Source organism: Sinohyriopsis cumingii, chromosome 2, assembly GCF_028554795.1.
Source record: "Sinohyriopsis cumingii isolate HCF-2022 chromosome 2, ASM2855479v2, whole genome shotgun sequence".
Classification (NCBI taxonomy): domain Eukaryota; kingdom Metazoa; phylum Mollusca; class Bivalvia; order Unionida; family Unionidae; genus Sinohyriopsis; species Sinohyriopsis cumingii.
In genome coordinates this window covers 4,160,508-4,232,596 of record NC_142962.1, presented here as the reverse complement: position 1 = coordinate 4,232,596, position 72,089 = coordinate 4,160,508, and the positions used below count along the sequence as shown (strand labels likewise).

Sequence of the window (72,089 nt, the reverse complement as noted above, 5' to 3'; positions counted from 1 at the left end):
TAGCACAACATGTTCTTGGTTACACTCTACCCGATGCTATAATCTTACAGCAGATCATTTGGAAGCTTTTAAACAAGACTGTGTCTTCCGAACGTCTGAAGGGCATATTTCACGAAATTCCTATTGAAATATACAGTATATGGAAACACCTTAAGGAATTAGTGTCACGGGACAAGGTAATTTTGAACAAAATCACAGATCCAGGCACGAATTTTTGCAAAGACGTCTGTACGCCCGATATCAAATCATTCCAAAACGTGGCAGAACGATTAAGTTTTGCTATCAATCAGAGGTTCGGATATCGAACCGAAATTGTATTTTGTCATGGCATGTAAAATATGTGTCCCACTCAAGACCTTTACAAACCCGATAATTAAAGAGAATGAAGAATAAACACAAGAACCTCATTCGCAACAAACTCAACGGGGAACTCGCCAACAACTGGACATTCAGTAGTGTCCCTTGAGGTACTACCAACCAAGCCTAACCCAGGGTGGACCGATCAAGAACGCACGTGTAAGGCACGATACTGGAGAATTAGACCTAAATGAAAAAATCTAACTTTCCAAATGCAATCCTCTGAAACTTCCAATTTGGAATACGTTTTTCACCTGCGCACAGTTCTTGTTACGTAATTTACCAAGAATTAATAGTCCACATCAGTTTGTATGAATTATTCTTATTATTATTAATGGTAGTAGTAGTAGTATCTCTTATGCGGTATCGTGCCACAACATTTTCATGACATACTTCCTTTATTGCCTCCTCCACACATCACTTAACGATATCTAATGTGTATATATAGTATATATTATAGTATCTACAATAAGATCGCGTTAATGTTTGGCACGCATGTTTTCCGTCCATTGGCTTCAATATGGAAGTAGGTCAGATCAAACTGGTTCTTTTGTATGATTAACACGTGATTACACATACACACCAATCATTGATTATTGTTATAAATGTTTTTTCTTCATCTTACAGCATCATATAATAGACATAAAATAGACTCTTCTTTTTCCTCAAGCCTCTTGCTTGTATATTCCCGCCGTCATTCAAAGAAAAAATAGCCCCTGTTAACCTTCAGCTTTTGCGTTCTCTGTTTTGTGAGTGCAACTGGTGAAGAAGTTAATAGGCTCTAAAATGCGGAAAACTGTTTTGTACAATTGTATTATTTGTTGTTTCTACTTTGATGAAGAAATGTCCATATTTTCAATTTTAATCTTCGTATGAACGATAGAAAGGTTTGCAATAAATAAGCGTCTCCTTGAAATGTACATTCACCAGCAATATTCCTTGACGTAATAATAATCGCAATCGACAGTGTCTGTCATTACAGATCTCCTGTTTCTGACACGACCGATTTAAGTTTGCAGCACTTTAGACCTCCATTTTGCTTTTACATAGACCTCCGTAGCGATTCAATAGAGTGCTGCCAACGAGGCATTTCAATCCATTGCTTGTTTTCATTATTGCTTGTTCTGATTCATCGTTTGCATGACAGTTTTAAATATCTTACCAACTTTGCCTGTTTGTCAAGGAGAACGAAAACAAAGGTAGACACATATGTTATTAAAACCTAATGGATTTGACTTGCACTCATTCCTTTAATACAACAGCTAAAGGTATTTTATAATATCAGGCGTTAATGTCCGAAATAGATCCTACAAAAAGCATGATTATGCATGCGCTGCTTTCACAGTCGGAAACTAAAGTCATATTAGTATTACTAACTTGGCTCTTCGGAATATGCAATGAGAATCCGTGGCAGGGACTGTAATTGCATTCTGGATTGGTAACAGAGAGAAAAGCAATCAACCTGCGGCCGCTACAAGGTTTTACAGTGTTTTGTGATGGTCGTTACGCTCACTTGTATCGGAGGGACATTAGCCTTATTGTATCTAATTGCAGACCAATATCTGTTCTCAATAATGTGGGCAAACTATCTGAAAGACTGGTTTTAAAATACGTATTTAATTACTTCCTTGAAAATTATATTTATAAATCTTTCCAGTTTGGCCTTATTCCTAGTGATCTACAGTTAATCAGTTAACATTGCTATACTAATATGCTTTGCCAAGCAATATATTCCGGTTAGGTAAGTTGTGTTTACGACATAAGTAAAACTTTTGATAACGTATGGTATAAAGGACTAGCCTATAACTTGAAAACTATTGGCATCGAAGGATGCTTTTCAAAATGGTGTGTTGGATGGCTAAAATATAGATGACAACGAGTAATACTTCCGGTTATGTTTCCAGTTTGAATATGGATTGGAGCTGGCGTCCTCCAATTATATGTTTTATGTCCCTGGCTTGTTGATATGCATAAATTATTTTGGATCACGACATAAACTCTGATATAAGTTTATTATCATATGATACAAGTATTTTTCTAATCAAAGATAATCCTATCGTAACAGCTCATAACCCGAACACTGACATGGAAATTATCTCACGACGGGAATATAATTGTCTTGTCTCTTTTGACAATATATATATTCACCAATATTTACAATATTGTATCATCCATGGAGAAGAACATTAAAATTCATTGCCCTTCATTCTAATCCTTTAACTTCTGTGTTGCACATATTGTAATCTGCAACTACAAATTTACGAAAGGAATTATCAGTTAAACTGACTATTTAATAAAGCAAATTATTTTGCTTTCAAATATATACATTCGCTTAAAATATATCTTTAACTTAATTCCATGTTGCAGGTAATTAGGTTTATTTTAATTTTTCGGTATTTTATTCAAATATTCTTTATCCCATTTTATTAGCTTGACAATCTCTTTGTTTTCAATTTTGTTTACAAGTGGAATTTCATAGAAATATTTTTCCACCGTACATGCATCGCTTCTTGTAGGTTTCACATGTAAACAAGAACGCATATTATAAAAACGTAAGCAATTTAGAGTTACAAGTGTTTTACAACTAATGTTTATGCCCGAATGTAGATGATTACGTTTGCAAGATATAGCAAAATTCAAGACGATCAATTCCTGTATTTTTTATTTTTGTTAATCTTTTTCCTTTCCCCATGATGGATCCATTTATTATTATTTAGACAAAATAAAAGCTATACGATACAAATTGTTTTATAAAAAGTAAGAGAAACAAGAAGAGGAAAGATAATTAGTGCAAAAAATAACTAAAAAGAAGAATCCAACGGCTGCATGGAAGTTATGCATTATCGTGCATTTGGGACACTTATCGATTGCTAGTCTCCTCTCAAAATAAATATATTGAAAATAATCATTATAAATTAATACCAAAGACCTCGACACCTGTTTTCTTTTCATTATTATTGCAATATAATGGCACATGTACAAGTCTAATCTAGTACACTTATGAAGCCTATGCGAGACTGTAAATCAAGTTTTCATTTTCTTTTGATTAAATGTCGAAACAATAACGATATTTTTGTGCCAGCCAGAGCCATATTTCGACCCGGCCCATCTTGTTACATTTATATACTTACAATTTAATATGCTTTATTTTCAACACCTTGAAAATGATGGTTCTTTGGATGAAAAGAACATTCAATAAGTCCAGATGCATTGACGCCTGTGTAGCTTTCCAAACATATTTTTCAATTCGCATAATTTAGCCTCAACCTTTCCTTAAATACGACGGAATTTGATAAATATCCTCTAGCAAAGTGGAAAATATCATCTAACAATGTGACAACACTGTTAATGTAATATAAGGCAAAATATCAAAACGAAGTTTTGTTTATGAATCTATTCAGTACCCATACTGATACCATATTCAATATCTTCCGCTAAACTCCTATATCCCAAAAGCTCTATTTTTTTCCATATTTGTTTTGTGGCATCTTACTCCCATTTGAGCAAATTTCTGTTTGCCGTGTGCGTTCTTTAAAAGGGGAATATCTTTAATGCAGTTGATTTGTACACAAATGAAATTGTTGTTGGTACTTCATTTTGTAGATATAAGTTTGGCGGAAGGTATTGTCCTAAGTTTTCACATGTTGATTATTTCTATTTGGTGTTGACATTCGTAATTTCTGGCAACCACTTGACCCACGAAGATTGGTACTCCCGTAACACATTCAATTTACAGTAAGAATCATTTTCTATGGCATACTCATAATCTGATGTTGAAAAGTATTAGTGGGGGAAAAATGATATCGCCACAGAATCGATATCACTTTTATCGCCACAGTGGCGATATCGTTTCTGGAACTGCTTTTTTCCAGGTTTGGAAATAGATCACACTTATATATCCTATTCAAACTTACATTTACATATTGAGGCCTATTTCAGTTTTCTTCCTCTACTATTTCCTTTAATCTCCCACTCCATTCATCTCCATCAAAATGAAAAGGTCTTCCAATATATAAAGACTGAATTTTACTTTTATTCACTTAACGATAAAACCATAAAAATGGATAACAAAGAACCGCAAGCAGCAAAGTGAAGCTTCATTTATTGACGTTTCTTAAACAAAAATCGTCCCCCGAATGAATAATGCATATTGCCAGTGACTGAGTTTACATGACTTGTTTCTCTTCGATACTCTGTGTTATCCACATTACCAACATGTCTTCAAAAGGTACCAGTTTAAGTCAAAAAGCTTGAGCGAATGTAGTAATATTAATCAAGTATAGTAATACAGTAGCCTAAGTAATGATTTAAACACTCATCCAAATCATAATTGATTAAGAAATTCGGAGAGATGAGTGTTGATTGCAAACCGAAGTGGAGTGACAATCCAGATTTAGGTACAGCTTCAGGTTCCGTCCTAGATGCAGATTCAAACACAATAACAGAATAAAGAGCCTCCTTACTGGTAGATTCACGGGTATTAAAATAATTTATTGGAAGATGTTATTCTCTGAAGTTTCTCTGACACGAGCGCTCTGTGATATTTCTAGAGTACTCACACCCGAACAATGTTCACTTTATTAATCCGCTCACGAAATGTGCTAACGAAAACAAGTCTTTTCTGTTTCGTAATGAAACAGTGTCCTAAAATTATTGCAAATTTTGTATCGCTGCATAATGCAACTGTTATCACATTGGAACAGAATGGAGAACAGAATCCTTGCAAATCCACGGTTTTTGCCATAGAAATATATAAGAAAACGAAAATCTACGGGTTCTTTTTATAGTCAATATAAGGAAATATTTCACTCACAGAACACAAACATTCTGTTTTGTCTTCACTTCTGTCTTAAAATATTTTCTTAAATATACCTTTAAAAAAATTCCTTACAAAGCGTTGATATATAGCTTTAGTTTACCAGCTGAATATAGGTATGAATTCCAAATCTTCTTCCAGAGGATTATTACCTAATTTCAGCATTCAAGTGCTAACACGTATCCATAAACTGCATTTCTTATGCTTAAGAACGAAGGCTCCCTTCAGCCTGTTTCTTATCGAGTAAAATACAAACACTTTGCCTTTTCCTATTCAACTTATGCACCAAATTTATATACGAAAATTGAGTACTGTAAAAATGTTTCGTTACGATTGCCTAATCTTATATCACTTGTTTAGGCTCGAATAAACAGTAACACAACAAAGAGTGAAAACAACAAGCTTTGAAAAATACAGTAATTTATTTCCCTGGAAAACTTCTGTGAAAAAGAATAATTATGAACTTACGGGGTTTTTTTTGAATCAAATCCAAAAATAATCCAAGAATAATAATTTAGTAGTCCTAATAACAAAATGTTATATACTGATTTTACATTCGAATCCAGACGAAGATTCCAAGATGGAAGACGATGACGTATGCTGCAATCCGTAGTGTTGAAGTCTACATTCCTTGTAGAAATAAAAATTATCTCTCCGGTTTATGATAGCTGAATAAATTTTTATAAAAGAAAAAATGTCCTTGTTCCACATAATTACATGAGCACAAGTATTTTCCAGACAAATAACAGAATTAATCCTTTTGAATCCAAATAATTTGAAAGAACTCCAAACAGCACAACATACAACTAACAGTTAACAGCCCAGCTTCTACTCAGATTAATTCTCCAAAACAGAGTATAGAAGCAAGTACTTGCTACAGATCACGTTTACCCAGTGTGACCCTGACGAAAACCAATCATTTTACTCTAAGAAATAAAATAAAAATTGTTTACATCTTAAAGACAAACTCCCATCATGACCTCGAAAACAACTTATCATTTTAAAATAAAATAAAATTTGTTTACGATGGTTGCTACAAATTTTTAAACAAGTTCAGGATTTAGATCAGTACCTGGTGTTTGTAAACTAACAGTCAAGGTCAAACTATTTTCTGAAAAAAACTATCATCTCTAGTGAATACATTTACATTACAATATCATATAATGAAAAATCTAAAAATAATTAAAACTGACAAACAATAAAATTGAAATGAATATATATTAAATCAGATATAATTAAATCAAGTATACATAACACTATTTCTTTTTCTTTCAATGTTTTCTTAAACCAGATTTATAATTAATTAAGTTTGTAAATGAACAGATACGTAACTAAGTTGACAATAAAGAAAACAAAAGAAAGTAAGGAAGGAATGAAGTTAGAAAGAAAGAAAGAAAGAAAGAAAGAAAGAAAGAAAGAAAGAAAGAAAGAAAGAAAGGAAGGAAGAAAGAAAGAAAGAAAGAAAGAAAGAAAGAAAGAAAGAAAGAAAGAAAGAAAGAAAGAGAGAAAGAAGGAAAGAAGGAAAGAAGGAAAGAAAGAATAACTGTTGTCTAGCCAGAGGTGTATCATCGTTTGATGACTTGGATGTATTGAAAAAAACAATTAAACAATTATTCTGTCAAGGGTTAAGTATTTTCTAGGAAGTTAGGACCGCAAAATGTTAACGGACACGAACCTACAGCAAATTTTGAATGTAAGTGACCACCACCACCACCCCACACACACACATACACAAATAGAAGAATGGCTATGGAAACGTTATCCGCGACATGTAATGGCTATTAGTTGACTTCTTGTGGCATATTACTTTTCTACCCTTTAGATATGTTTTAAGTATAATACGTGCTTTTGCTTTGAACATTGCGGCTTTGTTTCAATAAATAATGACACTTATAATGTTTTGATCTTGATAGATTATAATTTGATAGCAACGCATGTCATTATATGAAATAAACGTTACAGTGCTTATAATGGGTTTACAAGGTAAGGTAGGTAATTTTTCTGATGAGGTAGGTAATTTCTCTGATGAGGTAGGTAACTTTTATGATGAGGTAGGTAACTTTTCTGATGAGGTAGGTAATTTTCTGATGAGGTAGGTAATTTTTCTGATGAGGTAGGTAATTTTTCTGATAGCTATTAGCTGCGTCAAATACATAAAACGTTTCAGATATACTTGATCATCCGTCAGTCACTGTGTAGAGATTTGCCGTCCATGTAATTAAGGTATATTCCAATTATCATATTAAGGTTATAGTTTAGTTTCATTTTTTAATTTGTGTAAATAACAATTGATAAAAGTATACAATCAGAACATAAAGATTTGAACTGAAACCACGGCTTTAAAAATTCTTCTTAAAGAAATCATATAGAGTCTGGAGGGACTTCATCACGTGATTTAGATTTTGTTCGATAATCTAACCTAAATATGCTTCAAATGAGAAAAATAGGATGTTCTTTTTGTGAACAATTTTATTATGGCCCATACAAATTTGTGACCGAATATGCCATATAAATCTACGCTTTCTTGTTAATTACATTTCCTCTAACTCACAGCTAGAACATGAATGGGGTTCTTGGGTTAATCAAAACCCTCTTCACGTGTAATCTGTTTTATTACATTCACATACTTAGAGTTAACCCTTAACACAAAATGAGCTCTCAACCATATGGGGCATGATAGCCTTATACATGTTTAGATACTCCTGATTATGGTGTAGCTACTTAAACAGTGATACTAATTCGTATAATTTAGAATTTTAAAGTCAGCATTAAGTTAGTTACTGACTGGTGAAGAGCATTGCAAAATGACCTTTGTGCCAGTCTGTCCCTCTAAATTATCTAATCCAGAATGTCCATGAATAAATTCACAATAATTCCAAAATAGTGATTTTGTACTAATTTATATGAGCACATTTTAATTCCAATGAATCGTTTAAATAAAACAAAATCCTTTGAACACAACTAGAAGACTGATTTCACAATATATGTTAAGACGCAAATGAGTAATTGTGCTGTAAATGAATTAAAATACCTCCTCGCTTGACTTACGATACAATTACTATTTTCTGAAAATACTATGTCTTCTTAATGGAAAATTACTCAAAACTGTAAACAAAGTCAGGTCTGTTTACCTAAACGTTAGCAAATCAACCTGACAAATATCAGGTAGACCATGAATTTTCGATGTCATGAACTCAAATCCATGTAAACATGTTTATAAAAATTATCTTAAAGTTTAGTCTACACTCATAGAAAAAAATTAATTATGTAATGTTGTTTACAAAATGACCCCTACAATCTACAACCATGAACAAAAGCCAGCACACCGTACAATTTAAATATACATAACACGTGAAAATTAAATGCGACACAATTTAAAACGAGTAACATATACAAGTGATTGCATTGTGAATCGATGTAAACGAACAAATCTGTATATATTATTATTTCCAGACTACCGTTTAGATCTTTGGAGATATTATTTATAGAGTACCATATGAATCTTTTTGTTTGTATTGTTTCTGAGTACCACACATATCTCTTTGTCTATTATGTTTATAGTAACATTTCGATTTCTTATGATATTATTAATTCTACAGTACCATGCAGATCTCTTTGTCTAATAATTTGATAGTGCCATTCCAATCTCTCATGATATTATTACTTCTACAGTACCATACCTATATTTTTGTCTGTTATGTTTATAGCACCATTCTGATCTCTTGTGATATTATTTTTATACAGTACCATACTAATCTTTTACTCTTTTATTTCTTATACAGTACAATAACGATCTTGTGAGATGTTATTATTTCTACAGTACAATACCGATCTTGTGAGATGTTATTATTTCTACAGTACAATACCGATCTTGTGAGATGTCATTATTTCTACAGTACAATACCGATCTTGTGAGATGTTATTATTTCTACAGTACAATGCCGATCTTGTGAGATGTTATTATTTCTACAGTACAATACCGATCTTTTGGGATTTTATTATTTCTGCAGTACCATACAGATCTTTTGGGATTTTATTATTTCTACAGTACAATACCGATCTTTTGGGATTTTATTATTTCTATAGTACAATACCGATCTTTTGGAATGTTATTATTACTACAGTACTATACAGATATTTTGTCTATTATTATGTTTTACAATACCTTACCGATCTTTTTGTCGGTTTTTATCTCTTTACTGCCATACCGATCTGTTTGTCTATTATTCTTCCAAAAGTACCATATCAGTCTATTCTCTATTATTGTTTCTACAGTACGCTACCTATCTGTTTCTCCATTATTTTGATTTGCAGATATGACAACATTTATCCTGTAATTGCTTGTTTTGTTTTTTTTTTTAAATTCTTCTCATAATTGAATCAAATGTCACATTATATTTTGCCGGAAGCTGTTTTTCTTGTTCGAGTATTGCTCTATTTACTACGTCGTCGACATAGTGCCACTAAAAATACATCAAAAAGTCGCTCAAACGGAAATCAATTCGTTCAAACGGGTTGCTAAATCGTTGAATGGCATTATTTATTTGTTCTGGTTACTGAATGGTTCTAACGGATTACTTAATCCTTCCAATGATTACTAAATAGAACTGATAAATAATTATAACGGATTAATTATTTGCAATAAATGATTGCTAATTGTTTGAACGGATTGCTAACTGTTTCAGACGGATTACAAACTGTTCGAGACGGATTACTGTTCCAGACGGATTGTTAACTGTTCCAGACGGATTACGAACTGTTCGAGACAGATTACTGACTCGTATATAGGACTGGTAGATTTTTATGTCGGATTGGTAAGTTATTAAAGTAGATTATTGAATGCTCTAATGGATTTTTTAATTATTTCAATGAATTACTAGATAATGTTGATGAATTATTTGTTCTATCCGAGCATTAAATCCATATAACGAACTAGCATTTATTGTTTTGGCGAATTACTAAATTGTTACAATGAGATCGAATATCTCGGTAGTTGTTTTGGTTGATATGATAGCAATGTGCTATGTGAAATCCCCTGACTTAACAGAAAGTAGCAAACTATTTCTAGCAAACACTCGTGAGAAAAAAGAATAAGAATGTTTATACCATTGCGTACCTTTACAACTCAGAAATCTTCATGATGACGACAACCTCCGGACACAATGTGTGTGCACTGTTACTATGCAGAAAAGAAACTAGCTCTAGCACGTGGAAAAACCACGGACGGAAAACAAGTAGTAAGCACGTTACTACCGACGACACTTTGCACGTAACACGATCGATAGCTCTACGAAATGCGTGTACATATGCATGTTCGGAATCTGACACAACTAAAACAAACACCATCAGTTAGACAGCGGCAACGTGGACCCAAACTATTTTACATTAAAGTATAATACAATGGCAACTTGGTGCACCACATTCCGTTACAGGAATTGTGTGCATGTTAAAAATTAATTTCTGAGCAATAATATTAAAAAAATTGGGAGTTCAGCACTTTCCCTTGCATTTTTGTTTGAATGTAAAGACACGTAATTTTTTTTAATGGACTACGTTTAATGCGAACTCATACGGACCGTTGGAATCAGTTTGTATTATACGACGTTCGATTCGAACGAAACTAGAAATGAGGTAGATAGATAAATATATTTATAGACTGATTGGCTGACTCACAGATTATTTGATGTATGCTCACGCAATGTTTCTTAGCTACAGGCTACAGTTTTTACCAGAGATTGACAGTTTCATCCACATTGTTAATTATGTAAACTTGTGGGCAAACCGTTGTTGCTTTCTATTTAAGCCCTCAGCTATGACATGATGACATTTAGTAGAATGCCTAGCGTATATGTCGATTCTGTGAATTATATTCGTTCTTAAAAATCAACTATATTTTATGATGTTTAGACGTCTTTATCTAATGGTGTGTGACATCATAATGATATAATATGCTTTCTTTCGGAGATTCAGATGTCAGAGATTTTCACAAGAAGTTGCTCATGGTCGGCATGTCGAGCCCGCTCCCGAGTTATGTCGAGCCCACTCCCGAGTTATGTCGAGCTCACTCCGGAGTTATGTCGAGCCCGCTCTGGTGTTATGTCGAGCCCGCTCCGGAGTTATGTCGAGGCCACTCCAGAGCTATGTTAACCTCACTCCCGAGCAATGTTAAGCCCACTCCCGAGCTATGTCGAGCCCACTCACGAGCTATGTCGAGCCCGATCCCGAGATATGTCGAGGCCGATCCCGAGCCAAACTGTAATTCAAAAGGGTTCTGTTGTAGTAATATCATATAACTAACTCGTAATGTCGATGCAGTTAATCTTCACGCGCTGGTTTATTAATAATATTAATACATCCCGAGAAGAAAAGAATTGGACGCAGCTTACCTTGTGTATTAGAAGTTTTCTTTCAATCTATTGGTTCTATTAATAGTGGAAACAAAACATATTGTAGCCTGGATGTCGAGGATCAAACTGAGTTCGTATTTAACATTGCACTTTAATCGCGTTTGCGTCATCAAAGTATTTAAGAGTTCGATCAGAGATTAGTAAATATATTTTGTATTTAAAAGAGTAGAATGTCCTTAATTAAAATTCTTTCTTAAAATTTTAATTCGTTTTAATATGCAAAAACTCACTGAGAAATCTGTCCCACTCCCCTTATGCATGTTAATTCATTGCTGCTTTTTGATCAACCGTTTCTGAAGGGCATTCTAACGTATTTATTTTCTTCCAGAAATACAGAAGAAAGAAAAAGTGTAAGCTTTTTGCATTTGGTTTGCAAGTAAATTGAGTAAAAGCATAAAAAGGAAACAATGGGTATTTTATTGTATGCAGTAGACGGACATGTTTCCTTTTTCTTTCGAGCTAAATGTGTCTGTTTTCTTTTGGCTTAGACCACCAAGATGAAACCCATATTGTTAAAACGAATTGAAAGATTTGGTTCCTATGCCCAGTAACATTTATTACTACTGGGTTAATCCGCTCTATTAGGATGAATGGATAACGGAATTGTGTAAAACGTAAACGGAATTGTGTAAAACGTAATAATGTTTATTTTAGCCAAGTTGCTTTTCATCATCGCTGAAAGGGAACTATGAGAACAGTATGCCATCCGGTTGTCAAGAACATCTCAAATGTAACATCCTTTAAATTTTATTATTCTCAACAATTTGCAACGCTTCTTAAATCATGCCTTCATCGATAGAGAATTGTTTCTTTGGATTCCATTTTTTGTTCTTTTGTTTTCTCCAGTAAGCATGACTAGAATAAGCTCGCCGTTCAAATTGCTGATTTCATCATAATGTAAACATCAATCTAGAGTTAAACATAATGCCCCAGAGTCTTCTTTAGCAAGCCTAACTAGATTTATGTGTTTGATTAGTACAGCTTGTAGGCTGCGCTCATTGCAGACTTAAATTGTGTTTAAGGGCAACCAGTACATTTAAAACCTCTCAGAAAACCTGATTTTATTATTGCATTATTTCGTGTTCCAAGTTCTAGCTATAAGTAAAGATACATCGAAAAGAGTAGAAGATGTGTTTCATGTACATTAGATTTAAAACTTCCTTTAAACGTTTCTAAGACATTGACAAAGTAGTATAACAGGACAAATAGATATCCTTTTGCGTAAAATTATAATAGTAATTCTACGTCAGTGCACAGTCATTAATTAAACTATTAATTAATAGAATTGGAACGATTGACTTCAGTTTTCATGCAGTTAGTAAACATACCCTTGACTTGCCCACCTTTAGATAATAACCATTTAAACATTCTTTTCTGCCATTGACAATGTTTTCTTCCATGTTTCTCTTTTTTCCGTTGATAAGGAATGTGGTTTATTTATGTGAGATGAAAATTATATTAACTATCGGCTGTTATGAATTTAAGGTGCAGAAAGACGACGGCAGCATGGTATTCATTCAAGACGACGGCTGCATACTATTCATTCAAGACGACGGCTGCATACTATTCATTCAAGACGACGGCTGCATACTGTTCATTCAAAACGACGGCTGCATACTATTCATTCAAGACGACGGCTGCGTACTATTCATTCAAGACGACGGCTGCATATTACTCATTAAAGACGACGGCTGCATAATACTCATTCAAACTGGGTTTAGCAGTCGTTCTCTTTCATCTACTATTCTAAGACTATTTGGTCAACAAGCATTCTATTCTTATTTAAACGCACCTTATCTTTATTTACAAAGCTTCTATATCACTATACAGCTGTACTCTTATGCGAGTGTCTTACCTTCTATGTCGCTATGAAGCTGTACTCCAATGCGAGTGCCTTACTTTCTATATCGCTATGCAGCTTTACTCTAATGCGAGTGCCTTACCTTCTATACCGCTATGCAGCTGTACTCCAATGCGAGTGTCTTACCTTTTATGTCGCTATACAGCTGTACTCCAATGCGAGTGCCTTACCTTCTATATCTCTATGCAGCTGTACTCCAATGCGAGTGTCTTACCTTTTATATCGCTATACAGCTGTACTCCAATGCGAGTGCCTTACCTTCTATATCGCTATGCAGCTGTACTCTAATGCGAGTGTCTTACCTTTTATAACGTTATGCAGCTGTACTCTAATGCGAGTGCTTCCTTACCTTCTATATCGCTATGCGGCTGTACTCTAATGCGAGTACTTCCTTACCATACTAAAAGTGGCAAACACTAGGTAAGCAGATTCTTCCTGAAAGCTGCTTTTGAATGGCCAGTTTTCTAATCATCCTCCAGCTTCTTGAAAATGTTGCTTTAAAATCAATATTATCTGGAGATCCTTGGAATCTCTTTTATAGCCTCACATAAGTCTAACACGTTTACTAATTAATTTCACTGCCAACATTTGATAAAATAAAATAAAAAAAATCATGTTTGTATTCAGACAGAACAAATTATACCTGAGGCTATTTTAAACTATTTAAAATACTTCAGTCTGTATCATTCTAACATAAGTCTTTCTTTTGAAATGACAGTGGTGTGGAAAGTTAAAGGTACCAAATTCAGCAGAGTCTTGTCATTGTTACTATCAGACTTACATTATTTTCTTTTGATTTCACAGACTAGTGGTCTTGTTCAACTATCAGACACAATAGTGTCGCTTAAAGAATAGCGTGGAGATGACCGAATGTTTCATATTATTTGTCATTTGTATTCTGTTTGAATTTAAACACATTTCATATGTTCATTCGACTGGTGTGTTCTCTTCTTGATAACTTAATCACTAAGCATTGCTCACACTATTGACTCGTATATGAGTGCAATTTCGGTGACCGGATTATCGGTTTTCATTGTTTAACTTCGTAGTTTCCTTCACAAGCTTCCTTGGCGTCATGGGCGCCCACACATTGGTGCGGGGGGGGGGGACACTTGCCTCCCCCAGATTTCACCTCTAATCACGTTTTGGCCTATTCTTTAAAACTTAATAAGTTTTCTTCATTTGATATCATAATTCTAAATATATTTAGCAGATTTATTTCAGCCGATGTCACCATAGAGTGTAATTACATTTGTAGTTCCGTCGTTATCGATGATTCACGGTGCTTTCAAGTGTATTCGTTTTCCTAGCTGTCTTTAACTAGGATCGCATCATCTTCGCTAGCCAAGGTCCCGATATGTTAACACTATCTACCCCTTAGCGAATCGATCAGATATGTTTGTGCTTCGGGTTTTTGAATTTCATTGCAAGCTACCGCATCCAATCAAACTCAAGTTGTTCATATTGGAACACTCTTCATACTTGATCGAGACAAGAGGATCACATAACTGGAATGGACTCATATATAAACAATTTTCCACTGCTGGTCCGTGTTTGTACAAATACATAATTTCACCCAAATACACATGAAATGGCTCCTCTCTGGCACATATTCATACTTTCGATATTAACTTGCAATTTATCCTTTTAAAGTGCATTGCCTCCATCATTTTAGGCCGATGTACAATGTATCGCTGTTAAACTCTACTGGCATTACTTACTAAGGGAGGCAACTCATGTAAGCCAATAGATATCGATAGGACAAAGCACTGAAATATCTGATCGCTCCGACAAGGTGTATATACGTTTAACATATCGAAACCTTGGCTAGCGAAGATGACATCGCATTCACTTTTTTGAATTGAAACAGAAGCTAAATTGCTAACCATTTAATAAAATTAATTGTAATATGGCTATATTTTTTAAAAAGAAGTTCATTTAAACAATGACAATGTCAATCATTTTGCAAATCTGTAAGCATGTAGATTGACACTAAAATAAATGTGGCATTGCATACGAATCAACCCGATCGGTATGATCATTTATATTGTTATATGTCTGGAGACATTTTGTGTTTCAAATTTTGCATGTTATAGGCACCCGCAGAACTCATCAAACAAATATATAAAGCCAGGTGTTAAGATTAAATCTAAGGTAATTTTTTATATTATATAAATGTTTCAATAAATCTACTTTTGAGATCACTAATACAGAGCTATCTTGTTACCGTTACGCAGCATCCAATTATTTGTGATGTCTCTAATCGGTACCCAGCATTCGACTGATTTGAGATGTCTCTAATCGGTACCCAGCATCCGATTGATTTGTGATGTCTCGAATCGGTGCCCAGCATCCGACTGAATTGTGATGTCTCTAATCGGTACCCAGCATCCAATTGATTTGTGATGTCTCTAATCGGTACCCAGCATCCGATTGATTTGTGATGTCTCTAATTGGTACCCAGCATCCGACTGATTTGTGATGTCTCTAATCGGTACCCAGCATCCGATTGATTTGTGAGTCTCTAATCGGTACCCAGCATCCGATTGATTTGTGATGTCTCTAATCGGTACCTAGCATCCGATTGATTTGTGATATCAATAATCGGGCGATAGGTTGCTAATAGGTCCGGCCCTAGGATGTGCGGGGCCCGAGGCAGCAAGCGTTTCGCTTGAGGCCCCAAGCGAAGAAAAAAAACTGCATTGCGAGTAAGCGCTGGTCCCAAGGTGGTTGGCACGTTCCCCTTGCCCTATTGCCGGGCCTGGTTGCTAAGAGAAATATGGAACAATGCGTGAATTTCATGGTTTATTTTGTAAATAGTTTTCAATTCACAGAGAAAGTTGAAATCGATGGAAAGTTAATTGTTAATCTGGAAAAATTCGTGAATAAATTATAAACAACTCCTGGTTTAGCTTCTATCAGCATCAGAACTTTATTTCGTGTATTTCAAACCTGATTTTTTAAATTTTTGGCAACATTGAAAAGCTATATATTTAAAATGTATTATTTTGGAAATCTTCGTTTAATAGAAGTTTTTGAGATCTCATTACAATTTAATGCAATAGGTTTTGCAAAAAGGGTTAATTCTACACGGAACTTGTCTCAATGAGTTTTATATATATACAAAAAAAGAAACACGTTTCAGACAGCTACGAATCAGTGTACGCTGAAACTTTAGGTTAAATTGATGTTAGTTACTTCTGCTATTATGTCGACTAGTTGTAACAAAATAAACTGATCTTGCATTTAAAGAAGCATTCTGGCAACCTAGAGTCTATTTTGTCTTGTGTTTCCAGTGAATATTCTGAAATTTATTCTATCAATGAAATATAAGTTAACATTGGTTGCGATATATGAGTCTTTTTCTGAAAAACAAAATCACAATCCCAAAAGAATGATGAGATGGACTGAAAACAGAATTTGTTTTTCTGAACATGCTTACACATATCTAGTCCGTAATATAAAATATACTTTGCATGTTTTATAAGCAAACATACGCATCTTTAAAAAAAATACGAATAAGTTTAATAGACTTTATCCAGATTAACTAGAATAATGAAAGAGAAAATATAGCAAACTCTATCACCCCAATTTTAGGTATGTTGCTTCTACCGCTTTCTTCAAGACCATACTGTAAAATTTAAATATCGTCTGCTTATAAAGCTGTTATCATATCTGCTTGCTTTGAAAGTCGTTCTTATATGGGCCAATAAAAAGGTCTCCTTAAGAATCGATACCAGTTTAGTAGTCAGATGTTTTGCCAGTCCAGTTACATTGTGGTGCGATGATTTGCTGCGAACAGCTGTCACTATGAACAACTCTGTCCTGTTCCTTTCCGACCTAGCTGAACTTCGGGACGGGGTGTACCAAGATTTCCAATACTGGCTAAATTGGAGTGATTTTAATTTGACTGAGTTTAATTCAAGTTTACGAAACCATGCTTCAATCAAAAACCTTGGTCATATGTGTTCCAAAAGGTACTCATACCACAAGGATTACACTCAGATAAGCTGGGTTCTGAGTTTAGTTATAATCGTATATATTCTTGTTTTAATCCTAGCCATTTTGGGAAATCTACTTGTGATATGGACAATTTGGAGAAATTCCCATATGCACACGGTGACTAATTACTACATTGTGAACCTAGCCCTCTCGGATCTACTTGTATCGACCATTGTTATTCCACTAAAACTTTTGGAGTACACAGCAGACTGCATGTGGCAGATATTTAAAGCAGACGAACTCTGTGGATTCCTGTCATACCTTCTTCCAATCTTCGTCTTTGCCAGCGTGCTGACCCTGGTGGCAATATCTTTGGAAAGGTATGCCAGAATAATGCATAATGGGAGTGATTTTAGTCAGGTCCGGCCTTAGGACGATTGAATCGAGTTGGCCCAATCGGGCCCTCAGTGGCCCAGCAAGTTAGTCATTTTTAGAAAATTACCAAAGAAAGAAAGTAATTTTAGAGAGTTTAAGAAAATTTTAAGTTTAATATCATAAAAAATCTTGTTTTAAAGTTTATTTCCAAAGTTCGTGCTCTCAGGGAGCCCCTCGCGCAAATCGGGGGCGGGGGGGGGGGGGGGGGGGGAGGGGGGCTCGCCAAAGTCGTCCAGATCGGGTCCCGCGTTTGCAAAGACCTTTACTGATTTTAGTAGTAGTAGTAGTAGTAGTAGTAGTAGCAGTAGTAGTAGTAGTAGTATATGAAGAGGAAGGAGCTCAAATAGTTGTAGTAACAGCAGCCGTTGTTGCTGTGGTTGTGAAAATTATGGTAGTTCAGTCGTTGTCGCTTTCTTTGTTTGTCTTCTATTGTACATTTAGTATTTTTGTTGTTGTCAAGGCGAGCGTCATCTGTAATCCAAAAAGGTAGTTATAACGGTAGTAGAAGTAACAGTCAACAATGTTATAGTAGCACTTTAATGGTTGACATTTTAACTATACCTGCAGCCAAATAATGACCAAAGTGTTTTGCTGATCTCTGTGGCATTTAAGGTGCTCTTGTTTTGCCTCTACTAATATTAGTAGAAATAAATGCCATCTGAAATGCATTCATTTATGTCAAAATTAATAGCGATAATAATCTTAAAAACCAAAATGCAGATCAATACTCTCAAACGCTGTCAGCAGATTATTGCAAAAGAAGAGAGGTTCCATTCTTCCTAATTATTTTCTGGAATGAAAATATTGATCGAAATTCTCTTTCCCAATTCCACGAAGTTAAATAATTTACACAAAAGATGAAGATAACGATTTGATTTGAAATATATAGTCATATTATCAAAACAAACATAGCAACTGAATAAAATCAGAAGGAATAGTGTACTATAATATATGTTAAACGACAGAAGCGAAAAATGGATACAAGACTATTACAAAGTTGGCAGTCATCTGAAGGGATGGTAAAGAAAGAGCTAATACTTTCAGGCATGTTTTTGCGACATAGCAACAATGTGGAAAACACAATACAGCTTGTTAATAATATTAATGATTTCCTTATAACACTTTTTAAAATTGTTGATTTTTCCCTATAGAGTTTAAAAAACCAAGCGTGAAGGGTATTTTTAAAAATGTAATATCCCTAAGAAGTCTTACAAGCGCATGCAATAAAATATACTACAGAGATTCAAATCTCAATTTAAATTAGATGGAAGACACTGTCTGGCGTCACCGCATGTTCTGAAACAAAGCAATCTTTGGAATCCCTTCAAGTAACTTATTCAAGACACCTACTTATAAAATAGACAGTTTACCTTGATGCTTGTACTGACTTGCAATTATTTGCTGACCATGTAATATAATTCTAAAAGATGTAATATGCAACAGCATATCGTACTTTTATTTACGAAAGAAAGAAAGTATGCTTTCATAGAGGATCAAAAAAAAAAAAATAACACATATTATTATTATCATTATTATTATTATTATTATTATTATTATTATTATCAAAATCAGTCGGTTTGGTTGTGGTCTATCCCTTTCAACAGCTGGAGCGAATATTGTAACTTTTTAGCAAACAAAATAGTAACCACTCTGTTTGGTCTTCCACTACAACACGCTTCAAAAGGAATTGAAAATGACAAATTGTGTCCTTTTACGGCTAAGAAATAAATTCATTGGTTTCCGAAAGAATTGCTGAGTCTGCCTATGTAATTTTTTTTCACAGTGACTTTTCTTACAAATTACAAATTGCTGTTGTTGTTTTGGGTTTGGTGTCATTTTTCAGCACATGATAGGTTCTAATGGCGACAAAATATAACTGGTGGAGGAAGAACCGGGGACAACTCCGGTGAGAACCAGGACCGACAGCTACTGGCAAGCTTTGTCACAATCCCAAGGATGCCAAGCCCGAAACTCGAAAGTACGCGGATAGAGGTCAGATGGCAGAGATTTGTAAAGGCTATCACTTTAGAACACCCGGCCACCAGGTGACCTCCTACCGCTATATCTGTATGTATGTGTGTATATCTGCTTTTCACTTTTCTGAGCGTCATGTTGTTATTATATAGTTCGATGTAACATTTGAATGCATGGTTTTGAACTATATTACTTTCTCTACCTGACTCTAATGTCAAATTCAGTATGGGGAGTACCGAAGAGATACTACTATGTTAAGATTCCTTATAATTTTACCCATAATTCATATGCCTTTCGTCCTTTTCCATGACACACGTTTCACATAATATTGAGTCTGGTTTTGAATTCATTCAGTTCCCTCTTGTTCACTGATTCATTTTGTCATCGATTATGTTACCATGATTTACTGATCCTTTTAGTTTCGAAGAAAATCGTATTGCAATCGTTCTTATATTTTTGTTTCGGATAAAATTGCATTATTTATATTTACGACTTGTCTTTTTTTAATAACACAAAAGGAAAATTATACAATTCTAATAAACTCAATCACATGCCTGTAAAAGAAGATGAAGTCAACGAAGAGTATGTCCGTGCAGGTTTTCTATTAGAGGAAATCGATGTTATCTCAATAATTGTGTAAAGCTGCAAACAAATCACTCATCAACACACTTTTTCTGTATGTATTTGATACAACGAGTCTACAATCATAAATCGATGCACATTGGATGAGATTTGAAATCTTCGTTCATCTTGTATTTAAAGGACAAATAGTGATAAGGTACTTGTCCCCATACTGTCAGTGTAACAACAAAGGGGACCAAGCCGATGTTGGTGGTGAGGAGAGGGCATTCTATGTGCGTACTGTTGATGAATGAGTAATGTTGATGAATGAGTAATGAGTACTGTTGATGAATGAGTAATGAGTACTGTTGATGAATGAGTAATGAGTAATGTTGATGAATGAGTAATGAGTACTGTTGATGAATGAGTAATGAGTACTGTTGATGAATGAGTAATGAGTAATGTTGATGAATGAGTAATGAGTACTGTTGATGAATGAGTAATGAGCACTGTTGATGAATGAGTAATATTAGTATTGGTCATGAATAATGTTAGTATTGGTCATCCGGACATAAAGTTAGAACTAAAATCAGTACAGACGAATACAATAATTTCAAGTTCAGAATTATTGTCTTCTGAAGGACTTCAATCAGATTTTAATGCGTTTTGCTCGTATTTCTTTTAGGAAATAAACAGTACCGAGTGTAAAGCAAGCTTTTAGGTGAGATTAAAATGTCCCAGAGATAAGGAAATAAATATATAAACCTTCAGGCTTTCTTTTAGGAAATAAACAGTACCGAGTGTAAAGCAAGCTTTTAGGTGAGATTGAAACGTCCGTGAGATAAGAAAATAAATATATGAACCTTCAGGCTGACTAACAGGATACTCATAATTTATCAGAAATCATTTTGTGGCAGTTTCTAAACTTACAGCACTACAAACTAAGCAAATGGGTAATTTACCAGGAAATTGTTGTGCAAATCACCAATTGATAAATTATAAATGGGTTTGACTGTCGCAATTTTCTAAAACTTGAAACCGCATACAATGAAGTAATATTTGATTATGCCATATTGTGTTTATATATCAAGGAAATGGAGATATTATCTTGATGTCTCTTAACGAATAACGTACGTCTAATACATCATGTTTTTAGACCTAGTGTTTTTGTATAGAAATAAAAATCAAATTAAATTCAAATTGTGCCTATTATCATCAACAAATGTTTACTATAGCCAGTATAATAAAGTGGCTATCTAAAACACGAGACTCCTTTGGAAAAGCAAATAAATTTAAAGTATGTTTTTCTTAAAGAATGATCATAGTAAATACATCTGCAAATATTGCTGATATTAATGCATCATATTGATGAGTAAAGACCACATTACAAAGTAAATTCGATTTGATTTAAATTAGATCTGCATCAGTCTGTATCGATCCACTGTATTTTCTAAGTCCAAGAAGCTTGTATAGTCATTTAAGTAATTCAATCCATTATACTTTAAATTTTAATATAGATTCCGCGTTACTAGCCAGTTAGCGTGTCTTACCACGGCGTTCTTGTTTTTATCATAAAAATATGCAAATGATGTCACAGTGAGTACAGATATCTGACTTCACTGAGGATTACAATGTTTATGGATCGCACGCAATTTTCCGTGGTTTTTTTTTTTTTTTTTTTTTTTTTTTTTATATGCAGCATGAATGTGCAAAAATATTTAGTCAAATCCAGTACACGTAGATATGGTTTAACAACTTCGACTTAGTGCTTGTTCATTTTTCACATTTGATAGATCAGGGTACATTCTGAGCATTTCACCGTTGGTAAAAGTGTTTTGATCAATCATTTTATCTCTTACAAGAATTCAAAATGGAATCGTTACAAATCCCTCTCATAACTGACCTGCTAAGAACACATATACAATTGATATTTTACAACATAGAAGAAAAATCATAATACTCGAGGTAACACAATAGTAGTAATTCTGGTAATTGATTTTACTCTGTCACATTTCGATCTATAATTGAATTTACTCGGTCACATTTCGATCTCCTTTTCATTAGGTTGGTTTATTTCTTTAAATATTAGGTTTGGTTTATTTTTATATATTTAGAGATTCTCAAGAGCGCGAAAGATCTCCCCAGCCATTGCGATTGTTATGACGTTCGATTTAACATTTTTCTGAACTTGTTACTGTTAATTGCACTCCTTCTTCTAAATGAAATACTTCATGATTTATTTACGAGATATTTACATTTAAGCATTTACACATTGATCTATTCTTCTGCATAGGACACTCTAGGCGTGTACATACACAATGTGATTTTCACGAGTTGTTGTGTTAAACCTCTCTCTCAAGGATGTCATTAAAAAATAGCGATTTCTCTATATAGCCGTTCTTTATTATTTTTGTTTTCGTTTTCAGTGTAAGACAAGTTGGGGGAAGGTTGGAGGTGGTGGAGCAGGGGATTCGATGACGCTGAATAATTCAGTGTAAGATAAGTTGTTTTATTTGTGGAGGTGGTAGAGTAGGGGGTTGTATGACGTTGAATAATTCAGTGTAAGACAAGTTGTTTTATTTGTGGAGGTGGTGGAGCAGGGGGTTGGATGACGTTGAATAATTCAGTGCAAGACAAGTTGTTTTATTTGTGGAGGTGGTGGAGTAGGGGGTTGTATGACGTTGAATAATTCAGTGTAAGACAAGTTGTTTTATTTGTGGAGGTGGTAGAGCAGGGGGTTGTATGACGTTGAATAATTCAGTGTAAGATAAATTGTTTATTTGTGGAGGTGGTAGAGCAGGGGGTTGTATGACGTTGAATAATTCAGTGTAAGATAAGTTGTTTTATTTGTGGAGGTGGTGGAGCAGGGGATTCGATGACGTTGAATAATTCAGTGTAAGATAAGTTGTTTTATTTGTAGAGTTTGTGGAGTAGGGAGTTGGATGACGTTGAATAATTCAGTGTAAGATAAGTTCTTTTATTTTTGGAGATGGTGGAGCAGGGGTTGGATGATGTTGAATAATTCAGTGAAAAATAAGTTGTTTCATTTTTATATGCAGCTTTTATCATTTCCCATAAAGGATTTTGATTTCATTATTACAACAATCTATTATGAACACCCTTGATTTACGAATACCTTTGATTTATTAACACCTTTAATTTATGCTTCAAAGTTATTAATCCAGTACTGCATGTACTTCACAAGTATTAACCCTGTACTATATGTACTTTGCAACTCATAAGCCGGTAATGTATGTACTTTACAACTATTAACCGGGTGTTCTTCACAATTAATAACCCTATACTGTATGTACTTCACAATTATTAACCATGTACTGTATGAACTTCACAATTATTAACCCTGTACTGTATTAACTTCACAATTATTAAACTGGACTGTATGTACTTCACAATTATTAACCACGGACTGTATGTACTTCACAATTATTCACCCTGTATTGTATATACTTCACACCTATTCACCCTGTACTGTATATACTTCACAATTATTAGCCTTGTAATGTATGTACTTCACAACTATTAACCCTGTACTGTATGTACTTCACAAGTATTAACCCTGGACTGTATGTACTTCATAAATATTCACCCTGGACTGCATGTACTTCACAACTATTCACCCTGTACTGTATGTCTTTTACAACTATTCACGCTGTACTGCATGTCCTTTACAACTATTAACCATGTACACTTCGCAACTATTAACCCTGTACTGTATGTACTTCACAATAATTAACCCTGTACGTACAATCTCTGGAAGCTGAGTAGTTCTTCAGTGTGATTTATTTTCTTCTTACTCTTACAGGTAAACTTGACCTGAATAAATCAGTCAAATTTAAATTACATTCGAATATTAAGCTTATATGAGTAATACATAGGTAGAATTTTTGGCAGTGGACCTGTACGGAAGTCTTGAAGGGACACACTTCTCTTTTTGTTATCTCGGTTTAGTATTCTGAGATCTTAATCTACTAATCCAAGAGGTCAGATTACTAATCTGAGATCTTGATCAACTAATCAAGATTTCGGATTACTAATCTTAAATCTCAATCTACTAATCCAAGATATCGCGTTACTTATCTGAGATCTCGATCTACTTATCCGAGGATTAGTTACCGATTAGCAAATCGACATCTCCTATTAGTAAACCTTTATCTTTATTTGGTCGATTGAGATAATGGTTTAGTGAACCGACGTTTCCGATTACTTAACAATGATCTAGATTAGAAACAGCATAAAGCTAGTCCCTTCTGTATAACTGCATTCGCAATAATTTTGTTCCGCAAAGTCTGCACCGATTGAAAAGGATAAAATAAAATTTGAGGTGCAATAAATGTTTTTAAAAACATATTGTACCCTTTAATTTTATCTTCAACAGAAAAATGTGTCAAGAAATAATTAGTAGAAGTTAAAATTGATAACGTATTTATATTTTAGTACATTGTCCACGTAATCTCCGCACAGACGGAAGAATGTGTAGCCGGAAAATGCATATAATCCTGGATTTACAAGACTGGTTGTTCATTACTTGGTGATTTTAACGAAATTACCAAAACCAGTAGAACTGGTGATATTGACATTCATCTTTATCACATTGGCTGTTTTGTCATGAAATTCATGAAGGGTTGTCTCTTTACATTAATTTCTGCTATTAGCAAATTATGTTATGTTCCATTTTAATATGTTGGAAAATCTGTTTCTATGAGGGAAATATTTCTGTATCCACCAGCTCCCTGATTATTAAAGATTCTGAATGACAATGACTGCACTTAACTTCCGGAATGATTTTTTAAATAAAAGATAGAGGCGGTTTGCCTGTGAGAATTTCATGATTAGTATAGTCTTTAATATTTTTAGTTAATTACTAGAAATTGTTTGTCTCTCTCAGGTACTACCTTGCGATCGCCAGCATCATGATTATCGTCGTCGTTGTCGTCGTTATTTTATTAATGAAGTGGCATATGTCGTCCTCAAGCTAGTGATTGGTACTGGCGCACAGGTTTCCGTCGCTCTTGCAGAAACAATATAGATTTTCCACTTGTAATCTTTCGCAAATATTTTCAAGGCGACGTTTTGAGAGAGAGAGAGAGAGAGAGAGAGATAAGCGGGGAAGGGGTTCACGTAGTACTCCGAATAGGAGCGAGTACAAAATTAGTAATAATTCCAAGTATCATTCATAGCCATTATTTTCATCTAGTAGATGCGTTGGTCACCGATGATCTCATCGAATAAACGGATAATTTCTTGTTTCCTCCATATGGTTCAGTACTTGAGGCCTTGTTTCCTCCATATGGTTCAGTACTTGAGGCTTTGTTTCCTCCATATGGTTCAGTACTTGAGGCCTTGTTTCCTCCATATAGTTCAGTACTTGAGGACTTATGGTATTTAATTATTAGTAGAATTCCTTTTGTTCTCGAGTTTCCACAAGTTGTCGAAGTGAGACACGATGAAGAGGTATTCATATGTGTAGTCATCAACCCCAAAAGTAACTGAACCATCTTCAAAATAAGTCGTAATTGAATATCAAATTGCGCAAAGAAGCAAAGTACATACGGATATATTACTTCGCAGCTGCTAGTATTGCAACAGTTCATTTTTTGGTGGCCACTTCAGGTATGTAAAAGAAACCTGCTTCTAATGTATCATATCTTGTTTTAGAACGACCTAGTGTAGCAAAGTATGAAAATATGATTTTTTGCATAATTATACTTTCTAAAATCCCCCAATACAATTATATCAGTTTAACTGCATATTAGGTGTCTTGTAAAGTTGAGCAGGTAATAATCAGTGAGAACTTAGGAATTGGATTAATAGTCAAAAATTCTTGATATTTTTGTCAGAAGTGCCCATAACTGTTTATAACTGACTCACTGGAAATCGGATTGCACGGTTGTTTTGTTTCGTATGATTCAATACTAATGAGCCGTTTCCCATTTTATATGAAATTCTAAGAAAATTAAAACTGCTGTTTTCTTTTTGCTGTTGCTGCTGCTGCTCTTTTACCTCACCGGTCTCAGGTGAGTTATTTGGCGCAAAACTTATTGTTTGTTAAATTGTGCATATTTGATAGGACAGCGTTGATGAACTGAATGAACTCAATTTGCGGTTAAAATCACGCTTCACATTTAGTGTTCTCCTGTTATCCTTTGTCGTTCACATAGGAAGTCATCCAGTCTGCATTAATTGCTTCAGATGTGACTAAATATTCTACAGACTGAAGCTTCAGGTATCAGATATACAACAAGGGACATTTTGTGATGTTAGTTACCAGGTTAGGATCTGGCTAAAACACACGTCTTCATGGCCTCTGGAGGGGATGTCAAGTACCAACGAAATGTCCAATATTTCACAATATTGTTTTGAAAGTAGTATCAACCTGTTTTATTGCCGGCTAAAGAAGACATTGCAATCGAATACAAAATCTATTGAACTTCGTTTACCTCTTCCTACGTATTTCCAATCATAGTATATGTAAATAGCCGTGTGTTCAATATGTATGTATATTCCCCATAACATGTAAATCACAATAATTTATTGAGAAGAGTTCGGTTTAAGTCAACAACGGGAGTGCTCTTAAACCCCAATGATGCCGTTACGTGAAAAAGTCGTATATGCCAGATTATCTGAATAATACTGAATCTTGAAAGATTTTGGTCCCAAACATAATTTAGTTCAATTAAAACAAGATAATATCGATGTTTCATCGCATTATGAGACATGCAATTTCAACCTCGAACTGGGTAAACCAGTCTATTTTCACGTGTACGAAAGAATACGATGTTGATCGGCGACCTCCGTGGGTCAATCATTTTCAGTCGACAGCTGCAAGACAAGTTTTGAAGATGTCACCTTTGTAAACACAATAATCCAACACCATGCTATGTTAAACACATTTTAACATTGCAGCGCCCCAGCTGATCACCAGTATTCACCCGAGTTTTACTTTTTATCAAGTGAATCTTTTCTTTCTCAGATCCAAGTACAAGACGCGGGTTTGCATATTGTCATACCCCTCGCATCAATTGTGCATCACGTGTGAATGTTGTGGCTATTGGATTAGTCAGTAATGGAATTTGTAAAGTATATCACATCACTACTTTTGGAGCACTCCCGAACAAGAACAGAATTACAAGCGACTTGACCGCTCCGGTGGCCTAGTGGTTAGAGCGTTCGCCTCGGAAGCGGGAAGTCGTGGGTTCGAATCCTGGCCGAGTCATACCAAAGACTTACAAAAATGATACTAACAGCTGCCTCGCTAGGCGCTCAGCATTAAGAGGTTTGTGTTTGGACTGGTCGGCTTGGTGTCAGGATAATGTGACTGGGTGGGACAAGATGCTACATGTCTGCGGCATGATGCCCCAGTGCTGTACATCACTATAAACTGTCACACTGCAGATATCGTAGCGATATGACTGACAAATTGGTAAAACTACGCTAAAATTTTAATCACACACACACACACGCGCGCGCGACTTCGCTGACTGAATTAAGGTGTGGCCTCTCTTGATTCTAAACTGAATATTTAAACGTAGCTTAAACCTAAGACCTGGATTATTTCAAAGAAAGTTTTATGTCAGATAGTTTGGTGCATTTTTTTAAACAAATCATCTCCTTCCTTCCAAAATTAAGTTAGACTGGAAGAGTGGTGAAATTTATTATAAACGGCGGCATTGGAGCTTTAAATGCATGTTTTAGAAGAAGAGTTTTGACTACTTCAGCCCCGTTTCCAGATTTGTGTAATATAATCTTTAAACTTAATGGAGCCATTTAGGAGTTGCCAGTGACGCCATGCTTCGATGCACTCACTTAGACTTGCATAAACCTGAATTTGTGTTGATTCCATTCATACTGCAAAAATAAAATTAATCGGTAATCGCAAAGTAGGTTGGGGGCGGTATTGGTATTTTATTCCAAGTCGCGGGGAAGGGGGGCTCGTTTAAGATCAATTATTCCCTTCGCAACATCAAATAAGCAAAGAAGGACTATTCAGGATGTTAAAATCAAATATATACAGAATTACTGGAATGCAAGAAAATACAGCATTTTTAAGCGGATACGCGAGGTGCAGATGATTGAGTCCGATATCTGAAAATTATAATTTGATCGAATATTGAATTTCCAAGATTTGCTTTTCTTTTAATTTCTGTAACTTTTGACTTTCTTTCTTTTCTGATCAAACAGTCACATTGAGAATTGGCAATGACTGAGAAGCAATACTGATAACACATGGTCCAGCACACTTTTAAACTTTGGAATAACACACACACACGCGCGCGCAAACACACACGCGCAAACACACACGCAAACACACGCACACACACAAACACACACACACACACACACACACACACACTATAGTCTTGTTAAAGGAAACATATATTCCAATCAGTTTCTTGGCTGTGTTTGAAAATGAGTCAGATCAATTCAGAATAAAATACTGATTAATCAGCATATGCTTGTTGATGCGAAAACGGATACAGTAACGGAGGCATGGTAGGCTGGACAGTTTTCATCCGCTTTCTGATGAATGCACTCAACCATGGTAGGCTCGACAGTTTTCATCCGCTTTCTGAGGAATGCACTCAATCTTCGTTATTGCTAGAGAATGTCCGGCCAATCTAATCTCATGGGAAACAGGAAGCAAGTTTTTTGAGGCATCTCAGACTGGGTAGCATGGGTCATGTTTTTTCTCCGTGTGATGTGCCAGTAGAGGCAGTGTTTCATTAGGAAGTCAGCATATTCCCTTGGGCCCTGACCAAGGCAGTACTGCGACTATTTTCCTTTCATTGGTTTCTTTGTCTAACAAACATTTTGTTGTGTCAATCATATGTTGCATTCTTTTAATTAAAAGTTGCTACTCTGTCTAAGAGTGAAACACTTTTGACGAAAGGGGATTTGTCATGTTTTGTTTTTGTTTTTTGGTTTTTTTTTTTGTTTTTGTTTTTTTTTTTTTTGTTTTTGTTTTTTTTACAGAGGGTAGAATATGATGGCAAATACAATAATTTGGACAAAGGAACATAATTATTAACTAATGAGGGATATGCATGGCTTCATTTAGACTGGTTCAACTTAAGAACAACGATTGAAAAGCAGTCTTGATAAAACATGGTTTTAAAATCATTCAGCATATTTGTTTGTCTCTCACCCTCCCATGTTGGTTGTCTGCTTAATTACTCTGATACGTCTGTTGAATTTTATCCCTATTTAAGCGACAGGTTCACAAACTCATTAACTTGAAGAAATCCGTTACAGCCCAAGGCACTAACTTCCAAGAATATTGGAGTGTTAACAGTGCTTTCCATATTAATAATCCATAACTACAACTATGTTTAGTGACAGTAGAGTACAGCTTACATCAGTTCGTGGCATAATAGCTGCAGGACTCACGGTACTAATTCAGTTCCCTTAGTAAACCTATGCAAACACCATGATATTAAAAATTCAATAACTTACAATTTCTGAGTGCTCATGATCAAACCTGTATTTATCAGTATAGATGAAACCTGGATATCAGCTTCTGTGTAGAGAAAAGGATATGACCCGCGGCATTTTCTGGACCTGTGTGTGTTTGAAACATGTGCCTTAAATTCCGCACCATTGAGTTAGGGGCTAATTTTAGTAATGCGTGTTCCAAATTCAAGACTGTTAAAGAACTGAAATTCCATCAATAAAATAATGTCTCTTTTTTCAATTACAACTAGGATAAGCTCTCAAAAGTTCTTTTTCCTAAAACATAACTTACAGTATTTACCATTCCTGGTCAGCCAAACCCATATGTACTCATATGTATTTTATGCTCACCCATTTCCAGGTTGGTTCCCATTTTTAAAAAAAAAATCATTAGTACCGTGTGTCATGCAGTGCCACTTTGGTTAAAGCATGGGCTCATGCCGGAGGATCTTGGCTCGAATCAGATCAGAAATGGTCTGCTACTGTATTGCATCTTGGGCAAAGGATTATACCACGGTAAGATATAACCTTCAAAAGTGTTCTTGTGCCAAAAAATCCGCCACCAAACACACTTGTGTTATAAGCATGGTGACATTTGATTTTGCAACCATTAATTTGTTTGCTTTATTTGCACTGATACTCGACATGACAATGGCGAAATTAAGTAGGAATTTGAATTCCTTGAATTGAAATGATTATTCCCATTAAATTAATCGAATATTTATAATTCTGTTTAAAACTACTTTTAGTCAAATTAGACAACTCACTAGCACCCGGAGCGTCAAAACTAATAAGGCAAGATCACAGTTTATTTTTTGCTCTCTGTCGATTTTTAGCACACATTATCCTTTGAATTTTTTATCAGATGTATGGAAGCAGATAATTGTTTATACTTAATTTTACCATTTACTTTTTGTTCAAGTTAAATTCAGTACCGCTGCAGTGGCAGAACCCTTGCAGACAGTAAGAGATCCTACCTACTTTGCAGTAGGGGCTGGTATAGGTAAATGTATTGTCCATTATATTGTATGCCCACTCGACCTTAGTTTCCGATGGCAAAGGTACTGCCCATCTAATATCAGGGAAGTCGAGGAAGCCGGTTGGTTGGGCATCTCATATTTGGAACCATTGATCTTGCCTTCTCTCCATGAGCATGTGAAGTGGAGCCTACATGTCGGCGACGATGACAGGGTTGACACTGACGGGCCAGGATACTGTTTCAGTCGGGCAGTCAGCATATTCCCATGGGTCCTGACCAAGGCAACACTGAGCCAATTTTACTTCCATTTATTCGACCGCTCCAGTGGCCTAAGTGGTTAGAACGTCCGCCTCGGATGCGGGAAGTGGCCGGTTCGAATCCCGGCCGACTCATACCAACGCTTGGCGCTCAGCAGTAAGAGGCTAGTTTTAGGACTGATCGGTCTGGTTTCAAGAGACTTTGACTGCTGGAACATGATGCTACAGGTCTGTGGCATGGTGCCCCAATGATAGACATCTCTGTAAAGTGCCATACAGCAGACACAGTGGTGTTAAACCTACGTTACAAATTCAAATCACACACACACACACACACACACATTAGTTAGAGCTTTAGAACAACGTCTTTGTGTAATAAACATTATGATCTTGCAATTTTGTATTTTAACTTTAAATTAAAAAATAAATATTCTTATCAGGTACATGTACTGCCTATACAATGCCATCAGTCCGATTATTACCTATCTTTTTTACTATGTCATGTGATATCATCAAAGTACTTTTCCTTACCAGCATTATTTGGGGGCCTTTGCTAAATATCGTTAAATATTATTTAGGTATGCATTCTGCCTTCATGACCTTTATAAATATTGATCCCAAATGTAATCATTCCTAATGAACTACAGATGGCGCAAGGTATAGTTGAACTGTGTACGTTTTAAATTGATCAAGTTATATCCCAAAGAAAACAAATAGTGTCACCATACAAAGAAATAAAACTGGGAAGTCGTAGCTGACTTAACAATACGAGTTTTGTTAAATCACTAGATAGGTATAGATTTGTTCTTGGCAGGTAATATTCTATGATGTCGAGAGTCAATGCACCACAGTTACGTACAGATGAATTAGCGTGCTGTTAGTTAAGATCAAACAAAAACAGTCCAGCAGACGACAACTCATTCTTCCATTTTGCTATAATTACTCCAAACTCAAGGTAGCAACATCAAGTGTAATACAAAAGAGCAAAGTGGTTAATTGTAGAGAGTCGGAAAAATCTTGAAGCATTTGATGTCCTTGATTGCATTCTTTTTAATATTTTCATTTTCATTAGCTCCTTCTTCTGGCTTAAGGTAGGAATGGATACCTGATACTGAACCACTTACATTTCTAAAATAAGAACTAATTGCTTAGTATTCAATTTATCTGACTTTTGCTCATTAATTTTTCACTCCAAAAGTCCTTTCGATGGGACAGCCTCATGCATTTTATCTTCTACTCATTAATGTTCCACACCAAAACTTCACTCTAACGGACATGCGGATACTTATTTCACCAATTTCATCCTTCTCATCCTTTCATACTTTACTCGTTAATTCTCCAATCCCAAACTCTATTCAGTGGGAAATGCGGATTTCATTCTAACTACGTTTTGGTTCTAAGCGTGTTATCAAGTCTGTCTGGAATTCAGTGCTTTGTTAATCTGTTATCCTCACAAGCACGTCGAGTTCAAATATAAAACATCAACTGGAGAAAACCACTCCCCAACTCCGAAAGTACCTTAACATGAATTTAAAGGGCGTATTATATTATTACCTTTTGTTAGGTGTGATCTGAGATGCAAAGTTGTAATAGTATCTTTAAGTGGTCGATGTTCAATGAGTAGTTATCCCACTGGGTTCATTTTACTCCAGGCTGATGGACTATAACTCGGTCTACTAAGCCTGTATCAAAAGTGTTAAGAGGTTAATAAAAATATTTGCTTCAAACGAGTGAATAACGGATATATTTCATGAAGTGGGTGAAAAGACTAGGTATTTTCATTAGTGACTGTCCATTTTCCACTAGTAGCTACTAATTTGTACTATTTTATGCTCAAATGTATTTGTTTACAATATGATAGACACAGTTAGCAAATTTTTCATTTGGATTCAGCGTTTATGTTTGGCTGTGTTTTGTAAAAATAGAAAGAGTAACATATTTTCCTTTTCAATTCAAAGTAAACTAAGGAATAAAATTGTACCTTGTTGGATTACAACTCAGTTCCTCTTCAACGAGCGCCTTAAGGAATAAAATTGTACCTTGTTGGATTACAACTCAGTTCCTCTTCAACGAGCGCCTTAAGGAATAAAATTGTACCTTGTTGGATTACAACTCAGTTCCTCTTCAACTAGCGCCTTAAGGAATAAAATTGTACCTTGTTGGATTAGAACTCAGTTCCTCTTCAACTAGCGCCTTAAGGAATAAAATTGTACCTTGTTGGATTACAACTCATTTCCTCTTCAACTAGCGCCTTAAGGAATAAAATTGTACCTTGTTGGATTAGAACTCAGTTCCTCTTCAACTAGCGCCTTAAGGAATAAATTTGTACCTTGTTGGATTACAACTCAGCTCCACTTCAACTAGCACCTTAAGGAATAAAAGTGTACCTTGTTGGATTAGAACTCAGTTCCTCTTCAACTAGCGCCTTAAGGAATAAAATTGTACCTTGTTGGATTACAACTCAGTTCCTCTTCAACGAGCGCCTTAAGGAATAAAATTGTACCTTGTTGGATTACAACTCAGTTCCACTTCAACTAGCACCTTAAGGAATAAAATTGTACCTTGTTGGATTAGAACTCATTTCCTCTTCAACTAGAACCTTAAGGAATAAAATTGTTCCTTGTTGGATTAGAACTCAGTTCCTCTTCAACTAGCGCCTTAAGGAATAAAATTTTTCCTTGTTGGATTAGAACTAATTTCCTCTTCAACTAGCAGCGGCCATACCGCACGCGCGTGCCTCATAAGCAAGCGTCTAAAATAAACTTCAAAATTGCTGGTCTACTGACGGGCAGTGAGAACACATATTATTTCACTCCACTGAACCATCAAGATTATTTCCCTTTGATAATCTAGTAATTAAAGGTCTAACATAAAATAATGATCTATATTACATTGATTTTTCTTTTATTTGAGTAATAATAACCTGTTCAAGACGAAATCCCCCATATGTATGTATGTGTGTGTGTGTGTGTGTGTGTGTGTGTGTGTTAACGAGGTTTTATGAAGAGCTATTATTTTTCAGTCTACACATTATTAATTCTGATGGTAGAGGAGGGTTTTCATGGTCAAAACATGCAAAGATAGCGCACTTTAAGAAATTTGTTACCTTCTGTCATAGGGGCCCCGAGTGACCGAGTGGTCTAAAGCGCTCTCCGTCACGGATCACTGCCATCTCACCGCTGTCTGCGTAGGTTCAAGTCTCGGGCTCGGCCAGTGTGGATATGTGAGAAAGCTTGCCGGTAGCTTCTCGTGGGTCGGTGGTTCTTTCCGGGGGTTTCCCGGGTTCTTCCTCCACCATTAATACTGGCCGCCATGTATAGCCTGTCTTGTGCTGAAAAATGGCGTTAAACCCTAAAACAACAAAACAACCACAATCTTCTGTCATTGGCAGAAAGTTAAAGGTACAAACAGGATGGCCACTATGCCGTGAGAGGAACTGATGAGTCAGCGATTGTTCTGTCTACTTTCATACTATATCCGTTTAAGAGAGAAAGAATGAGCATAGGAATTACTACACAGTATGTATGTATTAATGGATAGATCGATGGATGGAGTGATGGTTGGATGAATTGCAATTTACGTCTTTACTGGATGAGAATTTCACTCAGTTTTCAAAGTCAGTTTGTTTTAAATTTCTTCTTTAGCGTACTATATTTATTGAATACAGCATCTTTAGCGTACTATATTTATTGTATATAACATCTTTAGCGTACTATATTTATTGCACATTAGATCTTTTGTCAGGGATACTGTACAAAAGGCAACTCATCCACGACATGTAACTTAAAAAGCTGATACTGATAAATTAAAAAACGTAATTATTATAATGAGTCAAAAAGCTGTACTGCATCAGTCTAAAAATCCAATACTTTAAAACCAAGTGATATTTCATTAATCGGTGTGCAGATTATTGCCTGCCAAAGAGTCACATTGTCCTACACGGGCTATACTAATTTGATTATGTCAAGAGTCTTGTGAAAACTCTGTGTTTTGCATGCCAATGCAAAGTTTCATTATGATGCTGATAAACAATATTGACTTAGTTATGCCTGTAGCTATTTCTGCCAGTTAAGGACCATTAACAAAACAGGATTATTATTTCTTTCACCGATGTTCAAGACAAAAATAAATTTTCGGCTTTATTTACTGTTTATTGATGCTGAAGTTCTTTCAAGAAATAAAATTCAATTTCGCTATGCAACATGTTAGATGGATTTAAGGACAGTTAGAGAGCCGGGCTTAGTTGTACTCCATCATTTATAAATCTTTGCCAACGTAAGTCCTCATTGCACGTTGTAGTTCTGTATTGGTATCGAGTGTGTGTGTGTGTGTGTGTGTGTGTGTGTGTGTGTGTGATTTTGATTTTGATTTTTAACATAGCTTTAAAACATTCAGTCATATCGCAACAATGTCTGCAGTCTGGCAGTTGAAAGAGATGTATAGCACTGGGGCATTATGCCGCAGACATATAGCATCATGTCCCACCCATTCACATTATCCTGACATCAGACGGACCAGTCCTAACACTAACGTCTTAATGCTGAGCGCCAAACAGGGTAGCTAATAGGACCATTTGTATAAGTCTTTGATATGACTCAGCCAGGGTTCGAGCCCGCGAGCTCCAGCATTCAAGGTGGAGGCTCTAACCACTTAGGTATATTATATGGACATCGAAAAGTCATTCAACGGTCCATAACATTTGATGCTTTAGGAAAAGAACTTTTTGATTGTATTTCTCTAGCATGAAGATAGAGGGTACATATGAAAAAAGAAACTGAAAGTAAACGTGGAAAGCAAATTTGGTCCAGACATTTCGTTTCCATAGCCCCCATTACGTTATAGACAATAGCAGAGATACCACTAAGTCCCTGTATAAATAACTGTAGGCCCCAGCTAAGTTACAAAGACAGATGTCCAGGCTCCGCTAACTTACAAAGACAGATGTTTAGGCTCCACTTAGACAATTGTATGAGCCACACTGAGTCACTCAGACAGTTGTATAGTCTCTACTAAGTGGCTAAGACAGTTGTAAAGTCTTTACTAAGTTACTAAGACAGTGTTATAGTCTCTACAACGTTACTAAGAAAGTTGTATAGTCTCTGCTAAGTGACTAAATCATTTTGTATAGTCTCTACTAAGTCATTAAGACAGTTGTATAGTCTTTACTTTGTGGCTTAGACAGTTGTATAGTCTTTACTTAGTGGCTAAGACAGTTTTATATTCTCTACTAAGTTACTAAGAAATGTGTATAGTCTCTACCAAGTTACTAAGACAGTAGTTGTATAGTCTCTATTGAGTGGCTAAGACAGTTGTATAGTCTCTACTAAGTCACTAAGACAGTTTTATAGTCTCTACTAAGTGACTAAGACAGTTGTATAGTCTCTACTAAGTGACTAAGACAGTTGTATAGTCTCTACTATATCACTAACACAGTTGCATAGTCTCTACTAAGTGTCTAAGACAGTTGTATACTCTCCACTAAGTGACTAAGGCAGTTACATAGTCTCTACTAAGTGTCTAAGACAGTTGTATAGTCTCTACTAAGTCACCAAGACATTTGTATAGTCTCTATTGAGTGGCTAAGACAGTTGTATATTCTCTACTAAATGACTAAGGCAGTTGCATAGTCTCTACTAAGTGTCTAAGACAGTTGCATAGTCTCCACTAAGTTACTAAGGCAGTTGTATCCACTGAATTCTTGAGATAGTTGAGTTGTATTAATCATTCTAAATTATCTTTTGAGATGTAATTTGTCAATTTCAGCAAATTAAAAGACCCCAAATCTATTTTCAGTTTACTAAATTATATATATATATAATAAGTTATTATACTTGATTTTATGTCAAGATAAATATTAGATCATCAATTCTAACCAAAGCGGACAGCCTCTTGCAACACTGTTGCCATTATTTCCCTAGTGTCTAGTACAGTGATATCATTGAAGCAGGACATTTGAAGATTATACATATAGACTTGGGTTTTTCTTCAGGTTGTAACTATAAAGAGATGCTAGGATTTTTAAACAGGAACGTCATACAAGCTAAGGCTATAAATAGATGGCTGGGTTTCTCCTAAGGAATTTCCCACAAGTTTTAGCTTAAAATAAAAACTTGGTTTTTCCAAAACAATTTCCGACCAGTGGTGACCATAAATAGATACTAGCATTTTTCCACATAGTATTTTTCGCAATGTAAGAAATAGTTTATTTTGTGACATTTTATCGACTGCTCTTACATTTTAAGCGAACACAACAGGTTTGGATATTGAGTATGATATAATGGATGGTATAGTATGTGTAATGGATAGTACTTTTTGTGGTGTAAGGGATAGATATTTTGTGATATTTGTCTCCTTCTCTTACATTCTAGGCGAACACATAAGAATTGAAGTGTATGCATTGGTCTTTGTTTATGTTTCTGTGCCTTCGCGTACGTGTATATATGTGTATCGGTCTCTGTGTATGTGTGCGTACGCGCACGTGTGTGTATGTGTGCGCGCGTACGTTTGTTTGTGTGATAGATGTCAGGTTAGTCCATATGACTTTCCTACAAAATGAGATTATAAATAGATAGTGGGGTTTTCCAAAAGAATTTCCCAAAGTTGTAGCTACACAAAAAACTAGGTTTCTCCAAAGGAATTTCTAACCAGTGGTAACTATAAATAGATACTAGCGTTTTTCCACATAGTATTTTTGGTAGTGTAAGAGACAGTCTATTTTATGAGATTTTATCGACTTCTCTAACATTTTAAACGAACACAAGGCGATTGAATAGTGATTATGATATAATGGTTGGTATAGTGGGTTTAATGGATAGTATTTTTGTGTTGTGAGATTTCACCTCCTTCTCTTACATTCTAAGCGAACACATAACGATTGAAGTGTATGTGTGTGTGTCTTTCTGTTTCAGTCCGCACGCCTACGTGAGTGTGTATGTGTATTATTGTGTGTGTGCATTCGCGTACGTGTGTGTGTATGTTGTGTGTGTTTGTGTGTATGTGTTGGTCTTTCTTTGTCCCTATAAAACTCCCTTTATCCCTATCAAATTCATTACACCTAACTACCTACAGTAGCGCGAATTCAGGTCAGTCATTTGCAACACTGTTGCCATTATTCCCTCAGTGTTTAGTCTCCTTTAAATTCTGGGACATTTTCGTCCTTTTATCGTTACTTTTAGTCACATCCATTTAGCTGTTGGTCTTTTCATTGATTATAGCTATTTATTGCAACATTAAAATTATGCAAATTTATGGACACCGCAAATATAACTTCAGGTCTAGGCAATGCTTTATATATAAATATCGGGCTTGTACTAGTATATGTCTGTTTCTGCCTCTGTTGTGTTTGACCCTCTGTCATCCTTGTCCCTAGACAGGCCCTATTTAAGGTCTCTTGTCCCTTAATGTTCATCAATCTATGTCTATGTGTTGTATATGTATATGTATACATCTCTCATATATTTGTGTCTCCATAGAATAGAGCGTACTCAGATCAGCTCCGTGCTATATTGTTATCAATGTTCAGTACCGTGACGTCACCTCATCTGTTCCATTAATATTGTCCCTATACAATAACCCCACTTTCCTTCGACGCTATACAGGCCCAATATTCCCCATCTTCGCTTATGTGTCATGTTCTGGTGACCTATGTTATTACCATTATCGCTATTTTTATGAGATAATCAGATGAAGTCCTATATATTCGCTTTTGGGAGACTGAACGGTATGGTTGTAGCCCATCAATGTATGCAGAATAATTTGATACTCCTTCAGATTTCTGAAAGCTGTATTTCGATCGACTAATTGAAAGGTTACCAGAACATGGTCCCTAATCTGTCGCTGTCAGATCTTTAGGTACGATAGTGGAGATCTGATTTTAATCGGATTGCAAGCACAATTAGCTTCTCATCTCTTCGAGTTTGTATGCTGGTCCAATTTTGTTTCACTGAAAATGAAGGTAAATGATAGGATCCCTAAGCTTTCGGAGTCAAACGATGTAATCAAAAAATATAGGAATGATAGTAAAATGTATAGTCAAAGGAAGAGCATACCAAACCAGTTTGTGGTTGTAACATGGTTTGAAGCTTCGATTTCAGTCTTTATTAAATTAAATTGGACTGTACAAAACTTTTCATTCCCTGTAGCTCATCTTTCCCGCAAAAGGTAAAATACTGTTCAGATATCAGATATTTATATTGCTTGTAAATATCTGTTTTCAAAAGCCGCTATTTTAACATGCTGCCCACGATGTCAAATACGTCCATTTTAGCTTGTTTAACACGACGTCAAAATTATCCATTTTAGGATTTTGACGTACTGAAACACCCCTGCTTTACTGACTAAATTAACTTTAATAAAACTGAGTGAATGTGCGTTTTCTAAATGAGATTGGTTGTTGTCGGGTTGTAAATGTTCAGTTTGTACAGATGGAAACTTGCCTAAGATATCTAATCTTTATCAAAAGTGTGAAATCACAAAACTGAATGACAAATTGAAAGTAACGATACATAGTCCGATGGAATATAATATAATCTAAACCTGATAATCACTGTGATAAATACTGGAACAAGCTCTCAAACCCTACATGTATTTTAAGTAATAAATATTTGTGGCCATTGGGAAATCTCCTTGATGCCAATTGCATGCAAAATTCTTGAGACATTCTGCTGCATCGTTTTGTTCATCACAATGATAAAGCAATGCATGGTGTTCGCAGCTCTTCAACTGCAGGAAAATGTCAGGAATGGAACTCCAATCTTCACATGACATTCATCGACCTAAAAAAGCCTTTTAAACAGTTAGCATTGGAGGCCTTTGAAAGAGCATGGCTAAATTCGGTTGCCCATAGAAATTCATCATGAAGGTTCAGTAGTTCCATGATGTCATTCTCGTTCGTGTCGTGGAAGACAGCGAGTCATCTGAAATATTATTAGTCACCAATGGAGTCAACCAGGGCTGTGTGTTGGCCTCGGCCATCTTCACTATGATAATCTCTGTCATGCTTATTGATGCATTCTGTGACTTCCCTGAATCTAATGTTGATATGCAATACAGTGTGGGCCGGTTCTCTTCAGCTTGTAATAATTTAGGCATCACAATAAGTATCCAGAAGACAGAGATGATGCACCACCGTCCACCGGCAGAGTCTTGCGTAGAGCCTACCATCACCGTAAATGGTCAAACCCTCGTGGCGGTGGACACCTTAACCAACTCGGCAGCACTCTGTCACGTGCAGTCCACATCGTGATGAAACGAGCGCCAGAATTGATAAAGCAAGTATGGCCTTTGGCAGACTACTTACAAATGTGTGGGGGCGCAGAACGACCAGTCTACAAACACAAAGTCTACAAATATGTATGTTGCCGACCCTACTGTATGCTTGCTAAACCTTGGCTCTAAAGAAACTGGTGAAGATAAGATAGCTGGACATGTCCCCAGACACTGAGATTCTAACATGCCAGGCTTTCCATGCATCCACGCTGTGCTGATGAAATCATAGTTGGGATGGAGAGACAACGTCACCAGGATGACACATGACAGGCTACCAAGGAAGATCTGAAGGAGGGGAAAGCGATCTCAGGGTGGTCAGAATAAAGGCTTGAAATATTCATCCAAGTCAATCCTGACACGTCCAAACATTGACCCTGAGTCTTGGGAAGATCGCACACAGGAGAGCCCCTCTTGGTTGAGTCTCATTCCATACAGGAACTAAAGACTTTGAACGAAAGAGAATTGCAGAGGCAGCGCAGAATCGCAAGCAGCGGAAATTTCATAACCTCAGCAGGTGCACTATTGATCGTGTAAACCTAAAAGGCATCTCATGCCAAGTGTGCTACATGCAGTTCAAAGCACAAATTTGGCTTGCTCAGCCATTCACGCATTAGCAGTATGCAAACTAGTTAATGCTAAGTCGTCTTCGAACTGGAAGGATGAACAACAGAAACAGTCGTTTGTTGTTATACATTCTACCTTTAATCTTTTATATTGTTGTACTTCACTCTTATTTGGAAGGTTTTTTTTTACACAACTCACTAAACACAGATGGAAAATAAACCCATGATGCGGCTTGACAATGACCGCATCATTGTCAATAGACAGAATGGCCCTCTGTGAATGTCAATTGTCTTTATACGCCAACTGTTACTACTTGCCTCAAAATCATTTCAGCGCATACAGCCTAAAGTGAGATCATTTCAGCACATACAGCCTAGAGTGAGATAAGTTTAGCACATACAGCCTAGAGACCATTCTAGCACATACAGCCTAGAGTGAGATCATTTTAGCACATACAGTCTAGTGAGTATTAGTTTGTGCCATTCCTTTATTACATTTAATACACTGATTCCACTTTTCTGACGAGGAATAAAAACATACTAATGGCATATAGTCCACTTAAGTTGCTTATTAGAAACATGTATTCATAGCTGATGTTAGTCACATTTGTTTTTAAATGCGACAGTTGTATCTATGTACGTATGTATGGCGTCCTTGCATGAGAACTATATCAGTATTTCAGAATAATATATTCATTTCGGCAATCGAATAATAGAGTTTGTTTGTGAACCACCATGTAATTTGCATTAGAATGCCTGGGAAAGGCGTTTATCATATTGGGCTTAACCTTTCGAATCAAGTGATATTGAAAAACACGGAGTATCTTGTGAATTGTATCAGTTAAAAAATTAAACGCTTTGTTCTTTCTCCGTTACTAGTTCATTATTCTTTGTGACATTGTGTATTGCACAAGACTGATAGTTTGCCATTTATGTACCGATAGGACTTATTTGATTAGGTCACAAGCAGAGTACCAAAAAGATTTCCATTATGTTTCCTAACTATCACGTCTCGTCTCGTTATATGTGCTAATATTTCTTGTTATTGAGGAGTATTTGATTAATTACGACTATTCTCTCTGGTTCGCTGATGTTCATGATCAGAATAAATTTCTAGCTTTGATTTACTCCTAGTAATGCTGAAGTTCATTCAAGAGCTAAAATCAATTTCACAATATACAAATTTAGAGGTTTTAATGCCTAATTGCACATTGTAATTTTGCATTGACACGGAGTCCTTTTCCAGCTGCTCTGAGAAGTTAACTTAAAAATAAAAACATTTGATTTTCATAGCTTTTGTCTCCAGCATGGCACAGTTCTTGTAGTACAAAGTGAAAGAAAATGAATACTAAGAATAGCAAAAGGAACTGAAAGCATCCTTACAAGAGCCCTTTCATTTCAGCCTTCACTACGTTACTACATCGTTATATTTTATCTGTTGAATACAATATATAAGCTTTAAAGCCAAACTTCGAGTAGAATTTTAAAAATTGACTTCACTATCAAAGAATGGCCAACTTTTGCATTGTCATCCTTCTATGTTCATGTTAATGATAGTGTATTTTTAATCGTAATCTTCAATTTTATGTAACAATCCATGGTATAATATTCAAAATGTTTTGTAGTGACCATATTTACCCATGAATGTACAAAAGAAGATGCCAGGCGTATTCGCAACTTGGCAACACCTCTATACTTACTTTGCTATCTATGTTTTATTGTTCGACTTGGGCGTCTTGGCAAAACTATATCTTTTTATCGTCAAGAATAGGTATCGTTTAATTACTTTGCATATTTTTTTCAATATGCTTTCATGCGCTTGTTTTGGAGTGTGTGGGGCGGTGGTGATGGTGCGGTGTGTGGGTCTTTCTTTTTCTTCATTTTCTTTAAAGAAGCATTGCATTAACAACATTATTGGTTTATTTTAGTATGGCGTAATTAGAAAACTTGCCTAGCGGTTGGAGCGTCTGCCTCAGATGCGGGAGGTCGCAGGTTTGAAACCCGGCCGAGTCATGCCAAACACTTATGAAAATGATACAGTAAGCTGCCTCGCTTGGCGCTCAGCATTAAGAGGTTAGTGTTAGGACTGGTCGGCGTGGTGTCTGGGACATCGTGCTACATGTCTGCGGCATTATGCCCCAGTGCTAGACATCACTATAAACTGCCACGCTGCGAACATCGTAGCGATATGACAGAACAATTGTTAAAGCTACGTTAAAAATCCAAATCACACACGTACACACACACACGCACACACACACACACACACACACACACACATAAAACTTGCCATCACTATTTAACATAAAATCCTTTAACTGTACTGCATTACATAATATAGACGGTCCATATCCTGCCAGACATACTGACGCGATGTCTGCATAGTTAACTTTTATAATGAACGTACCAATACTTTTATCATCGACGTCATCACTAGTGTTAACCAATCAGAAGTTTATTTGTTTTTCTTGCAAACAGTGATTGTCTCGGAAGTTATCCATCTTGTTTCTTCAACTTCAGTGATAAAAAGAACCCCGAAATAGAATATGTTTTCTATTTTGGAATAAAATATGTCGTACATGGCATCTCAAATGATACTAAAGTTACTTAATTCAGAACTCGTACAAACGAATATCAATAATAACGGAGTAAATTGAATGTTTCCGTTTAGCGTAAATAGTGTTACAATCTAGGATCAGCATGGTGGTGCAGTCTGGTTCGTTCATTGGGTTGAATTTTCTTGATGACTATATTCGTAAGTTGTAGTACATACATTGCATACAGAAACCGTCAATCAGTTTGTGGTTGTTACGAAACATTTTACGTATGCCAGAAGAGTATCAGATTAAAGCATGTTATGTAAATAATATAAAATGGATAACATCAAGAGAACAAATGAAGAATGTAAAACGAAATCGACGAGAATTTAAATACTTTGACAAATAATAGTACAAGATTACACGATAAACACTAGAACAGACGAGAGATTACTACATGCACGCTGTTATGATCCAATTGCTTTAAAATGGTCTTGGCATCCGTCCGTCTACGAGAGACGATGGCATAGCTCCAAAGTACGCTTTTGCTTATCCTTCTTTTTCGCTCTCTTTTCAGCTTGCTTTATTCTTCTCTTTTCCTCTGCATTTTGAACTCCCTGCCTGACAGCTAGACGCCAGCTGGAACGGTTGTTTGCACAGCTCTCCCAGTCGTTGACATTGATGTTTGCTGTCTTCATATCCTTCTTGCAAACATCTTTGTAGCGCAGATGTGGTCGTCCAGTTGGTCGTGCACCTTCTGCTAACTCCCCATATAACAGGTCCTTGGGAATGCGACCTGGGTCCATTCTCTTGACATGGCCGAGCCAGCGAAGGCGCCTCTCGCTGAGTATGGAGAACATGCTGTTCATGTTGGCGCGTTCTAGAACCTCTGTGTTGGGTACTTTGTCCTGCCACTGGATGTGCAGAATGCGCCGCAGACATCTCAGGTGGAAGCTGTTGAGTTTCCTCTCTTGTCTTGCATAGGTGGTCCATGTTTCGCTGCTGTAGAGAAGTGAGCTGAGCACGCACGCTTGGTAGACACGCAGTTTGGTCTTCTCTGTGAGGTTGGGGTTGTTCCAGACCCTCTGGTTAAGTCTGGCCATCACTGCTGCTGCCTTGGCAATCCTGCCGCCCACCTCAGAATCAATGGAGAGTGAGCTGGAGATGTTAGACCCGAGGTATGTGAAGTTCTCAACAACTTCCAAATTGTATTAAAATGGACTAATTCGTAAATGATAACAGTTTCATCCCCTACCTCATTCTACTGTTGGTTTTCGTTACAAATCGTTCTTATGCATTGTACAAGAGGACCACGGTTCACTTTGACAAGTCAGTAATGACTGTAGTTTCCTAGATTTGGGATTTGCGTTGACGTAGGACATAAGCTATTTTGTATTTCTGTGTTTTCACTTTATATTTGGTGCTGTCCGTGTTGTTTTCACTTTACGGTGCTGTCTATTTTGTTTTCTTTATATTTACCAAGCTTCGGATTGATTACATATACGCGAAAAAGCGGGCTTACGTTGAGTTGAATTTTTGTTTACTCTATATTTTTAAAGCACTATAATTAGTTCAGTTCTTCATTTTTACATTTGTCTAGTTTTGACTTTAGTTGACACCCTTTAGCCTCTTTCGCTCTAAAAATATCTAAACCGTTATAGCATACATACATCAAGTTTTTCCAAGTTCGAACCCCGGCCGAGTCATACCAAAGACTTATTAAAAAAAATGGTGCTAACAGCTTCCTCGCTAGGTGCTCAGCATTGAGGTCAGTGTTAGGACTAGTCTGCCTGGTGTCAGGATAATTTGACTGGGTGGGACAATGCTAAATGTCTGCGGCATGATGCTCCAGTACTAGACATCACTTTAAACTGCCATACTGCAGATATCGTAGTGAAAACTACGTTAAAAATCCAAATCACACACACACACACACACACACACACTCTCTCTCTCTCTCTCTCTCTCTCTCTCTCTCTCTCTCTCTCTCTCTCTCTCCAAGCAGGAATAGAACCCGTGCCTCGAGTAACGCCTATGGCAGACAATCAGCGCCATAACATTTGTACACTTCGCTATCTCGAGACACGATTACGCGTGGTCAAGAGAGCCAACCACAAGATACTTTTCAATTACCGAGCTATCCATTATGCACTATCGAGTTCTCCGATTTGCGAAAGTTAATATCCCACCTAACCTAGCAGGCCACCGTGGCTATCATAGGAAATCATTTTAATTACATTCGTTATTGTATGAGGAGAAGCTTAACAATTGCTGGACTATCTTCAACAGGAAATCACTCGGAAATAGTCTTTTGTCAAGAGATTAAAAGGACCAAATAGTCTTTTGTCAAGAGGCTAAAAGGTCCACGTTCAAGCTAAGCTTATTGTTATTAGATCACTCTAAACATCCTTTAGTTTATTAGCTGGGAGTTATTGCGTTTAGTATCTTCCTTCCATAGTCTTGCACATTTAACTTTTTAGAGATATTAATTCCATTTGTATTGGTTTTTTGTAACAGAGGAAAAAATATTTCTTAAACGTATGAAACCGATCGAGTTAAAAATTTGAAACGATGTCTTCTAATTCGAAGCCATGTTTTCTTTTTAAATTAAAATAGTTTAAGCCTGATTGTATGTATGTATGCATGTATATATGCATGTATGTATGTATGTATGTATGTATGTATGTATGTTTGTATGTATCTATGTATGTATGTATGTATGTATGTATGTATGTATGTATGTATGTATGTATGTATGTATGTATGTGTGTGTGTGTGTGTGTGTGTGTGTGTGTGTGTGTGTGTGTGTGTGTATGTATGTATGTATGTATGTATGTATGTATGTATTTATGTAAGTCTTTGGTATGACTCGGCCAGGGATCGAATCCACGACCTCCCGCTTCCGTGATGGACGCTGTAACTACTAGGCCACCAGAGCAGTATGTATGTATGCATGTATGCATGTATGTATGCATGTATGTATGTATGTATGCATGTATGTATGTATGTATGTATGTACGTACGTACGTACGCATGCATGCATGCATGCATGTACGTATGTATGTATGTATGTATGTATGTATGTATGTATGTATGTATGTATGTATGAATATGTGCGTGCTTTCTTGTATGTATGTGTATGTGTGTCCTTTCTTGTATATATGTATGTATGTATGCACGTATGACTGACTGACTGACTGACTGACTGACTTTATTTCCTCTTTAAAAAGAGATTACATCAGAATAAACAAATTCATGATAATACAAGATCATAAAATAAAACAGAAAATTGACAAAAAATACAATAGTAATAATGTGTCAGCTACCGTATTGACAATGCGAAATATCTCACTGCCTGCAATTATGCAAATCTGCAGTCATTTGGCGGAGCAAGGCACTAATCTTTTAACAGTTGCTTGATGATGATAATATTTCGAAAAGTTAATACGTCTATAGTGTTATGTGCTTAACATTAAGTTCGAGATAGTAACGAAAATGAAATGAAAAACTTTTAACAGTGTAATTCTATATGTAGTTTTTTTTCTTCATATGACGCATGTATTTATGCATATATATACTTGTTTGCGCGTATGCGTGCGTGCATGCATTTATCTATAACTGACTGTCTAAATGACTTAGTTACCTCTACAACAAAGAGTATATCAGGTTGCTAAGATACATATTATACATATCATAGGATTATGAGACACATCATAGACGAGAACGCAAGCATGATATATACATCGTCAACTAATGTGTTTACAAAATGAGATATATAAATACAGAAAACCATATAGAAATCTCTTGGAAATAAACATAAACAAATACATAAACAAATACATAAACACACACACAAACAGCTGTCATACAACAAAATTTGCGGATTTGACAAGAAGACTTTGGCCTTTAATTGTTTATATTTAATGTTAATTTACTACTTACTTTTAATATCATGTTAGGGCATGTTAGTTGATAGCAGTATGTATGTATGTATGTATTTATGTATGCATGTGTATGTGTATGTGCGTGCTTTCTTGTATGTATGTGTATGTGTGTTCTTTCTTGTATGTATGTATGTATGTATGTATGCATGCATGCATGCATGCATGTATGTATGTATGTATGTATGTATGTATGTATGTATGTATGTATGTATGTATCTATGTATGTATGTATATATACATGTGTGGCTGTGTGTATGTGTACATGCGTGCGTGCTTGCATGCATACAGACAGGTAGGTAGGTAGATAGGAATGCATGCCTATCAATATAGAATTCGGTGTCTACCTGATTACCGAAAATTAAATTCTCTGTATATTTCTTCCTAGATTATCATTTGCTACTGTCTCACCAAAGAATAAAATATTGTGTTTTTAATAAAGGGCCTTTCTAGTAGTTGCTTAGCAAAATAGGCGTTATTTACAAAGCGGCATTCTTGCATTCAATGTCAAACAAATTTATTGTTATTTAACCACTGGGTTTTTATTACAGTTTTTAAATATCCCAAAATGAACGTATGTCACTCTTTACAAATTATAGCTAGCAATTCATAACAGCAAATATTTCATGTTATAAAAACTCTTCCAGCCTAATCACGTTGCAGCGACTGAACTGCAGGACACCTCTCTTTCATATAACTAGGCACACCCAACCAGATTTTAATTCTGGTTCTCAGCGCATATATGAAAACCAACGCCTTCACTCTACAATAAATAGTTACTGCTCCGGTGGCCTAGTAGTTGGAGCGTCCGCCCCAGATGCGGGAGGTCGCGGGTTCGAACCCCTGCCAAGTCTTACCAAAGACTTATAAAAATGGTACTAACAGCTGCCTCGCTTGGTGCTCAGCATTAAGAGTTTAATGTTAGAACTGGTCGGTCTGATGTCAGGATAACGTGACTGGGTGGGACATCATGCTAAATGTCTGTAGCATGATGTCCCAGTGCTAGATGGCACTATAAGCTGTCCCACTGCAGACATCGTAGCGACATGACTGAAATCTTTTTTGAAGCTACATCAAAAATCCAAATCTCACACACACACACACACACACACACACACACACTAAAACCAAAAAAGTTGATGTCTTGTGAGTTGGATCTCACTATACTACTGACTCTGAGTGTGAGCGTGTGTTTTGTGTGTGACAATCTCCAAACTAGTTATTGTTCTTTTTGTGTGTGACAATCTCCAGACTAGTTATTGTTTTGTGTGTGACAGTCTCCAGACTAGTTATTGTTCTTTTTGTGTGAGACAATCTCCATACTAGTTATTGTTCTTTTTGTGTGTGACAATCTCCAGACTAGTTATTGTTCTTTTTGTGTGTGACAATCTCCAGACTAGTTATTGTTCTTTTTGTGTGTGACAGTCTCCAGACTAGTTATTGTTCTTTTTGTGTGTTACAATCTCCAGACTAGTTATTGTTCTTTTTGTGTGTGACAATCTACAGACTAGTTATTGTTCTTTTTGTGTGTGACAATCTCCAGACTAGTTATTGTTCTTTTACGACTATATAATTTTTATTGGTGGGAGAGGATTGGTGGAAGTTAGGGTCCCGACCCTGAAATTGTTTGAAAAAATATTTTTGCTCTGAGTTGGAAAAAGAGAAAGAATTAGTTGAATCCCCACACCGCCTCTGAATGGTGTCTCAAAATCCTTTTATGTTTAGTTAAATTAAAGTCTTTTGCACTCCTTCGGTGAAACGAAAATTGTTTGTGAGCTTTTATTTGTAATGTAATTAAGCAATTAATGAATGATTGATCTTTCTTTGGAGAATATTTGTTTTATCTCAAGACATGACGTTTAAAATAAAGTCCTCATTTACGACAAAAAGGGCAATCTTTTGATTAAATTATAATCCATTGAAACGATACGGTTGCTTTAAATGTAAATTGCCTTCATTCTGTTTGCAGATATTATGCCATAGTCCATCCTTTATCTGCTATGAGAATCAACAGCAAATCAAGGACAAGAAAGATTATAGCTCTCACTTGGTTGATACCGATGATAGTGGCCTTTCCTTTTGTCTTCAGCCAGAGTTACGCCTTCACAATTGACAGCGAATACGGCAGCCTATCCCGCCAAATCTGCAATGACCGCTTTGACGAAATTGATGTCCTCATGTACGGCAAAAACAGCCGTGGACAATTTAGAAAGGGATATTTCCTATTTCTTTTCTTTGTATTATACTTCCTCCCCGTGATAATCATTCTGACTACGTGTTTAAGGATCGCACGCAGTCTTCTGCAGCCGATCGTCATGGAAAACACAATCATAGGAAGGAAGGAATCAAGCAGGCGACATGAAGAAAATAAAAGAAAGGTAGATATATAGATATATAGATATTGTAACGTCTAGATAGATAGATAGATAGATTAGACAGAGTGGTTAACTGTATTCAGCTGGCGTTATCTAGAGGATGTCATCCCTCTATATTAGGGCCCAGTGGGAGTGGATAGTGAGAATTTCAACAAAGAACTATTGGGAAGACTGTTGGGGATAAATAATGCAATACAAGCCCCGTAGACAAGAGAAATAACAAAATTTAATCAAAACAAATTAATAGCGGCAATTACAATTCAGCTTAAGTTATGTCAACAGAATTTAATAGCAGTGTCTAACTTGGATTTATTCATCATAATAACGAGTGGTGAAAAGAGCTCATTGTCCATGACTGATTGCATCATATTCCTCCTTTGACCGTATATCAACGTCTTCCTATTTCATCGAGCCTTTCTATTAAGAACACTTCATTCCTTCCTGGACTCCTAGTCCTTTATTCTGAATTCGTCTCTTTTTTTCCTTCGGACTTCCGTTTTCAGACTCTCTTCAGACTGTTCCGTCTCTCCCCAGAAGGCTGTTCTTTACAGGACAAAATTACCCTAAATCTCTATATGTACCCTTTCTATACGGACATGAAATTCCCTCACTTACGTTTCGCAGAAGCATAAATGCTATCAGAACACTGCATACATTCTGAACTAATCCGATAGAACATCACCTTCGCTTAACAGAGACCGGCCATAAAGTAACACTTTAGCAGTATATCTAACATTACCATACCACTTTATCTACGTTACCACTAGCTCAGTTACTATTGCATAAAAATTCACAAAATTCTAGCTTACAGCAATCCCTAACTTATCAGATTATTTAAACATTACGAAATCAGATACAAATATGCGATTATCGTTAATTCACGATAATCCGTTTCGTCCTAACAGACAAAGGAAATTATTTCACTTAACCCTATAAAATCCTACACATATGAACCTTTGGAAAGGATGCAATCGTCAGTTCTATAAATAAACTAGTAACTGTAAAATTAAAGAGATAAATTGCATCACAACTCTAGTATCAACAGATTTTCAAGAAATTGAATAAACGATACATAATATGGATCCTAGTCATATCAAATACATTTGCACAAAGCAAACAATCAAAAACAGAAGATTACGTGGAAAATTTAAATTAGGTACCTTAATGCTGTTCTCTTGCAGAAAATATGTGTCCTAGCACTAAACCCTGTCTTTTCTTGCAAGACAGCCACCTGGTCCCCTTTTCTTGTTTAACGAAAAAGGCACTATTCTGTTTAGGCTTCTTCGGTTTATTGGTGTGGTCCCTCTCAGACTTGCATCATAGAAAGGAACCCTCTAGTGCCGAAAGTTAAAGGGTTTTATGTGTTTTTGTTTTCCTCCATCGTTTATGTGTTGTTTGTATTACATTTATTTGAATTTCGATTTAATTTATTTTTAGCTAGGGTTTATACACCGCCCTACTCTAGTATTTAGATTCTCCTTGACTCTGGCTGGTCTTGGGGTTTTATTTCGAGGAGTGATCCTTGCCAGGGATAAGTGTTGTCTGTTGTTTGCTATATGTGTGTGCCATTTGTTTTGTAAATTATCCTTTGTTGTTTTTGTTTGGTAACATTTAAAATATGCCTCTTAAAGGCAGCCTCGTCGTTTGGCATTTCCCCATTTAAAAGTATATTATTGTAAAGCACTTCTAATGTGTCTACTAATTTGTGTTGAAACTTGATATAAAAATCTGATATTATACCGTCAGATCCTGGGGATTTCCTCTTTTTTTCTTCTAGACTTTATTGCTTTCAAAATTTCTCCAGCTGTAATAAACTTGTCAAAATTTTCTCTAGCATCTGATGGTATTTGTTTATAATCAGTCTCTCGTAAATAGTTGTTTATTGTATCATGATCAATGTTTTGTATATATATATATATATATAGTCATAATATTATTTTTTATCCTTTTTATCATTTGATTGAATAGATTCTATTCTTTTTTGTTCCCTCTTTTTAATTTCCATTCTTCTATAGATTCTCTTACCCTTTTTATATAACGCCTATATTTCCCTGCCCTAATTTTTATGCCCTGAGTAGTTTCCGTTTCTAGTTCTTCCCACTGTTTAATTAATCCTTCTTCGATTTTGTTAATGGTCCATTTTTAATCAGAAGTTCGAAATATCTATCTTGAACCCACTGTTTATGAAGTCATTTTGTTTTACTAAAGTACTTCGTTATAATCTCCTTTTTAATCAATTCCCAATCGTTCATAATATCTCCGGCATGCTTTTCTTTTAAATTATTTAGGTGTGTGCGAACAGTGCTCACATACTCACTGTCGAGCATGAGAGTACTGTTCATTTTGCACACACCATGTCCCCAATTAATTGTATTCGTGATTAACAAGTCAGCTAAAACCAATTTATGATCAGAAATTTGTTCCTGTATGATAGTACATTTTTATTTGCATTAATATTCCCTTCTGGTATATAGAATGCATCTATATTACTATCGTATTTATACGTATATTCCATACTCTTATTATTTACGTGTCTAAAAGCATCTATTAAATTGTTAGCTTTTATAAATATTTGGATCCATTTATGCAGTGTTTGATCTGATTCCGTGAGTCCTTCGCTTTTTTTTAATTCTGTCATTATCCAATTAAAATCGCCTCCTATTACGCAGGGTTCTAAAGCATATCGCTGAATATAGTGATGCATTAGTAATGAAGTTAATTTTCCTTGGATTTAAGCCTCCCGATGGTACATATATGTTGAAAATATTCCTTTTTTTTCTTTATCATTTTTATATGGGCTAAGCGTCCTTGTAGTTAATTCGGTACTGTAACATTTTCAAGGTTAAAGCCCTTGGCGGTTCGCCGAACAATTGTAGTCAACCAGCTTTACTTTCTGTAGGGTGGTTACTGGCGAAGACTATAGTTTCTTCACCACACGCTCTGGCATTCCATGTGTTTCTTGTATTAAAATTATGTCATAATTTTTAGATTGTACTACAGTTGTATCGACTTTGTAGTACCAATAATGTTCATAGTAAAGATTTTCAGGTTTAATCCATCCATTTAGGCTATGTATTGGTATTAAAGTTTATTTAAGTGTTTACAATATAACGTAATTAGACACTATGTAAATTTACAAGTATTTGAAAAGTTAATAATTGGTCATTTGCAGTGGGCAGTTCTCTATGCTCTATATTCATATAGACTGATTTTCTTTCTTTTTTCATCCCTCGTCAAGGAGACAGACTAATTGGTTCCTTTTCTTTAGATTCCCGGCCAGACACTCTTGTTTCCTTCTTTTCCGGTGACTTGTGGCGCCTTATAAATTATATTATATCCGATTCAGAAGGAGTTATGGGGGTAGATGCAGTTCTTTTCTTTCCGATGGTATTATCGGAGTACACGTGTCCATTTTCTAGCACTGGTTTACCTCTTTCCCTTTCTCTTGTAGATGAATTGGGGATTATTTTTCTAAATTGATTGTTCAAGTTGGTGTTTCTTCTTTTCCTTTTTCCGGACTAGCTTGTATACTATCACAGGCTATAACATATGGGTTTTTATTGGCCTCTCCAAATTGTGGTTCTTCTAGAATGAAAAAGGGAGGTGTGTTTCCTCAATCAGCTTCACTTCTTTAGACACTTTTTCTTTTCTTTTTTGAATCTTCCTAGCTCTCGCTTTTGCTTTCCTCTTCTCAGCAGGGCTTGTTTGGTCATCTGACTCCCATTTATCCGCCTGGTCTTGCGTTTGGTTTTCTGTACTGTCTAGCTGTGAAGATGTAAATGTCACCTCTACTTTATCTTCTATCGGTTCCAGCACTGTTAGTAGCATCGTTTCTATCTCAGTATCCACTGTTTTTCTGTTACAGCTTTGGTTACTGCTGCAGCATATGTCATTGTGGAAATGTTTGGTTGCGCCTGGTAAGGTGGCCTGTGGCTCCTCATTTGTTACATTGGCGGTGGTTATGGCATCCTTCGTACCAGGACTTTAGCATGAATCCCACGATGTAGAAAAATGGGGGAATCTTGTTAGCATCTTCTGTCGAAAAGCCTAACACTATAACTCCTGTGAAAACTGTAACAAATACCCAACAGGCGGACATATATGATTGTAGTACTTTGACCCCGTATTTCCTTTCCACCTTACTCGTGAGTTCACTAGTTGGTACTTCATGGGGCAGTCCAGAGAAGTGCACCTCTACAGCTTTCTCTCTCAGAGCCTTTATATGGGGTGGAGGGGCGTAGATCTTTACTGCTTTGCCTTTAAACTCTTTCGTCAGATTATTTCCATACAGAGACGTTGCTCCCTTCGCAAAAAGGTAATAGAGTCCTCTACCTCCATTTTGAAGTCCTCTGATGTCACCTGGCATGGTTCCTCTTGCCACAAGGTACTGGAGGATTTCCGCTGGGCGTGGTCTCTCTGTAAAAGTGGTGAGGCCTAGGACCTGGCATCCTGCCATCCTACAAGCTAGTAGGAGTCTTCCTTGCTCTTTCAAATCTGTGGGGAAGTAGCTGCTTGCCTTCCCACATTTCTCTGCACTGTTTAGGAAGTTAGCCATAGTAGAGCTTTGAAAATGATAATTTGACATGGGTTCCTATCAACCGTTTTTGGTAGGTATCTTAGATAATTACTTTCTCAGGACAGCGTTACAATGACCTTTCAAATCTCACTGGGTCATAAATGCTAGCCTTTCAAGCTTTATCACTGACACGGAGTAGAAAAGAAGAAAGGTCGAAATGATCCTTCACAAAGATTTTTCAGGCGTAAATGTGATAAAATTTGAATGCTCAGTGCATTCAAAATTCTAATCTTTACACACACACTGATATATATATATATATATATATATATATATATATATATATATATATATATATATATATATATATATATAAGGTCTTCCGAAGTATAGTCGGTAGATGGTTCTGTTTGACAGAGAAATAAAAATAGCACATAATCTTTACAAAGCAGTGTCTCTTGCAACACCGTGAACACTGATTCCATAGTTACATTGGTTTTCCATGAAACCGACTGAAAGACTTAACAGAAAAGTGTGTTGTTGTTGTTGTTGTTGTTATTTTTGTTTATAACAATGATAATTACCATCATATTAACGGTATTTCCATTTAAAAAATCTTATTCTTATAATCGTTACCCTCCTGAATCCATTTCAATGACTTTTGTATACAACTTAATAAGGTTTACATCTCCTAAATTCGATTTCTCTTATACTTAGATACTGTTCGGATTTTTAGAAAAGATTTGTTTCCTATTTTTTAATCTCTGTTCATTCCAGCTCCACTAGGGTACGTTTGTCTTCGCTCATTAGGGTCTCTTGAATAAGGGAACGTCTACACTATATTATTATGATTTTCACCCTATATAAGACACTATTCTCCCTTTTTTCTAGATCTAATTAAAATAGCTTATTATCGTACTAATTTAAGCTACATATTTGACTCTAATAGCTGTCCATTTATCCCTTTTTTCAAGGTTGCCCGGATGATTATAGTGGTTGCATTTGCCTTCATCTTATCGTGGTCTCCACAGTACGTCGTCAGTGTTATCAGTCAATTGCAGACCCGCAGTTTCCTGAGGGAAAGTAATTTTCTTTTTACTATGCTAATGACACACTTGTGTGGCTTTATTAACAGCTGCATAAATCCATTTATCTACACCGTAATGAGCGACAAGTTCCGACGGAGTTTCAGGCAAATTGCAAGGCAGCTCATGTGTTGCTGCTCACCTCGTGCAATTCCGTATTACCAACAAAGTGTGACACGATCCTCCCACCATTACGTGTTTACCACAAGACGAGTCTCTACCGACGCCGATGCTAATACTATTATGCTGAACGATTGCCAAAGAAACAGGGAATCTTCCACATGAAACTATATAATACCTGTAATAAGACTTGATCATAAATACGTAAACAACGTTATCAGTGAAAATGTGACATCTTTGAACACGAATACAATTGATGGCAACAGACATATTTTTCTTTGCACAAAATTATGTAGAAATGCATGTCCCGTCGATGAATTGACGGAGAAAATATAGGAATATAGAAACTGATAACAAATATGTAAAAAGGAATGTGTCTAGAACATGGGTGGAGAAGCTCCTAACTTCGGAAATTGTTGTTGTGTATATATGTTTCTGTAAAATGGACTGGACCCCATATTGCATCATTTAAAGTTCAATAATTTTTGCTTCAATGTTGATTTGTCCCAAATATAATGCTTCGTCGTCTGACTCTTAGGGGCCATACATATATGACGTCACGCAATTTTGGCGATTTTGTTTAAACCCCTACTGTCAAAGCCTCGGCCCCACCCCGCTCAACAACAAAGTCGTCACAAAGCATACAAATTTTCAAAACTAAAATTGGCTTAAAATTGTTCTGCGTTTGAATAACACGTAACAATAGCAATTTTTAATACTTTAAAAATATCTTGCTCAATCAGGGTTTAGTCCTCTGAGAAACTTTACCTAAAGGAAATATAATAGCCAAGTAAATATTTAAAATTCAACGAATAAAGTTAGAGACATTTCATCTCATGAACTTATTTCTTAATGTTCTCTTCCTCCCATGGCTTTGATGTTGTTTTTTAACGTCACGTTTTTCACACACCCCACTCCCATGGTCAAACATCGTCACACAAGCCAGCTATCCATCGATGCATGACGTCATATATGGAAGGCCCCTTTTAGTAATTTGCATGATTCTTTACCTTCAGCCATTGAGCTAAAGGAAAGGTAGGGAATGAAAATTGTAATTGATAACAAAGAAATACAGAAACAATGGTCTCATATAATTATCATCTGATATTGTAAGCATGTTAAATATTTTTAATTGATTTACTTCCAAGGCAGCATGAACAAAATTAAATTAAAATAAATAAATATAAGACTGTATACTAAATACATTAACATCTTTTAAAGTGAATTTATTTTACGTAAAATATGTTCTGAATCCGCTTGATTTTCAAGATTAACTGAAATAAAAAACGTTAGATCATTACTATACGAACTTGACATGCAAACATAAATAGTATCTACTGCAGTATAATTTATGCAAGTTATGATTTTTTTTAAGAATAAAAAAATCATTATAATAAACATGTCACTGAAACTGAAACATACTTCGTGGCCAAATATTGAACATTGGGCAGAGGTTAACAGGCAGTCATGTGGCGAGATTTTGGTAGACTGAGTGATCCATTATCTGGCGTAAAGTCAATTGTCCCATACATAAATTTCTAAACATGAGCACTGACTGATTTCCAGACTTATCCACAAGATGTGTAAGAAGTCCCAGTAACTCCATTAGGTACGGATTAAAACTACTCCTACTAACCTATTTTTCACATGTTATATAAATTTGTAGATGCTTAATAACTGTGTGATCAACATTTTACTCAGCATTTGTTCAGCACCATTGTATATGTAGCATGCACTTTGAGAAGTACATCTCTGGCGGTAAAGAGATAATGAATCGAAAACAAGCCAAACTCTCAAACGATATTTTGTGAACGCTACATACGCTGGTATAACAGACGATATTTTGTGAACGCTATATACGCTGGTATAACAGTGTATATTAAAAGTTCTAACAATAAATAGGGGTTAACTGCAAATATCGCTGTTCAAATAAAAGTAAATATATGGTCATTTAAAGATAAAAGGAAAATATCTTAATAGTTATATATAGTAATATAAAGGTTAACAATTCCTCAAACCTTTAGAAAGAAAACCATTCCAAATAAAATTAAATTTAAATATTAATAGTCTTTGAAATTTAAAATCAAAATATGTTATAAAAACCACATTCTTTCGGAAAGTCAAATATTTGTTTTTAATTATATATTTGTGAAGGAAATTCATCAAAAAAAGTTGCTAGATAGAGTTGATATCCTCAAAATTTCCGTCTCGAAGTTTGGAATTCAGTACACTCGACAGAAGGTTTTCTACTGCAATCTGACACGTGCATGGTATGCACTCAGGCCGAGATTGAACCTTCAGGGCGAATGCAAGGGTTAGCGATATGCCTGCTTTGTGTGAGCGACGTAGTATCACCTTGTCGCTCAGAATAGATCTGTACCAATCTCAAGTAGTTGGCTGGATGTTTCGAAGCTTGTGTGTGACGTTTCCATTCCATATATTTTCGAATATTTTGGAACATTGAGTTTAACATAATACTTCAAATCCCAATATCGAATCTTATTGATATCATTGACAACGGATGTCCACACTGGGAAAAGCATGGAGGAAATATACTACTAGTGTTGGACCTTTTGTAAGATTTAAAATGAGCGATCCTTTAAATTTAGAGGCATAAAAGAATTTTCAGAAATTCAAATACCGCCACTGTCAATTTATAAATTACTCAAAATTATCAGCGATCGTATTAGCAAGATTTGTTTTACATCAGCATCGTGTGCAGAAGAAATACATTAACAATTTGATGTGGATACATATTCAGGTATATATTCAACTCAATTGTTGGCATAACATCTCGTAAATATTAGCAAGAACAAGTTACAACTGTCTAACAAATGCAGAGATGCAATATTTGGAAATACAGAGCACGTTGCACAATACACTAATCGACCATAAATGTTCCCACCCCACCCCACACCCGGCGGTTCCGTCATGGCATTGTTTTAAGACTTTCCGCCGCCAGCCGTATGGTACGGAGATAAAAAAATTTAACTGGCTGTCAGATGAAACTCTCACGAGAATCTCGTCGGATATTTCCAACAACTTGCGCGCTCCATAAAGCCATGACTTTACAATCGGATCTAGATTATATTTCCCAAGAGCGGTGGTACCGATCCTCAACCAAAATGATCACTGTCAACAAAGTTGTGTCTCGTCTCTCCACCTCTCCAAAATGAATACCATTGTCCAGTCTTATAGCGGAGAACTTTAAAGAACGATTGCTACAGCATTTGCAACCTTTACATTATCATGGCAATTTCCAGAACGGCGTTCAAACACTATGTAAAGATAGCTGTTCCAATAAAGGGCCAATGGTTCCTCGGATTCATTGACGTTCATGAGCGAAAGCAGATTTTTGTGATCAATACAAACTTTGAATTTTCTACCGTGAAGAAAGGTCAAGAAAACCGAATAAAATATATGACGGCCTCTAGCTCACGACGAGTGACACAATGCTATTGTTCTGTCTTATCCAATCAACGACCTACGTAAACTACTACCCTCTCATTTCCGCTAATTATCTGGAGAAGGGCTGCTGCTATTTCTTCACCACTAGTATCTTTATCTAGTATGAAAGAACAACTGAAGTCGGGAACAATCAATACTGGAGCTGACGCAAACGTTTTACGTATCTCTTCGAATGCCGCCTGATGTTTATATGTTAAGCGGAAAATTTCATTCGTTTTCGCAAGCTGTTGTAAGGTAGCTACAATGGCAGCAACGTGACCTAAGAACTGCCGATAATAACTATAAAACGCATGGTTTCTTCGTACCGCAGTAACTGCATGTTAGAGTGTTCTAATGACGTCTACCTTTTCAGGATCGGTGGCAACTCCTGCAACTGACATGCTATAACCAAGATACAGGACATCTCGTGCGCGCAGCTCGTACATTTGCTTGATTACATCTACAGACCTGATCTTGGAACAGAAGTAAAAACTTTGCTTTTCTCTCAAGCAACTGCTATAACGTGCTTGCAAACACCACGACGTCATCGAGATTTATTGGATTAATTTTGTATTGAAGACTAGCTAGAACAGCCTTCATCAGACTCTTAAATTCTCCTGGCGCATTGCACAAACGAAAGACATTACTTTGAACAGGTACAGAATTCATCTTGTTGCAAACGCCGTCTTATGTCAGTCAGCCTGCTCGATTTCCTCATGCCAGTAACCCGACATCAGATTTCATGTCAAGAACCAGTTCGTGACAGAGAGCAAATCAGTAATATGATCGATTCTAGGAAAAGGTACGCATCTTTCTTGGCAGTCAAATTCAAAGCTCTTTAGTCAACACTTAATAGATTCTTTCCATCTTTCTTGGCTACCGATACTGCCGGGCAGGCAAAATGGCTTACTGACTGGCTACCGATACTGCCGGGCAGGCAAAAGGGCATACTGACTGTTCTGTTACTCCTTTCAGCATATTATCCACTTGTGTTTCAATCCCTGCCGAAGATAGAACGGCAATCTTATGTGTGGGATTTGGATTGGTTTGACACTCCCTGACTTGAAAGAGAGTTTAATCAAATTTTCTACCCAATTTGTCGTCATCTTAAGCAAAAACCGTGCAAGGCCAGCTGCATGATAGAGTGTCAAATGGCTGTGTGATCGCTCGAATAACTCACAAATGTGAAAGTAGATTGCAGTCAGTATTGCACTGGCTTCTGGGCAACGAACACTAGATTGAAAATTTGCAACATCTTACGTTGGATTCAACTACCCTATTGACGCCGTTCCGTCTGTCATTTGAACAAGGGCCAGCGCGACAACTATTTTAGTTACATACAAAAAAGCCTTTGAGTCTGCAGTAACGACTCTGAAAACAGTCCCCCAAATCCAACATTTGCCATGCATCCTTGAGTAATAACTTCACTCTCTGCCCGGACGTTATGTCTTCAGTCAAAATAACACGGTGAGAACCCAAAGATCGTGCCAGGCGATTCAGTTTCAGTATATATTTTGTGCATTCAGTAATGATATTGTCTTACTTATGCAGATAGAGAAAATCTAGCCCAAAATTCGATTACTCCCTTCTATAGCATACTGTCCACTCGTATTTCAATATCTTTCTGGAGATGGAACGGTAATCTTATGTGCCGAATTCTGATTGGTGCTGGACTCCCTGTCTTGAAAGAGTATTGATTTCTACCCAAGTTGTCATCAACTTAAGCAAACACTGTGCAGGGGCACCTGCTTGATAGAATTTTGAACTGATGCGTCTTCGCTCGAATAACTAAATTGTGAAGGTATATTGCCGTTAGTATTGCAATGGCTTGAGCGCACCAATCATCAGCCGCAAATTTACAACATCTTAAGTAGGATTTAACAACTGTATTGGTACCGATCTGTCAGTCGTTTGAACAACGTGCTCTCTCGACAAGTATTTTAGTTTCATGACGAAATAGGGCTAGAGGCTCCAGTAACGAATCTGCAAACAGCCCCCTACATTCATCATTCGTGATACATCCTTGAGTGATAATTTTCCTCTCTGTCCTGACGTTAAATCTTCAATCAAAATAAAACAGTGACAACCTAAAGATCCCGCCAGTGAACACAGGAGATTCACTTCCGGCATCTATAGTGTGCATTCAGTAATTATATTGTCGCTCTTATGCAGACACTGATGGAGAAAATCTAACCCAAGAATGTCATCAGGCCTAATGTCAGCTACAAAGAAAACGTGTTGTTTTATGACTTCAGCTTGATCATGAGTTTCAATCTTGTCACTGGAAACACTGTTAAGTTGGCTATTAACGGTGTTCAGCTTTAATTTTAGTCAATTTTAGTCGAACAAGTGTTTCATACAGCCCCTCAGTGAGGATACAAACAGCAGCGTCCATGTCCGCTAGCAGATCGCGATCTATCCCTTTAACTAAACATCACATGTACAAACCTGGTTCGTCATTTACATAAGTTACAGGCTTGTATTTTATGTTTTGATTTCTGAGAGCCTCTCTTACATTGGTCACTCTTATACACTGAGCCCTATCTTTGTTGCACGGCATGGTACACACATATTGGTAATGACCTCAATCATTACAAATCAAGTTCACAACTTTTAATTGCCTCCATAGGACGCTGATAAGGACTCTGGGACAAAACTCTCCCCATTCTTCGAATAGTGCAACCAAAACAGTCCTTGTCAAAATTTAATTTCTGGAGTCTTACACTGCAAGTGCCCTACTTTAGGCTTTCAAAGCAGATCAAAACTTTTGTCAGCGAGTTACTTACGCTGGATACAAAAATGTACTCCTTTAACATTACAATCAAGCTTTTAGATTGTTATAGTGTAAATACGTAAAATAAATCAGTTCTTGAAATAAATAATTACCTAAAATTCCATGGAATGCACTTAGTACAAAGCCTACATGTTAAGACTAACGACCCCTTGTTGAGGTCATTCCATTTTGTTTGTATATTCATTGTTAGTTTTGACAGCATCCAAATATGCCATCAGAGAGGTCAATAGATGGTACACTATGAGATGATGTTGATAGCAAGGCACGGTGTCGGGTAGAAATCATGTTTTGTTTTTACAGGGCGAAATAATATTTATATACAGTTTCATAAAAACGGCACATTGTTTGACAAAATGCATTGCTTAAAAGATATATCTCCTACTGTTTGTGCTATGAAATGGGATAACTCCAATGGAAGATGAAATATCTGCACTGATTTATTTTCCCGGTCTGGTTTTACTGAACTTCTCAGTTTTCGAATGGCAAACAAAATTTTACATTGCATCTTAATAATAAAGTTGAAACTATTACTATTTTAGTTGGATCCTGATTTAGTAAAAACCATGGGGGGAAAAAACATTCTCATAACTTTCTTCGAAAAAAAACATCACTCTTTTTGTAAATATAAATTATTATTACTGATATTCAAAGTCTGCCGAGTGCTCACGGTTTTGTAAAGAAGAATGTAAGACTTGCTTTATCGATTGAGTAGCAACAGAGTAATCACACAAATATTAGCTGTATTAAGATTTTCTACAAAACCAAGGAGAAAATAACATGGTATATACAAAGGTCAAGCCAATATGCATGTAATTTCATCCCTAATTACTCTAGTAATGTTTATCATACCAACAATCGTGGCGTTCCATAGCAAATGAACTCTTCATCGACAACAATTGTGTCATTGATTACAAAACGTAAATCTTGACCTTGACGTAAAGATACCAGATAAGGCAAGAACTAGGCGAAACACAAAATATAATGCAACAATTGCTGAAAATGTGATTCCTATGTCGTGAAACATAATCTCTCACTTCCAACTATATAATACAATGATTAAGTAAAGTCTAAGAGAGAATAAACTAGCTGATCATACAGTCACCATTAGTTACATGTGACCCTTATCTCATGAAAAATAATGTCTTACTTCATAGTATACGTGCAAGGAAAGGAGAATCTTAAAATGAACCGAGTTTGTTGGACACGTTGGCAAAAGAGTTCATATGTTATGAAGATAATTGCTTACCTCAAGTTAAATATAGGAGACATAACAAGGCTATTTGGCTCCTGTACTTAGAATTTTAATCTAATCTTAAACAACAAAAACATATACGTCCCACTGACAGCCATACACATAATACTGACACTGGATTCAAAATTTAGCTCCCTTTATTCATTAAGGTTTGAGATAGGTAATATAGTGTGGAGGCAAACTTGTGTCACGTGGTCAGTTATAATTTGTTTGAGGATATCGTATACCATGCTATCTATAATCTTACTCCTAAAAGGACATTTTGCAATAGTTAGGTTAGCATTTGACCATACTTCCTCAGTTTTACAATTGCAAAACAATGTCTCCAAAGTACATTGAACTATACAGTGACCATCCCGAATGATACAACGAGTACAGAATGCTTACCAGACATTACAAAATTCGGGAGAAAAAACACAATTTAAGAACCTGCAAATATTTGTCAAGAGTCGTATGTCATCTGTATTTACTAATTGATTATATTTATAAACGTTAGTCCTGGAAATGAAACAAATGAGGCATAACGTTTGTCTTTCATTGTAAAGATAAGAACATGACACAAGAGAGTGATCTTAATCATATATTTCTTGCAAAGTACCAAGTGTGAAATATCTTTCGTTATAGGAAACATTAGCCCATCCACAAAATTAGTAAAGAAACCACTGATTTGCAGTTGTAATCTTAATTAAGTTTTTTTATATATTTGTTTGCAATACGAAATTTATCATTTATAAATCCTAAGTAGTTTTAAATAAACTAGCCATTAATGATATTTTAGTTGTAATTTTATAGTCTTTGTTAACCATTTCACGAGCACAAAACTTTAATTTTTCTATATGCAATTAAACCTAACAACGGGCCCAGAGTGGCCGAGTGGTCTAAAGCTCTCATCGTTCCGGATCACTGCCATCTCAACTCTGTCTGCGTGGGTTCGAGTCTCAGGCTCGGCTAGCGTGGGTACGTGGGAAAGACTGCCAGTAATTTCTCGTGGGTCGGTGGTTCTTCCCTCGGTTTTCAAGGGTTCTTCCTCCACAGATATACTGGCCGCCATGTGTAGCCTATCTTGTGCTGAAAATGGCGTTAAACCCTAGAACAACAACAACAACAACAACAGCAAAAACCAGCAACATCCAAAACATAATAGAATTTACTTCTTGTATTCATTTAACAGAGTTGCCACAAAATATTTGTATAAGAAAGAGTGCATATGATAAGCAATTTGCCTCGATAACCACTAATTAACCTAACCACTAACTAACATGTTACAGCACTTGCCTTCTATTCACTGAATAGACGATACATGTCCAGTATTTGTTCATTACTGGGTTTATTGTGCATTGAGGTTGATAAGTGGAGATGGATACATTTCTCCTGCTTTGTTACACCCTTATCATATGGTACAAAGGTCAAGTCACATTTTCCTTCAAGCAAAAGAATCATCAGGCACTTTTCTTACTGCACTGCCATGGCCAGCATCCTTCAGAAGCTTCAATGGAATGACCACCACTAATACGCTGTTCATACTATGTTGTTTATATAGACATGTAGCAAGCTAACCAATCAGAAAGTTACTTACCACTTGCCATACAATAGAACAATGAACAGTAATCAGGGTAGCTTCATAGCTCAGTGAACAAAACTCGAACAGGTAATCATGGTTCAAGGTTGCCCAAATGGCTAAATATATGTGAAGTGAGAATAACACAATAATTGCAACTGATGACTTTATTTCACTCATTAATAAACATTAACTACATAAAAAATAAAATACCTACTTCTGCCTAATTAAAACATGAATATATAAAATTATAAAATATATGCTCCTGCTACAAACCTAACCCAGAGGTTTATCACGAGAGTTCTAATATTGTTTATTAAGAAGAATCGATCAGGTTAACCGTATACCATATAAACAGTGGTACATTTTTTACATTCAGTATACATCAAAGGTAACTGATAAGTGTATTCACTACACTTGATATTACAAGTCCCCAAATTTCACAAGCATATTTTAAAACCGGTACAATGGTCTGATCAAACAGTTTTTGATGACAGTCAATAGGCAATATAAATTTTGAATATGCATTTTAAATAAAGACACACCATTGTTAGAAATAGATGCCAGGTTGTTCAGGCCATTGGAGAACTTTCTATTCTTGTGCAATTTAAGAGCCAAGCATTTCTATTCATCTAGAAAATCAGTATAGACATTTCCTATCTTAAATTTGTATGTGTGATCTTCCTTTTCTACCAAATACTATATGTTTTGTTTCCTCTGTATTGATGGTAAGTTTATATTTATCGCGCTCTCTACTCAACATATTAAGTATATATTACATGGCAATATGATTATCTGCAACAGGTATAGTGAAGACAGAGTACAAAAAAGTAAGATAACATTCAACATATTTGCAAAATCAATATATTTGGAAGGTATATCACATCATCTAGACCCATTTACTAATAAAAATGATTATAGGTCATTTAGAAATAAAGAGAACTTGAATGGTGATAAATATTCTCGCTGTCGTTACACTTTTATACATGAGAATAAAACCAAGAAAATTCCATATTTACACAGATACAAGATTATATATTATTATAAATGCCTAACATAATATTAAAACACATTCCCACGATGCATATTGAATGCAACTTATGCCATAAACTAAATGTACATACATTATCAAAAGAACTATTAAAATCAAAAGAGATACCAAAACGTTTTCGTTTCCAATGTGTAATAAATTTAATAAAGATATACAAACAAAATCTTTGCTTATTGTGGAATAACCATTCTTGAATCCAGCTTGAGTCTCTGATAGAAGTTTGTAACGGTCAAGAAGTTTAGGCAATCTTAAATTTAGTATAGAGGTAAAAACCTTTACCAAAAACGCTAAATAAAGTAATATAATTGGATATATCGGTTTTGTCACATTTATTTATATAAGTTACCCAAGAACAGTCTTAGTCCAACCATCTGGTACGAAGCCAGCATTCAAGATTATATTAAAAAGTTTTATGCACACATTTAAGATTTCACCAGATCAGTTTATATATATATATATATATATATATATATATATATATATATATATATATATATATATATATATATATATTAGTTCAATATATTACTAATTGAACTTGCTTTAGTATTTTTAGATTGTTAACAAAGTTTAAATAATTCTGTAGTTGTAATTGGTTAATTCAGACAAGAGTTATCATTTCTGAATATTCACTCGTCCTGAGTTTATTTCTTTAAAATATTCAAAACATTCAAGTCTTGCCATTATTTATCATATTCCAATATCTCTTTACATCTTTTGTTTCTAAACTGTATTTTCTTTTGCAATCATACTGCATACTGTAAGCAAGACGTTAACATATTGGCTTTACTCAATGTAATGTTTCTAGTTTCATCAACTTTCATATATAAGAAGCAATGTTTTCAACACATTGCTTAATCACGTCACGGAGTTAGCGCTTTTCTTGCGTACATTTGCGGAACTTACATCTTTGCGTCCTTTATGAGAAAATGTCAGTACAGCAGAGCTAATAAAAATCTTACTTTTATTGTTGATGATTCTTTTTACGTCGTCTCGTGTTATATTATCTCTATTTTTACGTTCATGCAATACAAACGTAATATAATTAAGATTTTTTTCATCATTTACATTCGCCAAGAATTTATTTTTGTTCTCGAATCCCACAATCTTCTAGTTTTACTTTCTGAGATAGAATCATCAAGTTCATGTCGCTGATTGCTTTGAATTTGCTAAAGCACAGTGGATATATGATAACAAACGATTAAAGTCAAGCACTTCAATTTTTTCAAACAACTCAAGCCACTGAAGTCGTTACTACATAACCAGTTAGGTTACTGTCACTGTTTCCAACTCCAACTCTATTGTGTCTACCCGCCGTTCCATTATAAATACACATATTACTATTTATGCAAAAATTAAATACATGCATACCATAATTAGTTTCTTTTTGTGGATTCTGTGTATCGGAAATGGGGTATACCATATTTGCCCGGACGCTTCATCACATATATACTCTGAACCGGAGTGTATATACTCATCCAGCAATAACAGGCTGAGTACCAGCTATTTCTATACTTTTAATTATGATCCAAAGAAAGGGAATGTTCTGATTCCGATTCTACAGCAACCTCACCCAGAGAGAGAGAGAGAGAGAGAGAGAGAGAGAGAGAGAGAGAGAGAGAGATTCCCTAATAACAACTGCTATACTTCAGGAGTTATGAAGACATCTATTTATTTATTTTTGGGGTTTTTTTTGTGTGTGTGGTAATTATCTTAAATCCAGTTACCCTGATTACATATATGTCCTTATGCATATTTTCAACATATCAGAACATAATTTTATTGACTTGACGTATGCAAAAAAGTACCCAGAAGAAAATCTAAGTTAGAATGCCTTATACACATACTTTCCTATGCATTTTTTCAGTTTTTAAATCTTTCTTTTGGAGTAATTAAAATAGTTTGCACTTGTTTGGTTTCCGCCCATAATAAGGGTCAATAAAAGATATTTTGTAATTATCTTATATCGATTGAAACTGATTAATCTATGTCATTAAACTTATTTCAACAGCACTATGGTATGAATGAACAAAATCACAAAATTCAGATAATAGGAGGTATTGCCTGAAAGCACCAATGCGGCCGTTTTTCATAAATGTTAACATTCTTCCAATCTATTTAAAGTTTGGAAGGATGGAAATGATTGGATAAAAAGCTGAGACATAAGCCGCTCTTTGAAGTAATCAAAACGTTAGGTTTAAACGACGTTCAAATACTCAGTTTAGAATCAAGAGGTGACACAACCTAATTTAGTCACCGAAGTCGCTTGTAATTCCGTTCTTCCTTGGGAGTGCTCCAAACGTAGTGATGTGACACATTCGACAAATTCCGTTAGCGACAACTCTAATAACAATAACATTCGCTCATGGCGGACAAATTGATTCGATAGAGAATTAAGAAAAAAAGGCATGCACGCCTTTTTGTAAATGGATCAGAGAACAAGAGGCGTGAATTAGGTAACACATAAGACACGAGTGAATATTGGTGATCAACTAGAGCACTGGAATTCACTGAAGGGCGAACGTGGGCAAAAGGCAAACTCAGCTTTTGCTGATTTTCATATTAGTTGGTCAGCATGCGACACGGGCATAATGTACGTTAGTTATGCCTTTAAAGTTTAACATTACCACACTCGTTTGTCCCTAAATGCTTTCGATCCTTTTTCCACTAACAATATTAACATTATGATTCCCGTTTGTCCCTATAAATATTTCCACCCTTTGTCCCTTGAAACTTGTGTCTCCTTAAATATTTTGTCCTCATAATACCATCTCCATGTTAAACCAATCTGCAATTTTAACAGGATTTAACAAACGTTCCCCAAGACCGTTTTAATGCATACAAATGGGCTAATGTTAATTCCCATAAATTTGGCGATCGGCATACCTGCTACCAGCTAATCTGCACCTAATAACATAGCCTCGCACCAAATGTTCATTTGCACGTATTATCAGAAAGAAATTAACAATGCGATTAAAATAAAACATAATATTGTGTATTGAGCTATATATAGTTCATTGATTGGTGTTTGTTAAATTATGAATGAAAAAAATTAAATCCATTTACTAGCAAATGAGTGCTTATCAAAACATTTGATATTCTTTTAACCCACCCCCCTCCCCGGCAGTCTGCTTCTCTGGCTGCAAAATATTTACAGGTCTAACAGTGTGAAGTTACTTCCTCAATAAGATCGCAACTGGAAAAGGGATCTAATTTTATATGTGATTACTCCTAAAGTAAAATTAATTCTGAATTTGCGTCAGTTTTGGTTTTAGTTATTCGTAAAACGTTATGCAGCATTTAGTCGCCTAGAATAACTATTCCAACAAAGACAGCTTCTTTTGTTAGTGTATGAGTTGAAAACGTCTCTGGAGAAACTGTCGAAGTATCTGTTCTACTCTGACAGTTAGCTGGTGACTTAATCGTCTGTTTCAATACAATTTATAAAAGAAAACATCATTTGGTAAATTAAGTACTGGAGATACATACATGCACTCAGATGCGAGAAAGCCTGCTAGTTGCTTCCCGAGTGTCACTCGAACATATGTGAAATTGATTCACTTGTGAAGACAAGTGATATAGACCACTAACCTATCAACCTTCTTCGACCACCTGCCTGCAATCGGATTACATAAAAAACTACTCTAGCTTCACAACGCATGTTGAGGTAAATAATAATAATAATAATAATAATGAGGACTTTGTATAGGGCCTAATCTTTAGAAGCTCTAAGCGCTTTACAACATTAGACAACACTTATAAGATAAAAACATATAATAATATTATTACAAAAACAAACAACATGAAATTAGAAAAACATTAAAAAATAAAAAAAAATGCTGAGAATATTTCAGGTAGGAAACATTATTAGGTCTTTAATGTTTGTTTTTGCAGTCGAAATAAGTGAGTTTTGAGAGCCCTCTTGAATGTGATCACTGTGTCTTTGTGTCTAAGTTCAGTGGGCAATTCATTCCGCGTTGCTGGGGTCTGGTATGCAAAAGAACGCTGTCCATATGACTTTGTTTTCATAGCGTGAATAATGAGTATACGATTGTCAGAAGAGGAGCGTAAGTATCTTGCTGGTGTGTACACATGGGTGAGGTCAGATAGGTATGTTGGACTAGAGTCCGACATAGCCAGTGTAGGGTACAGAGCAGCGGGGAGGTGTGCTTTGATCGTGGTACTCTAAGTATGATCCGAGCAGCTGTGTTTTGAACCTTTTGAAGTTTCTGGAGCAGATATTGAGATGAACCAGACAGAATTGAGTTACAATAGTCCAGTCTTGAAAGTACTAATGAACACACAATTGTTTTAGTGGCATCAACTGAAAGATATTTGCGAATTGAGCTGATGCGTCTCAGCTCAAGATATCCAGCCTTGCATACGTTCATGACATGTTAGTGCAATGTGAGAGCACTGTCCAGAGTAACACCTAGGTTTCGTACTGATTGTGTGAATTTAATGTTGGCGTTGCTGATATGTATTGTTTGAGGTAAAGGATGTGAATGAGAAAGTCTTTGTGTTGTTATCAGAATGGCCTCGGTTTTATCATCATTCAACTGCAGCTTATTACATGTCATCCATGATTTCACATCAGAAATGCATCTCTCTACACCTTGGATGGTAGCATCAATTTCAGTTGGGTCTCTAGATTTGTATATTTGGGTGTCATCAGCGTACAATTGGTGAGACACTGGATGATGATCTATGACATTTGAGAGCGAGTGAGTGTACAGAATGAAGAGAACAGGTCCAAGAACAGACCCCTGTGCAACACCACACCATAGATCAACTGGGCTGGAGTGTATTCCATTTGCAGATACAACTTGTGTCCTTTTGACCAATTAGGACTTGAACCACAATAAGGCTGTATCACGAATGCCAAATACATGCTGGAGACGGTAAAGTAATATATCATGGCCTATCGTGTCAAATGCCGCAGACAAATCAAGGAGGGTGAGGACTGTAATCTTTCCACTATCCAACGCAGAGAGAATATCATTAACTACTTTTAGAAGAGTAGTTTCAGTACTGTGACAAGGGCGATATGCAGATTGTACATTGCTAAAAAGACTGTTTGAATTTAGATGAGATACAAGCTGACTAAATAATACTGACATTCCAATTCCATGTGTTAATTATGACACAAAAAATGTAACAGATTTGGAAATCACATACTCCACATGTGTACGAGCCTTGCTACACGCATGGTCCATGGAAGATTACGTGGCGACACAGATATGGTCAGTGTACACATTGCACATGTTTCTCACCAAATTGAGAAAGATCAAATTATTAAGTCTTGACGGAAAGTAATTTATCCTTCAGTAAAATCTGCAGGGTTTGTAGATTTACATACTTTGACATCGTAACCTATCATACTTCACGTCAATTTGAATTTTATAACGGTACAATATAAATGAAATCCTGATTTTAAACTGCATTCCTTGCTGATCTATAAATGGGACATTTGGGGAACTGGAAGAACACGTTAATGCTAGTGCTACTGGAGTCATAATAGACATAAGCATAATCAATGAAAAAGATATAGCGATAAAGCTCTTCATCACAAAAATGCAATTCGATATTTTGATTAAAAAAGGAATAATTTCAGGATGGGAAATATAATGCTCGTAATAAAGAAAATTTTCCTTGGCTTTAATGGTGACTGTTGGAAAACAGAAAACTATATGAAAATACTTTGGCTAAAGAAAATTATTTAAAATCCAATGTTAATAGAAAGCTTTGCGAAATGACGTAAAAGAACAAAATAAGTCATGACGTATATGAAAATTGTTCTACAATAAAACCGGATGGCAAATTTGCATGATTTGCGGAAAAAATCCATGTAGTCTTCGGAATTTTTAAACAAGTTCGAAATGTTCCAGTAACTATTTAAATGATTGTTGTGATTAGTATGAGCTTTTTAAGAAAATACAAACGGTCTCAGCCGAAATGCAAACTGGTTGATTAGAGCAGAGTTTAAACGTAGAAATGGAAGAAGATCTGAGTATTTAAGAGAACCGATATTAGCCGAGATCAGCCGAACTGGATGATCCAGTTACATTTGAAGAACTTAGCTCATGTGTAAACAATTTAATCAAACAATAAAGAACCAGATATAGATAACGGCTGGAATAAATACTGTCTTGAGTCGTTCCACTTTTAACACAGTACATGCGAAACCTTTATGTACGATATTAGGTAGTGGTATTTATCCTTGCGATTAGATCAAGAGTTTTATTATAACAAAAATTGTATGACCATTGATAAGAAAACCTTTATATTACGAACAGCTTGATTTAACCTCACTGGCCCGTCCAAGACTATTTAATAAATATCGGAATAATGATGTCCAATTTGTCTTTCCAGGACCCATGAAGAGTGTCACGGAAGAGTATAAATCTTTTCATTTATTTTAAATACATGTACTCGGGTTTCGATTATTGTGTACAGCTTTCTCCGAGGGTGATTCATCTATATCGCATATTATTTCGAAACAATGAGTTCGGTTCATCCATATGCT

General features: G+C 35.8%; 1 protein-coding gene across 1 annotated transcript; it reads left to right on the top strand.

The window, feature by feature from the left end:
* Nucleotides 1–17,394: 17,394 nt before the first annotated feature.
* On the top strand, nucleotides 17,395–56,628 carry LOC149804258 (QRFP-like peptide receptor). Its single transcript, XM_089932422.1, has 3 exons — nucleotides 17,395–17,763; nucleotides 49,335–49,743; nucleotides 55,231–56,628. The coding sequence occupies exons 1-3, from the start codon at nucleotides 17,405–17,407 to the stop codon at nucleotides 55,624–55,626; spliced, it is 1,164 nt and encodes a 387-aa protein (XP_089788548.1). The 5' UTR covers nucleotides 17,395–17,404; the 3' UTR covers nucleotides 55,627–56,628.
* Nucleotides 56,629–72,089: the final 15,461 nt, after the last annotated feature.

Bases quoted from the DNA above. Each gene is read 5' to 3' on its own strand.
- LOC149804258 (XM_089932422.1), top strand. From the start codon at position 17,405: ATGTGTTCCAAAAGGTACTCATACCACAAGGATTACACTCAGATAAGC. The intron at 17,764-49,334 runs GTATGCCAGAAT...TTCTGTTTGCAG, and splicing joins GTGGCAATATCTTTGGAAAG to ATATTATGCCATAGTCCATC. The intron at 49,744-55,230 runs GTAGATATATAG...CCTTTTTTCAAG, and splicing joins ATGAAGAAAATAAAAGAAAG to GTTGCCCGGATGATTATAGT.